The 72,089-nt window shown below is 37.1% G+C and overlaps 1 long non-coding RNA gene across 1 annotated transcript; it reads left to right on the top strand.

Annotated features, from left to right (window-relative positions):
* The first annotated feature begins 39,448 nt into the window (after window positions 1-39,448).
* On the top strand, window positions 39,449-71,521 carry LOC111090572. Its single transcript, XR_005353000.1, has 6 exons — window positions 39,449-39,550; window positions 63,433-63,545; window positions 64,922-65,014; window positions 67,777-67,903; window positions 70,708-70,873; window positions 71,397-71,521. It is a non-coding gene; the product is annotated as an uncharacterized LOC111090572 (long non-coding RNA).
* Window positions 71,522-72,089: the final 568 nt, after the last annotated feature.

Here is a 72,089-nt window from a genome sequence, read left to right as displayed (position 1 = left end):
GAGAGCCTCCATATGTGGAATGTGTAGCCTGTTCTTGATATGAATGATGCTGGGCTTGTAGAAATCTCAGAATCAGCCCCATGTAATAGTAGAGCTGACAACCCAATGAAAGATTGATCTAGAACTGCTATTTTGGAATCGAACTTAACTTTGGGTCATGGCATTCCCTGCCCCTTACCCTTGATAAGCTACCCAGAGCCACCCTTTATGCCATCCTTCATGGTTTCCTCTGATGTAACATGTGAATAGCAATTGTGAGTATTTTGTAGAGCTTTTGAGGAAAAGTGGAGATAGTTTATTAAGGTTTTTAGTACAGTACATGACAAGGTAAATACTTGCTGAATTAGCCCCTATGGTCATGATTCCTTAATTGGAATATGTTCCTTGGGGTTTTATTCTACATCACAGCTTCCCATAGGACTGTCTGTGATTCTGAAAATGTTCTCTATCTACACAGTCCCATAGAGTGGCCACTGCATCCATGGGAATATTGAACGCTTAAAACACCACCAGTGTAACTGATGAACTGAAGTTTTTATTTTATTACTTTTAAATTGAAATAGCCACATGTGGCTCCTGGCTACTGTATCAGACTACACAGGTGTGGAGTCTTTCCTCATTCAACACTCTATCTGGGTGATCCCACCTACATCTGGAGTCCCAGCCATGGTCATGCAATGCCTGCACCCAGGCATTCCCCAATCTCCATCTCACCCCAACGCAGTAGCTGATATTTACAGGACACTTTTTAGGTGCCAGGCATTTCTAAGAGCTCAGCATGCAGTGTCTCATTCTGGCCACGCAGCATCCTTGTGCCATAAATACGATTATTCCGGTTATGTTGCAGATGAGAAAAACAGGAACAAGCTGATTCATGTCTAAATAAGAAGTTAGACAAAATAACCTTCGTAGTTAATGCAATGATCTGGGGATATGAACCTACATTATATACTTAGCCTAAGGACAGGGCCATTTCTGACAAAGCCAGGACTAAAGTGCAGGCAGGTTTTGTGCTTTCCATCCGGTTTTGATTTGACCGTGCTGCACTGTGGAATGGAGGTCTGCCTTGTCAGCAAAAACACGGAAACCTCTACTGAGAAACTAGAAATCTGGGCAAATCTAACCGAGGAAATAGGTGAATGGGGGTGGAAACAACGCTGAAGAATGAATCTAAGTTGTTGTGGAAAGTGCTAGTAACGGAAATTCTACGTGGCTAGTTTATAAAGGGTAAAACTTTCTCCTTTTTATGGACACACACAGAGGTACTTCTTAAAGTCATAATAAAATGGGATTTTTCAGTGTGAACGTTAAAGGAATCAGGTTAGCAATGAGACTTTTCTAGATTGTCTAAATGTCCACTGAAACTATGAAGGCTCCTTTAGCTCTGGTTGCATGGGATGTCAAGCTTTAATTTGACTATAAATTGAATAGTCTGCAGAACATGTCTGAGAAGAAATCAAAGAAACTCAAAGTGAGATGAGAGAGAACAATAGGATGTTTATGCTTCCTTTTGTTCAATTTTAGAGAATCAAGTATCTCTGAAAGCTACTAGAAAGAACATGTGAATGGTGCCTGGGTGGTTCAGTCGGTTAAGCATCTGCCTTGGGCTCAGGTCATGATCTCAGGGTCCCTGTGTCAGTTCCCTGCTCAGAGGGGAGTCTGCTTCTTGCTCTCCCTCTGCCCCTCCCCCCACTTTATGTTCTCTCTTGCTCTCTCTCTCTCAAATAAATGAATAAAATCTTAAAATAAAAGAACATGTGAAAGGTCATTTCTCAGCTCCTATAACAAGCCTATATTTAATCTTAAAAACATCAAAGAATATCATTTCCTTCTAAGAGCTTATGCTTCTTATTCTATCCCCAGAGTACTAGCGTGCTCAAGGGTAAGAGATTCAATGTAGGAAAAATAATAAGACATTTCACAAGTGATTTCATCGTCATCTGAAATGCACAAGGAAGGAACTTAATTGGACAGATTTACCAACAGAAGGACACTGGCTTTCTTTTCTAGCAACTATTAATTTATTCTAGTATTTTTTCAAATGTTGGCAAATCTCTTAACTCATATTGAACTTAAAAATAATGCAGCGTTGATATTTTATTTTTATTTTTTTAAATTTTTTTAGCGTTGATATTTTAAACCTCAAAGTAGAAATTTAATAATTCTGTCTAAAAATGTTTCTTCAGAAAGAGAGAAAATACTCATATTCTGGCAAGGAAGATATGCCTTTTAACTACAGAAAAAGTAAGTTTCTGTTACTTACACAAATTTACAAACTCGTTGATAGTACCTGCACACCTTTAAAATATCACATCATATTTTATATTTTCACAAACATATTAGCCAAACTGAGTAGTAATCTCTACTGCTTTCAAACAAGGTGTGGCTCTGTTTTACAAACTGCAAATGCTAATCAGCACCACTTTGCAGCCTGGGCCCATTCCTGAGACAGACACAGCTGGAGATGGGGGATGCAGCTAACAGGGTCTGTGACTCAGGTTTTCTGATTTGTGGACCAGAGCTCACTATTTGGGAGCACTCCTAATAAATTCAGAGGATGTGCTGTTACTGTGTCATGTTCAGAATTTGAAAGACATGCAGAATTAGATCGTCCTGGTGCCTCTCTGCCTTCCAGTGGCTACTTTTCTACTTCCCCTTGTCTGAAGTAAGCAAACTAATGTAACCTGTAACAATTCTTTTCAAGAAGCCTTTCTGATCACATCCATCAATTTGGGGAAGCTGACCCTCTCCAGCTGCTCTCCTAACAATTTTTTTTTTTTAACTAAAACAGTTGACAATTTTTTTTAAATAAGGTTTTATTTATCTATTCATGAGAGACACACAGAGAGAGGCAAAGACACAGTCAGAGTGAGAAGCAGGCTCCTTGTAGGGAGCCTGATGCAGGACTCGATCCCAGGACCCCAGGATCACACCCTGAGCCAAAGGCAGACGCTCAGCCTCTGAGCTACCCAGGCGTCCCTCCTTAGTTTCTTGAGCATTTTTGCTTGTTTCATGAAAGGGTGTTCCGTTCCCAGAAGCAGTTGGCCATGTCTCTATTACTGCCTTTACCTCAGAATTATATCTCTCCATATGCCCACATTTTTCACCAAGCTTAGAGATTTTCAATGGCAGAGGCTGAATGTTACTCATTTTCCAATCCCTGATACCTAAATATGCTACTTTGACACTTAGTAACTGCTTAATGAAATTTTGGTGGGAAAAACAACAACTAGATGAAAGAATGAATGCATGAATGAATTTAAATTTGACTGGCAAAAAGACTAATGTAACATGTAACTTGGACTTTGTGTAAAAAAAAAATTAGAAACCAAAATTCTTCATCATCTGTCGTCCACCAAGAGTTTTAGATCATTCTAGCTGTCAAAGATCATTTGAGTGCATTTATGTTTTCAATTTTGCTTTTACGATCTATAGTATTCCATTACAATAGATTTTTATTCTTCCAGGGAGTCTTCACTACCCCATCAATGGGGACAACGATCAGGTCTTCTCAAACCATAATCCACCAAATCATTACTGTTATTTAGAAGAATGTGTGTTGGAGACACAACCAAGCGCTGCCTGAGAACAAGGAACCAAATGTGGTATTGGGGCTGAGGATCGAGTGTGTGATGGGGAAAGGTGGTCATGATGGGGCTAATGGAAGATGCACACCAAAGGGGAATAAAAGATCAGAGAAGACAAACTACTTCCCACTTGAAGAGCAGAGAAAACGCAGAAGAAAGTCCTTTGTTCTTTTCATTTTTCCTTCTATATTTTTTTCATGATGCATGAGATGCAGATGGAGGGCGCCCCAGAACTCCCCACCTTGCGTGGCGTGCTTCCGAGCTAGTGATGGCCCTCACCTCAAGGAACTCATACTAACACATTTCTGCTAAATTAAAAAGCTACAAATTAAAGGATAATGTTTACAGGAAAGAAAGTGAAGAAGACATTTTCTATAGAGGGAATGACTTTCTAAGCATCAGTCAATGCAAGGAATCTTCAATGATAAATAGACTTGACCTTTTTTTAAAAGATTTTATTTATTTATTCATGAGAGACACAGAAAGAGAGGCAGAGATACAGGCAGAGGGAGAAGCAGGCTCCTTGCAAGGAGCCTGATGTGAGACTCGATCCCAGGACCTGGGGTCACGCCCTGAGCCGAAGGTAGATGCTTAACCACTGAGCCACACAGGCATCCCTAGGCTTGACCATTTTTAAAACTCTTTAATATGAAAAATGATCCAGAAATTGTGAATGGAAACAGAAGTTGGAGACATACAGTTTGAACAAGTATAATCACCAAATTCTTGCAGACAGAGGTTATGAAACCAATAACAAAATCCATTTAGTCTCTCCACCATAAAATCCAGACCTCACATGTGGTGTTGCCCCCCTTTTGGCCCCTCCAGGGCCCATGAACAACTGGGTTCTTTCTGCCTCCCTCCTGACTGCACTGTGATAGGAGTGCTATGGGGACCAGCCACATGCCCTCCTGCCCAGGACAGGCAGCCTGCCTCTGATGACTGACGGACTTCTTTTCTTTCTTTGGTAATTTATTAGTTCATTTATGCTTCTTCCCAATACATTACCTTGAATGTCATCTTACAATTCCTCAGATTACAATTTATATTCAATTCCAGGCGCTTTCATTCCTTAATTGATGTGGAGAGTGCTGGGGTGTCCATGCAGATTCCTTTTCAAAACTGAGGTGTCCATTCTTTACTTGCCAGAAGTTTTGGCTGCTGAAAATTCCTGTCTGAGTTCTTCTGTGGAGTTTGCCCTTGGCCAATGGGAGCTGTCTTACTTAAGGTTACATCCTTCCCTGAGGGAAGCCCACATCCAATGGCTCATCCAAATGTGTGCAGGGGGGCCTGTCCTCTGCGCCTCAACAAAGATGTCCCTCAAGAGCCATGTCAGCCATGCCTGACTTCTTCCCACTGTTCACACAGGAGTCCCAGCACTTGGAAACACTGTGGGACAGTGTTACATTTCGTCTGGATACTGGTTGGGGCTCGTTCATTATTCAGAGAGGACTTACACACTGTTTATGGTTCATACTTCCCTCAACAACCCCCCCCAAAGGAATGTGTGTTGTTTCCTTTATGGTCACAACCCCTCCAGAAGCACCCCTGGTAAAGTTATTATTCGCTACTTGCCAACTTTCTTCCACTAGCTCTCCCTTTGGTAGGGATTATGTCTCCCTGCTTCCTGCCCCATCCACTGTCCCTCTGTGGTGGCATAGAAATGACTACTTGGCCCTCACTCCCAGAAAGGACTTCACCTTGCCCTGTGATGAGTGCAGAGAGCTGACACCTCTCTGGAGCCAACCCTGGGTCCTCCTTCTCTGGAAGCTCTCAGCCAGTGACCGAGCATGGTGAGGACTCCAGGACCAGGCCACTTTTCTGTCCCGTGTGTGACATGGCCAACAACTAACCTGTGCCCTGGGGCTCCTTGCTGGGGTGGCTAAGGCACCATCAGCTCTGGTTCATGGTGGGGTCCTTCCTTGGCCAATCCAGTTCCTTCCTCCGTTTCCTCTCACAGACATGGATGGATGCCAGATGGGCATCACGACCTGAAGGTTTTGCTGACCATTTCTGCCTCCTCCCGCATTTATTTTTCTCAGACATCCTTCCTGATCCCCAGCAATCCTGCAAGCCACTTGCCCTCCTCTCTCGTCTCCGCATCTGCTACCTGGAGAACATAACAGGTGCAACCCGGCACAACACTGGGCAAATAATAAGGCCTTGATGGCCTTTGTGGGCCGCATAAGTCCGAACCACTGAAGCCACAGTTAAGAAAAATGCAAAGGAGGGAAAAGAAAATTCACAGAAGAAATATGGTTGACCTTAGTAGGAATCAAAATAATGTGACTCTGAGACAACCAATTTAGTGAAACTGCAGTGAAACCCCACTGCTGCCTTCCTGGTGTGGAGGAGGGAGCTAAGCTCTCACACATGTAGCTGTTCTTCACAGAAATGCAGTTGTGCTTTTAACACCACACAGTCTGATTCAGCCACGCAGCGTGGGAACCACAGGCTCAGAAATGCAGCAGATAAGCATCTCACAGGACAGTGAATGGGACTCCGCTCCCTCTGGGTCTCTGTCTCCATCCCTCTGGATCCTTGTGTCCGGCTGTCTCTCTGCCTCTCTCTCTCTCTCTCTCACTGTATCTCCACCACTCTCTCAATTTTTTTCCCAGGCATTCTGCCTTTAAGCCTGCAATTTAAAACCAAAACAAACAAACAAACAAACAAACAAAAACAAACAAAAAAACAAAGAAACAAAAGATTTTGATGACTGGACTAAAAGGCAAAAACAATTTAACTTCACATTTCCTTCAAGTTCATTTAAACAGGGTCCTTAATTTGAAAGTTCTCAGAAGAGTCTATGTAGCCAAATTTTCTATGTAGAGAACTCTGAAGGCAATGTGTCCAGAGAGTGTTCCAGGGTGAGGAGCATCCAAGGCAGCAACCTGAAGCAGGTAATGAGTCTTTCTGAGAATTCTTACAGATTTGGTAGGAAAAAAAAATCTGACTTTAAAATAAGAAGGCTTTAATTTAGAAAACTCAGATCTATTATTTAAATAATCATATGACTCGTTGAGTATCAGGTTTCCCCACTTAAGTCAAGGAAAAGAATATCTACCTCACAGAAAGGTTATGAGCTCAAGTGAGACCATCTGATAGAATGTAAAGTGTGATAAATGTCAGTAGAAGATGATAGATATGAGAGTTTCCACTCAATTGAAAAGTTGCCACTTCAAAGCAATATTGTCAGATCAGTTTTGAGGTTTCTTCCTTTCCTTTATTTTTTTTTTTAATTTTTTTTTTTTTTTCATTTATGATAGTCACAGAGAGAGAGGCGCAGAGACACAGGCAGAGGGAGAAGCAGGCTCCATGCACCGGGAGCCCGACGTGGGATTCGATCCCGGGTCTCCAGGATCGCGCCCTGGGCCAAAGGCAGGCGCTAAACCGCTGCACCACCCAGGCATCCCCTTTTCCTTTATTTTTAATTAAGTAATTCAGTGATTGTATAATAAAATATGAAGGTGGATGCCCTGCAGAGTTTAATAAAGCAACTTGGTTTTTCGTGTCCTTAATTTTTTTCAAATATGATGGAGCTGGTCCTGCAGTTTAAAAACAAAATAAGATGAAGAAACATAAACTTTTTAAAAATATATTATTTATTTATTTAAGAGAGAGAGAGCACAGAGGGAGAAGCAGACTCCTTGTAGAGCAGGGAGCCTGACATGGGGCTCGATCCCAGGACCCTGAGATCATGACCAGAGTTGAAGGGAGATGCTTAACTGACAGAGCCACCCAGGTGCCCTCAACAGTAAACTTTTGTATACTGAAAAGAGAAAATATTTAACATTAAATTTCTAAAATGTTTTCAGTATGAGAAGCTATTGCTATCCTTTAAAGTAAAAAAAAACAAAGCAATATACAATCTTTACTGGATGTTTTTTAAACACTCAAAATAATCTTGAGGGGCAAACCTATGTCACTGACTCCTGTGGTTTATATATAATAGATCACGTTTACCATGTGATCCATATAAGCCACTGACTCCTGTGGTTTATATATGATATATCAGATTTATTATAAATGTGTATGCTGCTATGCAAATTAGTACACATCCTAGGCCATTTTAAAACATTAAGGTGATTTACATCATAACAGTCCAATATTTCTGTATGGACTCTTAAAAATTGAGATTTTTAATTTTAAATGATTATAAAATTAAATATGGATTTGGAATTAGCCTTTGTAAAATATTGCTGCTACTGGTTATAATTTAATTGAGATCAATTGTTTATCAGACATGGAAAACAGGATAATAGCCTGTAAAATCTATCTAATTTAAATTTATATTAGGTTTGAGCTACTTTCCACTCATGCACTGTGGAGTGTGTGTGTGTGTGTGTGTGTGTTTTGGCAAATGTAGGAGTGTTCTGTGAGAATATTTTTGTCTTCTTCAGCTTAGGCTGCTATAACGAAATACTAAAGACTCTGTGGCATTTATTGCTCACAGTTCTGAAGGGTAGGAAATCCAAGATCGAGGTGCTAGCAGATCAAATTCTTGTCCCGGTCTGTAGGTAGCCACCTTGCCACATCCTCACAAGGCAGAGAATTCTGGCTCAGGTGTTTCCTTATGCAAATACTCTACCCTCATGACCTAAGTATCTCCCCTAAGGCTCCATCTCCATACACCGTCATGTCACGGGGGCAAAATTTCAATATGTGGATTTAGGGGGGACACAATTCAGTCCACAACAATATATTCATTTACTATTTGAAAAAAAACAAAAAAACCCAGGTAAGTGAATGATCATCACTGATTCTGTCTAAATGTATTATTTACAATTCCACATAAGGGTCAGGTGATATGAAATATTACCGTAAAATATATTTGAATTAGGAATTTTTTTAACTGAAAAGCTGTTAGGGTCATATTAATAATGTTTATAACAGATTGAACATTGGGACTATGAATGTGTCTGTTACTTGAATATAAAAATGTGTTTTTGTACTCAGTATTTTTCAAAAGAGAAATAGGTGCTTACTTTTTCAGAAAGCAATAGGTCTCTTGTATATTTTCTTTTTATTAAATTATATATTTAATTTTAGCCAAAATCTGTGCTATGCTAGCATTTTCCAGAAAGGTAATACTTTTCTGTTGAAATTTTTTAGGTCTATAGTAATATATTATACTTTCCCTGCAAAGTCCTGAATGCTTTGAGTATTTTTACTTTCCTAATTTTCAAAATGAAAAATGATTTCAAAATTGATTCCCCATGAAAAAAAAATATTTTCCTTTCTCAGTATGACTTATTTCATTTAGCATAATATCCTCTAGGTCTGTCTTTACATTCTCAAATGGGAAGATGTCTTTTTATGGCTGTGTAATATTCCACTGTGCCTGTTTCTCTCTCCTTCCCCCCTCCCTCTCTACCTATGTTTGCGTGTGTGTGTTTTGTGTGTGTGCATGCCTGTGGCCACATCTTCTTTATCCATTCATCTCTTGACGGACACTTCAGCTGTTGTAAATAACGCTGCTATAAATATAAGGGTGCATATTTCTTTTTGAAGAATTGTTTTAGTTTTCTTTGGATAAATACCAATAGCAGAATTATTGGATCATATGGTAATTCTATTTTTAGTTTTTTAAGGACTCTACATACTTTTTTCCACAATGGCTATACCAATTGATATTCCCACCAACAGTGCATGAGGGTTCCTTTTTTTCTACATTCTTGTCAAAGCCTGTTTGCTCTTATGTTTTTGATTTTAGTCATTCTTACAAAAGTAAAATGATATCTCATTGTGATTTTGGTTTGCATTTCCTGATGGCTTGTGACATATAGTCATCTGTTGGCCATCTTATGTTTTTCCTATGTTTATTTTACAAAAATGTCCTCTTCCCATTTATTTATTTATTTATTTATTATTTATTTATGATAGTCACAGAGAGAGAGAGAGGCAGAGACACAGGCAGAGGGAGAAGCAGGCTCCATGCACCGGGAGCCCGATGTGGGATTCGATCCCGGGTCTCCAGGATCGCGCCCTGGGCCAAAGGCAGGCACCAAACCGCTGCGCCACCCAGGGATCCCTCCTCTGCCCATTTTTAATTAGATTACTTTTCGGCGTTGAGTTGTAGAAGTTTCGTATACATGTCAGGTATTAACCCTTTAGTGGATACATCATTTGCAAAGATTTTTCTTCCATTCAGTAAGTTGCTTTCTTAATGAGTCAGAGTGAGAAAGAGAAATACCATATGATTTCACTTGTATGTTGAATCTAAAAAACAAAATAAATGGATAAACAAACAGCAGAATCATATTTATAAGTACAGAGAACAAACTGATGGTTGCCAGAGAGGAGGTGATTAGAGGATGGGCAAAATGAGTGAAAGAGGAGTAGGAGATACAGATTTTCACTATAGAATGAGTAAGTCACAGGGAAAAGAGGCACTGCAGAAAAAATACAGTCAGTGATAGCCATGTAGTAACAATTTAACAAGGCAGTGTAACAGGGCTACACTTGTGAACATAGCATCCTGTATAAACTTGGCAAATCACTAAGTTTTACCCTTGAAACTAATGTAACATTGTGTGTCAACTATAATAAAAATTAGTTAAAAACTTTTTTAAAACTGAAGAAATTCAAAATCATTTTCCAAGGCCTTTCATACATTTAGTGAAATTCTCATACATACTCCACTTTTCTCTTTCATTTTCACTATTTATTTACTTTCTTTTAAAGATGTTATTTGTTTTTGTGACACAGAGAGAGAGCACAAGCAGGAAGAGCTGCAGAGCCAGAGGGACAGGCTGACTCCCCGCTGAGCAGGGAGCTTTTCAGGGCTGGATCCCAGGACCCCAGGATCATGTCCTGAGCTGAAGGCAGACACTTAACCGACTGACCCACCTGGACGCCTCTCATTCTTATAATTTAGGTTTAAATTTGTATCAAAGTAATATATGTATATAATACTAAAAGTCAAATAGTACTGTAAGTCTCACACAGAAAAAAAAGATAGTAGTCTCACCTATGCCCTTCTTCCTCTATTACTGACTCAAAAAAGCATTTATAGAAAAAGTCTAATCATAAGAAACACTATCATAAAATATTATTTGACACTCTCTAGAATTTTATATTTTTTCTTTTTTTGTCAAAGTATTTGTTTGACATTCTCATTAATATTCACATTAAGTCAGTCTTATTTTTCCTATCAATGCTAGAATCATAAATAAAACTTAGAATCTGCACTTTTTTATTTAAGCATAATTGACACACAATGTTACATTTATTTCACATGCGCGACTTAGTGATTTGCCAAGTTTATACATGATGTATGGTCACCACAAGTGTAGCTATCATCCGCCCTGCAATACATCACTATTACAATATCATTGACTGTATTCTTTATGCAGTGCCTCTTATTCATGTGACTTATTCATTCCATAACTGGAAACCTCCATCTCCCAGTCCCCTTTCACTCACTTTGCCTAGCCCTGACCACTGCAGGCAACCATCAGTTTGTTCTCTGTATTTATAAGTCTGATTCTGTTTTTTAATTTTAAGTTCCTAATTAAAATCACATATTCTAAGATCACTTTCTTAAAATAAGAGCTACTTTGTGATAAGGAACTCCTTTTGTTACTTAAACTAAAAAAACTCAAGTAATGCTATCTATGTCTTTTATCAATGTTGTTAATCCATAAAATGTATGTCTATCTTATCATTTTATTTCTTTGTTTACCTGGGAAATTACAAAGCAAAGTATAAATGGTCAAATCAGCAACTTAACTATTTTGAAATCATTATTACATAAGACATTTGAAGGATGCATTCTAAATAAAAATTCCACCCCTGAAGTTGAAGAAAAGCCTAAACGTAACACCTAAATAGTTTATGAACAAGTTCTGCCAAATGTTCAAAGAACAGATAATTCCCATCTTATACAAAGTATTCAAGAGCAAACAATGGAAAAATACCCAAATCATTTCCTGAGACCTAAATAACCATGGTATTGTGCCAGAAAATGAGAGCAAAAGAAAAAAAAAAAAAAAAACCCTACAATTCAATATTAGCAATAAGCATAGATGTACACTCATATTTTACCAAAATTTATAAAAAATATACTAAAAAGAAAACACTCCATGATCAAGTAGGATTTAGCTCTGTAATCCAAGATAGTTCAAATCAGACAAACATAGTATTGTAATTTTCTACATTAATAACAGAAAAAAAATGATCATTTTAGGTACAACAAACAAATAACACATTCAAAAATAATATATTTCACATCTAAGGATTATTTAGGCAGCATGGCAAAATAAGAAATTTTAAAATTGAATGAAAGAATAAAAGTTTGTGAATATTTGAATAGGACAAGAGATGAAGTTAAGTTTTTCCAAACACTAAAAAATATGTATACTTGAATCTATATGAATTAAATACTAATTGAATTGTTGTGGTGTTGACATAGAAATAAACAACAATAGAAAGGTATATAGGCTAAAAACTGAATTATGAGAATATGTTGGAATCATTAAAATTGCATTTGGTTGCATTTGACAGAAAACTCAGCTAACGCAAGATTAAATGGATTATGGTTAATATTTCAGCACTGAAAGCAGTGATTTAGTGATGCCATCAGAGACTTGCCTCTTTTAATTCTTCTGTTCCACCATTCTTCCTTGTACATCTTTGTCACGCATCGCTTCGAGATGTTTCACCTTTAAATTTACATTCCTATTCTAAGCAGGAAGATCATGGCAGGGCAAAAGCCAAAGGGGGCCTGGCTAGTTTGATCCAGAGTTAAACCTTTTGTGGAAACCCCCTTTCAGTAACTTCTGCAAACATCTTCCTGGCAAGAACTGAATCATGTGACCGTCTAGCAGCAGAGGAATCCAGGGAAGTAAATGGATAAGCCTTCCAACATCTACAGAAAATGAAGCAAAGTGCAAAAGAGATTATAGTCAGCTTTTGTGTGGCCAACCATCTGGCAAAGTTGGTAAAGTTTGGCCTTCAAATTAATGGGAGAATACTAAAAATGTGGCATTTATATAATCATCTATTCATATGTAAACATAAGGTTACAGTCACTCATCACTCCATTTAAAAATATTCCAGATGGATTTAAAGGTTCACAAAATGAAAGTATGAAAATTTAGGAGGAAAATATTGGTGTGTTTATAAGTTTAGGCTAAACAGATCTTCTAAAACAAAACATAAAATCCGTAAAAGATAAAAAATAATAGTTTATTGCTTCAAATTTTAAAGTTGCTCTATAAAAATATATTATAAATAAATTTTAAAGTAAAATGACAGATTAGGAGAAATTATTTACACATATATATCAAAGAATTTGTATGCAAAATACTTTCCAAACCCTGTCTATCTTTATGCAAAAACAATGTACTAAAGAAATAGGCTAAAGAATTGAATAATTGATTCACTAACGCATTGCTAAGAAACCCAGAAAAAGATACTCAATCTCAGCAATAATCAATAAAATGCAAAATAAATAATAGGACATATTTTTTTCTCAGCTTCCAGATTGGGTATACTAAGAAGCTTGAAGATCAGAATTTGTTATGAAGATGTGGTAAATGCTGATAAAATTCTTAAATGTTACATATTACATATATTTTAATGGGAAATTTATCCTAGCCTAGTAAAGGTTTCCTAAACAAAACATTCACATATCACACAAAGATCCAAAAATTGCAAAATACTGTATTCATTTAGGAAAAAAATGCTTGCACAGACACAAAAGATGTTTACAATGATGTACATTGCATGATTGTTTAAGGCAGCAAAAGTTGTGAATTACCTGAATTTCTACCAAGAGGGGGGTAGACATATCTAAAATATATGAAATTCTATGTGTGGAAATAGGAAAGATCTCTACCAAATGATATTTGTTGAGTGAAAATAAGCAAGAAGCAATACAATACCACTTCTATTTAAAAATTAAAATATGTCAAATCACATAGGTAGATAGGTGATTGATAGATACAGAAATATCTGTCATTGTGTCTGCATGTGTTTGCAAAGATTTGGAAAGTTATAATTCAACATGTTAAGAGTGGCTCTTTCCAGGGCAAACACTGAGATTGGGGTAGGTGATCATGTCTCATCTCAATCACTGAATTTTTGTTCAATGAAAATATCTCTACTTGCATAAAGGAGCAGATTAGAAGACACATAAAAGAAGCTGGTATGATCACAACGTAATTTTTAAGTCAGTACTTCTTCTGGCACTTTAATTTTGATAGAGAGAAAGGTGAATACCATTTCCAATGTACATTTCCACATTTGGAGACTCACCACTGCAGAGCTAGGAGATCAAAGTCCCAGCACATGAGCAGAAAGGCAAACGTGCTGCAGATATTAAACAAAATGACTTTGTTCTTAATACAAGGCTACCTCAAAACCAGAGAAGCAAGGAGATTTCTACTTGTATAACAAAAAATAAGAACTCTTCATCTTCGCATCACAAATGTTCATATGCAATGAGAATGAAAAACATAAGGGCCCATGACTTGGATCGTGGACCTACAGAATCAAGGCTATTCTAAAAATGAGGTCACTGTACAAAGCTGTTGTAACATATGTTTTACTGAACTGACATGGACACATGGAAATTGTAATATTACCCAAGGGCAACTTCAGTTGGTGTATCTCAGTGCATCTAGGAACAAGGAAAGAAAATCATGTGCGAAGGTTTCCTAGAATTGTTAAAAGGGTGGAAACAATTTTTAAAATCCTGTTAAATTCCACCTGACATTGTGAATGTGGGAATAGCAAGGAAAATGCATAACTGCCAGCACTGAATAAAATTTAAATGTCGTTACCGTACATTTGAGTGCTGTTAGTGTATAATTCTGAAAGCAGAATTTTGTAGCACTTCCTTAATTGCTCTAAGTTGATGTTAGGAAGGTTAATTTTTTTTCAAACTTATCCACAACACAAGCAAAACTAGAGAATAGTTAAAACTGCTTGAAGCTTCAGAACAGTTCATAAAATTATGAAAAATTTGAAGAGATGTCTACAAATGTTTAAAAGATCTGTTCCTAGGGTCAAAGTTGGACAAGTCCACAACACCTTCTGGAGGTGTAGTATTTGTGTGGTATTTGATAGCATTTTGTTGATTGATTGACTGGAGTATAAAGATTGGCTTTATTTCTGCCATCTTGTAGCCATAATTGACCCAAATAAGTAGTTATTTAGAAAGAAGAAAAGCCACAAAGGTTGTAAACATAGGAAAAGATGTATCACAGTATATTGGTGCACAAGAATTTCCCAGTAGCTCTTGCAGTTCTATAGAGGTGGACTAGGATTTCATGTCTGGCTGAGCAGTCATTCTCAAAAGTTAGCTTCCTCATCTTGCATTCTCCGGCTGCCTCCAGCCAAATCATTTTACACAATTTGCTGTGTCGTTCTGTAGAGAATGTTTTTTGTTCAGCCATCTTGGGATTGCTCGAAGGAATCGGCCGGGGAGCCTTTGAACACCTTCCAAATGTAACGAGACATCATAGTTCTTCACAGTGAATTCACATAAGGGAATTAACTACTTTTTGAAATTTTTAAAATCTGTGTGCAGCTTAATCACCTGTAGACATTCGAATAATCATCAAGAAATGTGTCCGTGATGTAGTCTCAAGTGTAACTAAAACATTTTCTATAGAGTGGAGAATTTGTTCTCTGAGGCAGTAGTTGGTATCATAGGCTGCATGTACAGTGTAATTAGGACCTATTTCCAATCTTGGCAGTGATGTCTCTCTCAATGGCATTTGGCCCCATTTCCTCATGAGATTATTCACTGGTTCTACCAGAAGGCTAGAAGGCCAAAGCTCCCATCTCAATATTTATTCATACTAAGTTCATATTGGTTTTGTTTTTCCTTCATCCTCTCTTCTAGAACTTTGTACTGCCAAGGTTAAGGTAATGAGTATGCTGGAAAATATGTCACTCTTGAAATTACAATGTATGAAGTCTATACTGGTTGGAGAATAAACCTATCCTTCCTTCCTTCCTTCCTTCCTTCCTTCCTTCCTTCCTTCCTTCCTTCCTTCCTTCCTTCCTTTCTTCCCTCCTTCCCTCCCTCCTTCCCTCCTTCCTTCCTTCCTTTCTTCCTTCCTCACTTCCTCTCTTTCTTCCTCCCTCCCTTATTTCCTGTTCATCTCAAGCACGAATGTTGTTCCTAATGGGCCTCCTGAAAGACGTGGTGGTTGTCATTGTCAATGCACATGATAATGACCATCTTTAATATTTTCTTTGTATGGTTCATTTCAAACTGCTTAGACAAAGATGTATCCTAAAAAAAAGGTGGGGGCTTAAGTAGCTTATATAAACTAGAATGTTTATTACTGTGCTTTTTAATAATATGACAGATATAAGAACAAATCCATAAGTGAGGAAGAACAAAGACTGCTTAGCCAAAAGAAAAAAAAATCAGTGAATATACAACTAGATATAGCATTGACTTTGTCTTGGGGTACTATTAGCAATGAAGGCAATAATTAAAGTGCGATTTGTTTATATAAAAAAAAAACTACTACTTTTCTTACATGGAATTTGGTAGGAATTTAATCAAAGCTGTACAAATATATATCCTACCTGAAAGAAAAAATCGTCTGATATTAGTCACACTTATGATGATGAGAATAATGAGAACCAAACAGGGTACACACATGGAATAGGTGCATTGTCAACACAGTCTGCTTCTTAACTAATTAGCAAATCAGCCCAAAGTGGCACATCAGCTTCAAATGAGTCTCATAGCTATTTCTCTTGGCCTTCCTGCATAATTAATCAAATTCATGATACTAGGAAAATATTAGAACATTAATCTATATAGAAAAATAATTTGGTGCTGGCTTTTCCTATTTTTATGTTGTGCCATAGTGTTGAAAGCAAAGATTCTGTAACTTGAAAAAACACGCTTGGCATGTGGGAAGACTGAGAGTCACATTTGATGTTTATATTCCTGTCGTACATAAGACTGAGGCTCACACTGAAGAAGTGAGTGGACTGGACATGCAGAGCTTGCTCTGTCACAGGCACTGAGCAGGCCATTTTGGCAAATATACTCATGAGCATGTAGGCTTCCAACACATTTCATGTGTCAAAGTGAGGCTACTGAATACACTTGGGAAGCTACAAAAATTGTTTCTGTTCAAATTTCATCAAGCATTCAAATTATATCTCTTTTTAAGTCACTGAAATATCAAAAATAGGAAATGAAAATGGTGTTAGTTATCTACTGACCTTTAAATACAGAGCAAAGAAAAACTGTCAGATAAATAATATCTCTTCTCTCACAAAAAGTAATAATAACATTCCATCTTTATTCTGGTTTAACTCTATGTGCCTATGTTTGCATTAACAAAACATATGGCAGGGGTTCCTTAATCTATAGAGAAAAGAAGAAAAAGAAAGTACAAAGGTTCCTTCTACATTTCCTTTTCTCTCATTTTCTCGGACTTACTCCGAAGTCCTTTCTACTTTCATTTAATCATGGCATAGTCATTCATTGAATCCCTGCCAGTGAGAAATGTCTTGAATAGACCCTGAGTAGACAAAGCTTTAGGAGGCACGGCATATCTTTATTCAGATCAAATCAAGCTGTCTGAGTCAACCCTGCAAATCTCTAAGCACTTCTTAGAACTGAATACATAGCAATTGTCCATTGCCTATCTAAGTTGTTTTTGGAGCCTATAATTTCAAATGGCATTCAGAAAATATCACCAGGTAAGCTGGCAAAGCAGTTTTATTGGATATGGAAATCAATACCTTCTTGTTTCACTCTTTCTGACCCAGAACAGTACCTGTTACTTGTGCAGCAGCACATCTTGGGGCAGGCCAGATTACAGTAAAACAGCAAATGATCCACATATGTGTTTTGGAAATCATTCATTTGCATGCAGCAGAAAAGCCAAAGAAAACTCATTTAAAACCTAAAGATCATTTATTCTATCTCATAACTGGAAAGATGACCACGTTCTTAACCACAATTCGGTCCAGGATTTAGACATTCTCAGAACCCATGTCATGAATTAGTTTTCTCATGCATGATTTACCCTGGACATTTAAATGGCCTTCACTGCCCTAGACTTTTCCTGAAGGGTGCATACTCTTTGAAGATTCACAATGTACTTAATGACAAGACCACTGCAGAACTAATTGCAGTCCAATGACAACAAGATACTCACATTCTTTTGAGTCAGAATAATCCCAAATGACATGAACAGATGTGGGAGGTTGGTCCCCAAAGGAAATTAGGAGTTGTGTCACCAAGAAAGATGAGAAGTGGATTTTGAGTAGCCATCAATACATGTCTCTATCAAAAAGGGATACGTGTTAGTTCTTTTACTTGAACGCACTGCACACTGTCATCTATTTATCTGGTTGTATATCCTTCCTGGTAGTTACAGGATATCCTAGAATGCAATCTGTTTGAGGGCAGAGATCATGTTTCAACTGTATCTCTCTCTTCTTTGACCATGGTGCTTGATCATGAGTGAGAGGGAAATGGTTATTTATTAAATGAACAGGTGGATGGGTGAAAAAATGAATGAATGAACAAGAATACATAAACAGAGCTTAGACAGGGATTCTGTAATAAATAGGGAACCATGGGAGGATTAAACCTGCATTTATGAAAATAGTACAACCCATCCAGTAGGGCTTTGCTTAGGCCAACTATGTTCCTCCAAACACATCCTCCAAAGGCAGCAAAAACTCTTAAGGATCTCAGACCAATTGCTCTCTAGCAATGGCCCTAGTGTTTTAGGGAAATATAAGGGAAAATTGAAATTGTTTAGTCATAGAATATTTGTAGAGTTTATTGACCTTATGACACATCCTGTGGCACTGGAGTCAGTTAAATACTGGACTAAATCTCTCTGAGAGATATTAGCTGTCACAAAAAGTAATAAAATCTCAAATTCTTATAATTTCCCCAATAATTCCCCATTGTAACACCTTCCATTATCTCTGCATAAAGACATACCTCCGATGGTGTGTTAGAGGTGGAAGGGATGGGAGCTAATGAGAAAAACATAGAAGACTACCTTCTTCTCAATTTTCACCTTTTTCCCTGAGGTAATTCTATTCTTATTTCTCTGATGATTGCCTTCTCGTTTTTTATATCCCAGTTTAGCCATTTCCAGACTCCTTGGCAGCTGATGACAAACCCCTGAAATCCTACCTAATCCTACCTAACTTAGGTATGTACCATATTGAGAGAAATATATACTCTTCCTTTCTCACATCTATAACCTTGTTAAAACCTTGTTGACAGGGATTCTGTAACCTGGCTGTAATAAAAAATTTTTAAAAAGAAAGAAACATGGCTATTCTAAACAATTAGCTGGCAATTAAAAAAAGAAAAACTATTTTAGAACTGTCAAAAACGTCTCTCTTTTTATCAGAAAATTGAGTTTGAGTAATTTTTCTGGAGTTCTTAGAATTGTTTGTAATTATTTTCAGCCCTATGTGCAATTATTTATAACAGAACTCAATGTACAAACTTAGCAATGCTCCTTAACACCCAGGGACTCAGTAACTATTTTGAATTTTTAGATATGTAGCAAGAGCTTTGTCATAGATCACCTCCTTCTTTGATGAATATAAATATGATCATATGTTCCTATCTCTATTGGGAAGTATACAGCATTTTCCTTTATATTGTATCCCAACCCTAGCTCTTTGCCCTATGTCCAGGCACCCAAATGGATCATGAGAAAGGACTCTAAGATGTTTTTTAAAATACTTATTTATTTATTTATTTATTTATTTGAGAGAGAGAGAGAGAGAGAGAGAGCACAAGGGGGGAGGGGCAGAGGAAGAGGGACAAGCAGACTCCCCAGTGAGCAGGAAGCCTGATGTGAAACTCCATACCAGGACCCCAGGATCATGTTCTGATTGAAGGCAGACCCTCAACCACTGAGCCACCCAGGTGGCCCTCTGAGATGTCTTTTTTTTTTTTTTTAATTAATTTATTTATTTATGATAGACAGAGAGAGAGAGGCAGAGACAAAGGAGGAGGGAGAAGCAGGCTCCATGCCAGGAGCCCGACGTGGGACTCGATCCCGGGATTCCAGGATCGCGCCCTGGGCCAAAGGCAGGCGCCAAACCGCTGAGCCACCCAGGGATCCCCTGAGATGTCTTTTATTTTTTTATTTTTTTATTTATGATAGTCACAGAGAGAGAGAGAGAGAGAGAGGCAGAGACATAGGCAGAGAGAGAAGCAGGCTCCATGCACCGGGAGCCCAACGTGGGATTCGATCCCCGGTCTCCAGGATCGCGCCCCGGGCCAAAGACAGGCGCCAAACTGCTGCACCACCCAGGGATCCCCCCCGAGATGTCTTTTAAATCACAGTTGCTGGCCAAGAACTTGCTGTAGCCTACTTAGGAAGTCCAAGATCTTTGTAGCTTATAAATTGCTAATATTTTACCTGTATTTTTTATATTAACATATCTAAGATTGCCATATTTCTGAAATTTTGTTTCAGAATTGCAATTTTAGAAAATAGCAGTGATTGTAGAAAAATCTGTATAGCCAGTTAACAATTGATTTGACAAAACAACTTTGTTTACATTTCAAGGATCAACTCTCAATTTCATGCTTAAAATCAGGCAATTTCTAATCATACTGTGATATCTAGATAAATCATTTATTCAAGTTTATGATAGCCTCTGTAATCATTTTTCCTTCAGAACATTCACATCAAATTGCTTTGCTGACACAGCATTTTCCAAAGTCAACACTAGTGCTAAATGTTCTTATTTGCCCATATTTGAAAGTCAATGTGTGTGCATTATTTTTAACAATCTCTATAGCCCATTTTTGAATCAAAATTGATCTGACAGTATTGTTGATAGCAAAAGAGAACAGTCAAGCAGATGAGGAGGGTTCCGCTGTTTATATTGCCAATAAGCTGTCATTCATTTTTCACTTGTACTAGGTTAGCAGAAAGAACTGAGAGGTACCATATTTCCTCTCATTTGTTACATCTAGCATAATGCCAAGTAAATTGTGATATTCAATAGATGTCCATAGGATACACGAAAAAGGTCTGAATGAAAGAAACATGTAGTTTATAAACCTTCATGATGTTCCTACTCTACAGATACGAGAAGTTCTCACAACATTATTCTCAATCCTTAGTTTGCATCTCGAAATTCTGAAGCTGAAGTTTGTGAGGAATCCTGTAGTTTTCATTTGAAGGACTTCAGTTCCTGTAGTTTGCATTTGAATGGTGTCAGTTTATGTCCACTTTTCAATTAGACCTAAGGAAGCACTACTAGGTTTTGAGTGTGCCTAAGTGTTTGAGAAGCCTGAAGTCATTAAGATAAAACCTAACATCAAAAAATCAGAAGCCAAGTAACTTGTGCAGAAGGAGTACACAGAAAACTTGGGGTGGTTTGGTTAGAGTATAATTAGGGGAGGGTGTGCATAAGGTAGATTTTTCTGGTTTTCAGAAATTGTAATTTTTTTGATGTGCTATTTCAATTTTTAGTAGCAAATGTGTATGTAGAGGATCTTATTAAAATTGAGACTTATTTGAAAAAAAAAATGATCAGTGTTTTCCACAAAAACTCCAGGAGATGCACTTTGAGAAACAATGACCTATAAACAAAATTATATGGTTAGAAATATTTAGTGGTCTAGAAATCTTCACATGCCACGTGAGTTACAATCAGACTGGATTGCTTTAGATCAAGATCCTAGCTCATTAATTCTGGGAACAAATGTTGACATCCATTGTAGATTAGCGGCCCCCCATGACTGGTTACTACAGTTAATGACCCCTTTTATAGAAATAAACCTAGTAATATAGAATGACCACCATAGAGGACAACCATATGCAGCTTTTTAGAGGTTGAATCAAAATTATACATGGAATAATCCAAAAAGAGGACTTAGTGTTACTTTGACTCAATACCCATCCCCCCTCTTAACTCAGAAATTGATGAGACTATTTGCCAGACAAAAACAAATGAGAAGTCTCTGAGCTGAGCTGTTTGAAGACAGCCTCTTCTTTATAACATTACGATCCCTTTTCAGTGCCTGATGCTATTTGTGTCATGCACCATCTGTATTGAATTGATCTTTTTCACATATCAGGACTGTTGGCATGAATTGCACAAAATTCTGAGTTTCTTCATTATTATTCAAATTTCATACTTTTAAGTTCAAAGTCTCGCTGACTTGTGTTTTTAATGTTCTACTTTCCCATTTGCACAGATATGGTCAATTTTCTTCTTTAGTGCCTTCTTGGTTTTGTTATAACATGCACTGGCAAAGTGCCAACGCTTCTAATTCAGTCATTCCACTCTGACTGCAGCATCTCCAAGTGTTCTGTCTCCCCAGGGTTGACAACAACAGAAATGGTTGTGGGTACCCTGGCTCTGGTGGGAAGGAATAACTAACAGCTTGAGTATGATTTAGACAAAGGTCCTTCTCACGTAGAAATACAGAAATCTGGGGCATCTCCTAAGTCAAATATCATCATTCATACTTACTGAATTTAGCAGTTTTACCATTATATTATGTTTTGCTCCAGCTTGACAAAAATACTTTTCCAACTTAAAAAGGCTCTAATGAGAAAACAGAATCCACGGTTGAATTCATTTTCACCACAAAGCCAAAGTCTGGAGTGATGTATAAGCTTATTATAAATAAATTTTATTTATCTAGAAAATTAAAAGAAACAACCATCCGAGGTGACTTCTTTTGACAAGATTGGAGGTGTGTCTGTGCGTGTATGTGTGCATCTGTGTAATTGGATTTATGCTAGGAGGCTGAAGAAAGATTGAGGCTTTAAAGAAATTATTAAAAATGAGAAAAGAAAAATGTGGTTTTTTTCTTCCTAAACATATTGGTTATCTTGAGCATTATGATCACTACAGTGTATACACTATTTTAATTAAATGTTTGCATTTATCAGTTGGATGATAAATAATCCTTTGAATGGAGTTTTAGTGATGAAGGAAATGTTGAGAGTGAACTAAGTCTGAAAAAGCAAGGAGCCCGAGGATTAAGTTATCTCTTAAATATCACATCTGGGACATCTGGCATGAGAACCCACCTTTTTTAACTTCAAGAATGGTGTCTTTCCTATCTATTTGATTTCTACAATCACAGAGAGACATACATACATGGTTTCATTTTTTCCTTTGAGTAAAAATAAACGTGTAGTAAAATAACATAGTTTTCACAGATGTTACAATACATCTGTGTAAAAAAAAAATTCTCTATGATGAGAGTTATCCAGGTATTAATTAATTCTACCTGGGAAGTTATCCAGGTATTAATTAATTCTACCTGGGAAGTTCAAAGCTACAGTTTTGCATATCAGTATATTGAAACAATCATTAGACCTCACTGAAGAAAGACAAGACAACATTGCAATAGCATGTAGGATGGTTAACTGCATTCCAACAAGCATGGAAGATTAATTCACTCCTGTTCAGTAGCTGAACTCTGAAAAGCCCCTTCAAAGAGTCTCCTTTGGGATCCCTGGGTGGCGCAGCGGTTTGGCGCCTGCCTTTGGCCCAGGGCGCGATCCTGGAGACCCGGGATCGAATCCCACGTCGGGCTCCCGGAGCGTGGAGCCTGCTTCTCCCTCTCCCTATGTCTCTGCCTCTCTCTCTCTCTCTCTCTGTGACTATCATAAAAAAAGAAAACAAAGAGTCTCCCTTTTCACACACTGTGCAGCCCCCCCTCCGCCCATAGAATCTGAGCTTGCATGTTATCTGGGCTAATAAATCAGATTGGAAGAAGTGACATTGTGTCAGTTCTAAACTAACCTTTACCTGGCCTGACCATTTACGCTCCATCCCTCCTGGAACACTGGAGTTTTGGGAGCCATGAACCACCGGGCAAGAAGCCCAGCTGCTCTGCTAGCCAAGCCATGGGGGTGACTAGAGAGAGGAACACTGTAATTTTCCCCTGTAAAACAATCACACAAAACCTCTTTGCTCTAAATAATCTCAGTGAAAAGCAGGGCAACATTTTCCACAAATGGAAGACACACAAGTGAGGAAAATCAGGAATAGAGCAATTTGATAGGTTTTAAAGGAAGTATGCTTAACATCCTCCACGAGAAACAGAAAAAATAGTGCCTGTAAAACAAGACAACTTATGGTGAGAGTATTTACACCAGACAAATTGACGAGCTACATATAGGAGTTCTGGGGGTTAGGCAGACCTGTTGTTAAACATTTCAACACAGTACTGCTTAAAGGCCATAAATTCTTTTTTTATTTTATTGGAAAATATAGATATATTTGAAGAAATTGAATATTGTATATCATTGTATAGAACTAATTAATTAATACATATTAATAAAATGCTGGTAATTCATTTTTCTTTTTAAATTAAATGTAGAGCTCTTTTTTACTTTTTAGTAAATGTAGAGCTTCTAATAATTTAAATTTAAATTTAAATAATTAATTCCAATGCTAGTGAAGAGAAAGAATGGAGAGCAATTGTATTTCAGAACCTCTCCACAAAGCCCCCCCCCCTTTTTTTAACAGATAGAGAATCATTTAAAGGCACCATTCTATGAAGGACTGATGCATTCATTTACACATAAGTCATCTCAGTGGGACTGTACATCTCAAAATCACTGGCCAAGATTTCATCTTTCCTGGTAAGTTGTTTTTCCTCCTGAGTGATGCCATCCTTTTCACAGTGCCCATTTTGGTTTTCTTAGGCTTTTGGGTCAAACTATAGACAAATGTTTCTTCTTTTTGTTAATACTTCCTTTCTTGGGATGACTTTAGATCTCTAGATATTTCCATAACCTAGTAACTGTTCTTTCTTTTAAAGTCATTCTGTATATGTCTGCTTTGATCTCGTTTTGATGAATGAACACTCAGGGGGAAATATAGTTTCCTTCATTTCCAACTGTGCAGAAGAATCTCAACATTTTCCCCTTATGGAATTCATAAAGCTGCAATCATAATCCAGTAATTCACATTAGTCTGTGTCTCCAAAATAAATTTTGGGTTTTGAAAAATGCATGATTTCATGTGTCCAAAAACACAGTACTACACAGAATTTTACTGTCCCAAAACCCCCCAATTCTCTGTTCTTCCCCCACCCATGTCTCCTGCTCCACCACATTCTCTTCAAGCCTCTGGACACTGCTGGCATTTTTAGAGATTTTGCCATTTCCACAAAGTCAGATAATTGGAATCAGACAGTAGGAAGCTCTTTCAAACTGGCTTTTTTTTTTTTTTTTTTTTTTTTTTTTTTTGGGAAAGCAGTATGCACTAACCTCTCTCCAGGTGTTTTCTGCCTGTTCGATCTATCAATTACTGAAGAAGAGATGGATGAAATTTCCGACAATATGCGTGGATTTTTTCAATTTATCCTTTCACCTCTCTCTGTTTTTGCCTCACTTACTTTGGCATTCTATTATTAGGTACATTCATATAAAGCAATAGTTTCTTTTCTTGATGTTTTCACCCCTTGCTCATTGTGCAGTGCCTTTCTTTTTCCTTGTTCTTAAATCTGCTTCGTCAGAAATTAATATAGCTTGCCTTCTTCTAATTAATTGCGGCATTGTGATCCATCCCTTTATTTGAATCTGTGTCTTTATGTGTGAAGCAAGTTTCTTGTAGACAACATGGAGTCAAGTATATTTTTAACCATTTGACTGTCTTTGTCATTTAATTGGTGTGTTTAAGCCATTCGTATTTAAAGTGATTATTGATATAGTTGGATTAATATCTACTACTCCTGTAAATGTTCTCTATTTGTTGCAGTTGTTCTTTATTTCTTATTTTCCCCTCTCTTTCTGCCTTTTCTGGTCTTAGTTAACCATTTCACATAATAGTATTTTTCTTTCTTCTCATAGTGTACCAATTATGCTACTTCTTAAAAAAATATTTAGTGATTACACTGGAGTACTCCAAGTAATCTAATCCAGTCTAAATCAACTTTCAAATGATACTTTAGAGGTAGCACAGCTATCTTAGAGTACTTCCAATTCTTCCTCCCATCTCTTACAGCACAGCTGTCATTCATTTCACTTATCCACATAGTGTAAGCACCCAATATATTGTTATTATTATTACTCTGGAAAAGTATTTATTAGATTCATTAAGAACAAGAAAAATAAAATATTTTATTTTACCTTCGTTTATCCCTACTCCAACACTATTCCTTTATGTAGACACAAGTTTCTAACCTATATGACTTTCCTTCAGTGAGAACTTTTAATGTTTCCCAGAGAGCATTTCTGCTGATCATGAATTCCTTCAGCTTACTTTGAGAAAGTCTTTATTTTTTCTTCATTTTGAAGGATAAATTCACTGGATGTAGAATTCTAGGCTGATACTTTTGTTTTCTTTTAACACTTTACATATTTCACTACACTCTCCTTTGGCTTGCATGGTTACTGACAAGAAATATACTGTAATTTTAATCTTGTTCCTCTAAATCCTAAGCTTTCATGGAGCCCACATGACCATTTAAGTTTCTACTATTTTGTTGTTGTTTCCAGTTTTCTTTCGGTGGACTCCTTCTATGGCAAGGAAAATATTCTCCTCATCCTCTGACCCAGAAAAATCTCTTCAGGTGAGAAAATAGTGGTATCAGCTCACTAAAGAAGGACTGCTTACACTTTGGAATTTAAATACATCTTACCTTTGATCAGAGCTTCCCAGTATCTTTAAAAGCTATAAGTTTGATAATTTTCTTTATTTTGTAGGTGCACCAGTAATGACTTGCTGCTACCTGCTACCTACTATATCACATTTAGAATTGGCAGAAGATGCACACACACGTATCTGAAGTTAAATAAAATTATATATCTATATCTGAAGGTGATTTTCCCAGTTACACATTTAATAAATGGAATAGTAAATAATTCAAAAGGCTTTGTGGAGATGACCTTTAGAAATAATACTGCTAACTCTATGCATTCAACTTGGCTTGGGAAGTCCAGCCAACATAATCTATTTAGAATATACAGTCTGCAATCAAATGGACCAGAAGGGCTAAAACTTTTAGTTACTTTGCAAAAAAAGGTATTTGTAGCATGGGGAAGAGGAGGCAGTTGCTCTGCCTCCCTTTACTGCAGTGCATGGTAATGCAACTTCCTGATCTGAGAACATTATTTTTGCCATTTAATGCAAAGGAAAGTTAATTACAAAGAATGACAAACAGCTGGATTCAGTGATGGTCTTTCTACCTTTAAACACACTTAACTTTTAATTAAACTATTTTTAAATTTTTCTTAGTAATGATATTAATACATAATAGCATCCAGGCCTGATTAGTGAAAATATTCCCATCATTTAGGGAGGAGTTGTAATTATGTTCTGGCCTCATGGCTGTCATTTAGAAAATTGCAAACACAGTTCATTAAAGGGCACTTTCATCAAGTGACTTACTTTCCATCCAAGTAGTTATTCACAGCAAAGACAGGTTTCTGATATAAGTTTACAAAGGAAACCAAAATACCCTATTATTGCATGGTCAAGCTACTTTCATATCACATTCTGAGAAGTGGTTCAGAGAATACTAAATTTCTACAATGTGAGATTGCTTCCTGCTTAAATATTAGTCAAGTGTATTTTCAGGTACACATAATTTTAATTATTATCATATTTGTGATTTTTAGAAGGCAACATTACTTCAAATAACTTATCATTTGTTACTAATATTTTCAAGCATTTTGCAAATTATGAGATGTGTATGTATATGTGTATCTCCACATACACATATATACATGCGTACATCTATATAATTGTCATTCAAAAAGGCTCACAAGAGAAAACATAGTGACTTGATAAATTAGGCAAGTATACTAGAGAGGTGAAAAGAGGAAATGACAAATAAATAGTAAGTACACATAAGACAGGAGGGATAGAATATATCAGGACCTTGTAAATAAGAATGGACTAAATGCTATTAAAATGAATTTATAAGAACTGTGCTGAAATATATTTTACAAAGTAGAATATAAGGGAAAGGGCAGGGGCACCTGCGTGGCCCAGTTGGTTATATGTCCAACTCTCAAGGTCATGAATACAAGCCCTGGTTCAAGCTCCATGCTCATCAGAGTCTGCTTGAGATTCTCTCCATCTCCCTCTGCCTCTTCCCTCTCTCTCTCTCTCTTTCTCTAAATACATAATTTTTTTTTTAAAAAAGGAATAGGTAATTACTTGCTAAAAGAAAAAAGGGGTGATGACTGGCAGAAATGCAAAATGAATATTAGTTCAGGATTAAAAACACTTGAAGACAATGACATTTTAAAAGCAAATTACTAAAAATTCAAAGAAAACTTGAAAAATAAAATTATACTGGGATATTTCAATATATATCAATCCATTCTTTTAGACACAAAAAAGTAAAAAATAAATGAAATTAGCAATCATCCTAATGTGTACATAGGGAATGTTCATTGAAGATAGGGAATATGGTATAACATCCATGGAACAATTAGAACAATTAGAAAAACATTTATATATTTACACACCTTCCCCAAATAACCCCACACTAAAACATAAGAATAGTACTGGCTATCTACTGTATCTTATAACCCTATACATAATAAAAATTAACAATAAAATGTGACAAATATATAAAGATATGTTTAAAAGAATGTTCGTGGCAACATTTTTATAGTGCACTAAACTGAAAACAAATGAATTTTTATCAATGAAGAAATGTTTGAATAAACTAAGCAATAGCCATACCATGAAAAATAAAAAAAAAAATAATCAGCTATAGGAAATAGTACATGAGATGGATTCTAATTGAAAGGATTGCCTTAATTTATTGTTGAGCTAAAAATTAAAGTATGGTATATCCCTAAGTTTTATCTGTGTTGTAGCTTGTGACAGGAATTCCTTACTTTTTAAGGCTTAATAATGTTTCATGTATGTATATACGTTATGTTTATCCATTCATCTGTTGATAAACGCTTGGGTTGCTTCCACCACTTGGCTATTGTGAACGATGCTGCTATGAACGTGGGTGTGCAAATATCTCCTCAAGATTATGCTTTCAATTATTTTTGACATATACCCAGAGGTGGAGTTACTCAATCGTATGGTAATTCTATTTTTGAATTTCTGAGGAAATGCCATATTGTTTTTCATTTCAGTTATACCATTTTACATTCCCACCAACATGGCACAAATGTTCCAATTTATCCAGATCCTCACCGTGGTCTTTTTTTCTAGATAATAGCCATTCTAAAGGGTGTGAGGTGATATTTCAGTGTGATTTTGATGTGCATTTCCTTAATAATTAGTGATGATGGACAACTTTTCATATTATTATTGGCCATCTGTATATCATCTTTGGAGAAATGTCTGTTCAAGTTCTTTGCCCATTTTGTATAAAGTTATTTGCATTTTTTGTTGAGTTGTAATTTTTCATATATTTGAGATATTGACTTCTAATCAGATACATGATTTTCAAATACTTCCATTCTATAGGTTGCCTTTTCATTCTGTTGAGTGTGTCCTTTTGTACACACACAGGAATTTCTTTTTTTAAAGATTTTATTATTATTTATTTATTCATGAGAAACAGAGAGACACAGGCAGAGGGAGAAGCAGGCTCCATGCAGGGAGCCAACGTGGGACTTGATCTTGGGTCTCCAGGATCATGCCCTGGGGCAAAGGTGGCGCTAAATGGTTGAGCTACCCAGGCTGCCCTATATGCAGGAATTTCTAAGTGATGTCCCATTGATCTATTTTTGCTTTTGTTTACTGTGCTTTTGATGTCGTATCCAAGAAATCATTCCCAAACCAATGTCATGAGGCTTTTTCCTGTTTTATTCTAAGAACTTCATGGATTTAGGTCTCATGAGTTAAAATTTTATATGGTATAAGGCTTGGGTACCACTTTATTTGTTTTGCATGAGGGTATCCCGTTTTCTCAAGACCATTTGTTGAAGAGACTGTTCTTTCCCCATTGAATGGCCTTGGCACCCTCATTAAAGATGGTTCAACACTACATGTAAGGATTTAGCTCTTGGCCTTCTATATGATTCCACTACATGAACTCTCTAATGTATTCAAATTTATAGAATCAGAAAGTGAAATGGTGGATGCCAGGGGCTGGACAAAGGAGGAAATGAGGACTTACTATTTAATGAGCAAGCATAGAGTTTTAGTATTGCAAGATGAAAAATCTCTGTTATGTTGCATAACAATGTAATTATACTTAACACTACTGAACTGTACACTTAAAATGGTTAGAATGGTAAATTTTATTATGTGTCTTTGTCACAATTAGAAATAAAAAGAAAACAATAACAAAAATAAAATGCAGAGAAGTACATACAATATGATTTTTTATTTTATAAATGTTAGTAACCTAACATTTACTGTGTGTGCATGCATATATGTGTATTACATGTGGGTAAACTGGAAGTAATAAGAAATAGTTGAGACAGAACTAGAGAAAGAGAGATTAATAAGAGAGAGAGAGAGAATATGAGTTTGAACTTGAATATAAGTATGGAATGCTCTATACCTGATTATTTTTTTAAAGATTTTATTTATTTATTCATGAGAGACACACAGAGAGAGGCAGAGACATAGGAAGAAGGAGAAGCAGGCTCCATGCTGGGAGCCCAATGTGAGCCTCAATCCCGGGACTCCAGGATCTCACCCTGAGCTGAAGGCAGACGCTTAATCGCTGAACCACCCAGGAGTCCCTCTACACCTGATTATTAACACAAGGAAACATACACAAGGATATTCACTACACCATTGTAAGTGGAAAGAGTTCTGGAATCACTTAAACTTTCATTAATAGAGAACAATTATATAAAAATGTGTGCACATTGTAAAAATGAATTCGATCTATAATATGACAACATGATATATCTCAAAAATGTATTGATGAGTGAAAAAGCAAGTTATCAAATAAGAACAATGAATATAGCATAATACCATGTGATCATCTGAATGACTACTCTCTTTTCAAATTTTATCAGATATTTTTACTGTCTTGGTTCCAGTCTTGTTTACGAATTCTTTGGATCATCTTGTAAGATGAGAACGGTACCATGATTGACTTAAGCCAACTGAAAGTCAAGTAATGTCAGGGCATGGTGTGCTGATGCCTATTTCTCTGAGTTCGTGGAGAGATAAGTGGTGGAATTCAGTCATCAACAGGGAACATGGCTGTGTGCCCAGATTCATTTTTTGAAGAGAAAATTTATTACAGCGTCTCTTATATTAAATACATTTTATTAATTTGATTTTTTGGTCTTACTGTTTTTATAAAGGTATCCTGTTTTATAACGGTGTAAGTGTGAGGAGTTTAGTCTCTTTTTATATTAACACATATTTATTTAATACGATAATCAAAAATATTGCTACACTGGATGTCAATGAGGCCATTTCCCTTAACATAGGCACATAGATTATTTGATGACACTAATAAGAAGTTATAAATTTATTACACATTTAACTCAAAGGCAGCCAGTGAATTAAATGCTTGTCAATCACTGACCTCCACCTCTGAAACCAATAATACATTATATGTTCATTAATTGAATTTAAATAAAAGTCAAAAATAAATAAATAAGTGCTTTATTGTCTCATTTAAACTAACCATACCTCTCCGTTTTTCCAGTGGAAGAGCTAAAGCTTGCAGAGGTTGCGTTGGATGGGAGAGAATTGGTCAGAAGACATATTTGCACAAGGTTTGGGACCTGAGATTGCTCCTAAAGTTTACTGTTTATTTTTTTTTAAGTTTACTATTTTTAATATAGTATATTATCTAACTGATGAAAATAGGGATTTTCTACACACAAGGAGGCAGAGGAGATGGAGGAGAGGAAGGGAATGTGTGTGGTTGGTAATTGTGGTTGGTGGTGGTCCTTGAGTTAGCTAAATGAACCTGGGGAAGAGAGAACTCCTATCAGGCCTCTCTTTGTGATATTGACAGTGAGGGCGAACATTATATTATATCCTATATCGGAAAACACATGAAAATGGGAGAGCCCCATTATTTTGCTTTTAATGTTGTGAAGAATTGCCCACTTATTAGTAATCCAGTGTCAGATGCGATCATTGCTGTAATTGAAGAGGAAGTCACAGGGAACTGTAGATAAGAAACACTCAAGGCCCTTTGAGGAAATTGGAGAAAGCTTTTCACAAGGAATTGTGATTGAGACTGTTCTTAAGGATGGGGCTTGCCAGGAGCTGGGGAGTGGGGGAAATGAGATCTCTCTTTGCTTCTGACTCTGTACATAGATATTCTGATATTTATTTCTTGTTATTCAGGTAATGCCCCTGCCTAATTATAGCATCACTCTTTATTCTCCACGTAAATAAATTTTGTTACCAATTTAAGCTGAAAAGTATCAGGGATTCAATAAATAGTTGCAAAATATTAGAATATATATATATTCCTTTCATTGGGAGATCATCTGACACTTGAAAAGATAGTAGGACTACTTGCATTTGATGAAAGTGGAATGTAGTCACTTTATTATTTTACAAACCTCCTTAGATGTTGGAGTATCTAGTACCAAGCAAAGTATTTCTTATTTCTCCTTCTGAAAAACACCCTGACTTGTTTGTTCTCCTTTGTCACCTTCCTTCTGATGCCTTTATCTACTTCCTAGCAAAACTATACCTCTCAACTCTAACAAGGCAATGGGATCCCATATTTTAAGAGAGGATTATGGTTTTATGGCTCTAGAATCTTTCTTGCTGTAGTGTGCTACTTACTTTCAGTTTAAATCCCTAACAGAGCCAACTTTGATCAGTGACATTTGTAGGACTGGTGAAGCGTTTAGTTAAAAGAAATTGTTTGCTTTATCAAGTGTTTAAGGACTTCTAATGTCAACATTTTCAGGAATACTAAAAATAACAGAAAGTCATTATTTGGGTTTATCATTCTAATACAAGTCACGGCTATAAAATTATATGACTGCAATTTTAGGAAACAACTTGCATGTACAAATGAGTCTTATTTACCTCTAAGAGGTCACATCAAGAGGATACGTACTTATTCAAACACTCCACAAAACCTTTTCTTAAAACCTTTTGCTTTGGAATTAGTCAACTGAGCCGTCACTGATACTTACCAATCTCTTTAATTATCTTGAGTTGACTCTCTCTCTTATTCTCTCTAGCAGCTGTTCTAAACTCTTTCCATTTTCTCCTGCCTCTCTAAGGCACTTCGCTGGTTCACTTTCAAATGACTTTTCTTCTTATTTAAAAAAAAAAAAAAAAACACTTCACGTGCAATTTCTTTTACCCTCTCTCTGCTTCACTAAAATACCTCTAGTAATTCTTAACCTGTTGAGTCATGAGCCACACTGAGACTCTAAGAAAAATCTTTTTAGAAAAATTTTGTGTATAATGTCAATCCATAATGTTAAAGCCAGCTGCTCTAGGATCCCCTCTGTCATGCCCTCCTTCTGTGCTTTCTGAAAGAATTAAATGCTATTGGAATTTTAAAGCCAAATCTTTCTATGCCATTGGACTCAGTCCTTCACCCTTGAAAATCGAGATATCCATACTAAACCCATGATCTTCATACACAAACACACCCCCTTCTGATCCTGCCTTTGTCTTCATTACTGAGATTTTGATGTCCCTGAAATGCTATGCCTCCCTCATTTCCTGAGTTCCTGCACTGCCTTCTACATTTCATTGTTCAATGACAGTACAGCATCTACCAGCTGACCCAAAGTTACAACTTAGGAGACATCCAAACTCCTCCTTTTCCTCCATCTTAAACATCTAGTGAATAACTAAGTCCATTTAACATCATCCAGACATCTTGCCCTTCGCAAACCACATGGCTGTCCCTTCACTGAGGTTCTCACCATTTCTCTTCTGGACTTTGCTGAGAGCTCAATAAGTGGGCTCCATATTTCCATGGAGTTACCTCCTTGAAATGTATAATTTACTGAAGCACAACTCAGCCTCAAATACTCCAGTGTATCTCCATCACCACAAGGACAAAATCTGAACAACCTAGTTGATTCATCCACATATTAAACCACTCAAGATCTGACCCTTGCCAAGTTTTCAGACCACTTTAATATAAACTTTTCTCACTTTTTAGAGATGATATAATTGACATATAATAGAATGCACATTTTTAGAAACATTTTTATGAGTCTTGGCAAATGATGCATTCGTATAACCATCCTAATGAAGAGACAGAATGTTTCCATCATTCCAGAAAGTTCCCTTGTGTCTCTTTCTAATTAATTCCTATCTCACCAGCCAATATCACCCTCACCCCAGGACAACTGTTGTTCTGATTTCTATTACTGCAGATTAGACTTGTTATTTTCTAGAACTTTGTATATTTGTGTCTGGCTTTTTTCCCTGACAAAGTACCAGGAAAGGAGAGACCAGCAGGAACCTAGTGGAGTGATCAACATCTGATCCCTACCTGGGCACAAATAAGCCCCACCAGCCACAGCAGCAGTGGATAGGGACCACCCTACCTAGGTGAGTGGTGGCTTTATCTACAAAGAGTGTCAACCTGGACAGGGATCTATAATCACAGTTCCACATTCAGTGGCATGGGTGGCTTATCTGCTAGCACTCATAGCACCAGCTAGCTTGATATCCCCAGGCCCTACACCCAATAATAAAAAACAATGCAAGACCAGAATCTCCTTGACCTGTCTAGCAACAGAAAGCAAACCAGAATCCCCCCACCCAATGTACCTGGAGAGATTGACATGGGAGCCTCAGAGGCACCAGAGGAATGATGCATAACAGAATAATATTGCAAGGCCTTTGAAAATGAAATCATTACTGGATTCAAACCCTAAAGAGTATGTCAAGACCTATAAGCTAACCCTGAATAGAGGGACTCTTGCTAAAATGACAGATTTAAATAGATCAACAGTCCCCAAGCATCACATTCAGAATGTCCAGAAAACAAGAGAAAAGCAAACGTCATACCCAGAACCAGGAAAAGCACAATGCCAACAAAAAAAGACAACTGATGCCTAAGTCAGAAAGACATCAGATGTTAGAGTCACTGACTGGGTTTTAAAGTAGTCATCATGAAAAGGCTTCAACCAACTATTATGAATTATTTTAAAACAAATGAAGAAGTGGAAAAACCTTCACAGTTAAATAAAGTTACAAAAAAGGCCAAAATTTCTGACCCAATAGCCTCTGAATGTAAAGGTGTCCTCTCATTTATCTGGGGGTGAGAGCTCTGTGACTGAGGGGCTAAGGTTCTGGGCCTTGGGAATCATATCCTCCTTGTGATGCAAGGAGTGTTGGGTAGCAGTGTTGGGTGAGCCACCGGGGTTGTCTCATCAGTGAGTGAGGACTTGTGTCCAGGGGCCAGCTGTCTTTCCAGGTAAGAAGTTGGTACCTTTCAGTCCTTATTGTGTGAACAGTGACCTGATCATTGGGGGAAAAGGCTTGGCCTCCAGTCCTATGCCATCCCCTTTTAACAATGGAAATTTCTTGGACTTTTCCCACATCATGACTCATTGGAGATGAGCACATCAGATCTGAGGGTCTTACCCTGTGGTGAGACAAAGTGTTTGCAGCTGGGCCGAATGACATACAAAAATTGCACTCAAAATGGAAAAGCCTTCAGGAGTGGAGGAAGTCCTGAAGTCCAAATGGCTAAAGGCCAGTGAGATACCAGACAAGTGTCATTGCCAAAGGCTCTAATCAGATTTCAAATTGGTCATAGCCACTTACAGCTCCGCATGAAATCTTAGGAAGATAGAGCTTATTGTGAAGTCATAGGTAGCTTCATTCGGATGTCCAAGCTTTGTGACCTTGTTTTTCTAAGTCTTTAAATGCTCTTTTGTCAAAGTCCTGATATGTTAATAATTTTAGAATGAGCCCTAATATATGTAAATTTATTTTCTTAGAGATCTGCCGACATAACTTCAAGGTATTGGTTAAATTATCGATTGTCACTAATGCTAGTTAATTAATGCATCTAATTTTAAACTAATCTTCCTGAAATCCTGGAATTGTTTTCTTCACCAGGTTCCTAATTTTTAAAGGTGGGATTATTTCAGTTATAATATGAGACAGTGGTAACTACATTTGTTCAGAAAGTACTCTTCTCTGTTTCCATCATTTCTCAGTCCTAATCAAGACAAAAATTAGGGGAAAAAATAGCCTTTGTGTTTTTATTGTATCTCACTTAGTTATAAGTATGACCGAAGTCAGAAATATGAGTCTAACAAAACTTATCGGAATTCCAAATGTCTAACAATAAGTTTCATTATTTTTTTTTACCATCTTACCTCCCTATGTAAAAATCTGCTTGGAAAAACTATTTATAAAATATTTTGTGATTTTTTTCTTCTTAAATTATGAAAACAAATTTTATCTTTATCATTTTCATGAGATTAGACAAGTTTGAGTTTCCTAACTTTAAATAAGTTACATGTCAAAAAGTTTTTTTTCAACTGGGCATTCTAAAATTTAATTAGAGTCCATTTTTCCTTTGAATTATCTTAACTAGATGTCATGTTTAAAAATTCTAATTAAACACCTAAGAAGTTATTTCAGTTACTTAAAACTGCCAGCCCCAAAGTATGACCTTATCTGATATCTAAGAGACCATATTAGGGTTTAAAATAAAATGTATACTGTCCTTGTTGTGCAAATAAAGGTCAGCATTATGAGCATTTATGTTATCTCACCTGTATGAAAGTAAAAAGTACAATCAGGGTAAGTGGTTTCAAAAGCTCAGAAAGCAAAATGATGCTGTTTGTTGCCCAAGTTTACTGGGATTGCATATTCTGTGATGCAATTAAGAGCTATTGCAGAGATTTTGAAAGAAAATGATAGAGGTAACATTTTTAAAACCTCAGTAACATATTAAGCTCTTTGTCGTTTACATCTCTCTGCAATGAATCAAAATATCTCAGAATTAGAATGGAACTTAATGATTTTGTAATCTAGTGGTTCTCAAGATTCACTGTGTGCATATAAATCTCTTCAGTGGTAAAAAAAAAAAAAAAAAACACACACACACACATATTGTTGAATCTCACACCTGGGGTTTCTTTATCAGTAGGGCTGGGTTGGGGCCCAAGTTCTGCATTTAACAAGTTTCAGGTGATATTGCTACTGGGTGGCCCAGGAAATACCCTAAGAAGAGTTATTCTTGAGAATTAAGTGTGAAGATATCCATTAGTTCTCAGATAAACACCAGGCTCCTAGAGCCCTCAATAAATTCTATCGAGCTAGTAGAAGTAGTCAAAGTAAAAGTGTAAGAGAAGAAACAGAAGCAGCAGCACGAGAAGGAAGAGCATGAATCCCTTGCCTTGATACTGAAGAAAAAGTAGAACCTCTCTTTTGTACAACTTTTCTCTGAACAAATTGGTTTTGTCATTGGTATTTTCTACAATAAGAGGAATGACTTCTCACTTTCCATGCTATGGCTTCCGAATCTCTCTTAACCATCCACAAAAAAAGGGTTATGGACTAGGAGAAAAGGAAAAATTTGAGTTTCTCATATCTTAATGAATTTTTTTTTAATGTACTAAAAGTAAAGTGGGATAATGAGGAAAATGGGAGGGTGAAGTTGGAGAGCCATATTTTTTAGACCAATATTATGTAACTGGCAGAGGATTGGGTGATGACAAGATCCAGGAAATGAACAGAGCATGAATTCCAGGAAGGCATGAGCTATGTTTTCTTAACTTATTGCTACTTAACAGCATTAGTTCATAGAATGACTGAATTCAGGTAACCAAATTGGATTGGAATTGCTAAACATCGAATTCTGTGGGGTTAAATGGGAGAATATTTGTGTGCTGACTGAGCCAGGTGATTGCCACATGAAGAGAAGTGACCAGAAATATGGTGATTAGACCCTAAAAGACAGGCTAAATGGAAGTGCAACCTGATGATGACATCATGAAATGGGAAGACTAGATGAGCCATGGTCTAAGAGAGAAATCATACAAGTAAATCAATAAGTACAACTGTGAAGTCTCACATTAGATGTAAGAAGACAGTGTTGTGAGATGAAGTGCCACCACCACCACCACATCCAGTGCTTAGAACACTTACACCACCACCAACTCCCCCTTCCCCCGTCCATATTCCTATTTTAGAATTTGTGTTTGACCAGTGACATAACGGAGGATAAGAACTTTTTGGCTGAGACAGGAAAATATTTTCAAACTCAGTTACTTTCTCTCTAGTCACACAGGAAAAGCAACATGAGGAGCAGGATAATGATAATAAATGAGATAAATAGGGGTGCCTGGGTGGCTCAGTGGTTGAGTGTCTGCCTTTGACTCAGGTCCTGATCCCAGAGTCCTGGGATCGAGTGCTGCATTGGACTCTCCCCATGGAGCCTGCCTCTCCCTCTATCTCTGTGTCTTTCAATAAATAAATAAAATCTTAAAAAATAAAATAAAATAAAATAAATGAGATTAGTATTATCTACCAAATGATATATAAATTAAAATGAAAAGAAGACAATTAAATATCCTGCATTGCTGTAGACTGGATATTTGTATCCCCCCAAAATCCATATACCCAAGCCGAATGCCCAGTGTGATGGTATTAGGAGGTAAGGACTTTGAGAAATGATTAGGTCATGACAGAATTAGTGTCCTTTTAAAAGAAACCCCAGAGAGCTCCCTTGCTATGTAAGGTAAGGACACAGAGAAGAGGGTGTCTGTGAACCAGGAATTGGACTTTCACCAGACACCAGATCTGTTGGCTCCTTGGTCTTGGACTGCCAGCCTCCAGAACTGTGAGAAATAAATTTCTGTTGTTTATAAGCCAACTGGCCTATGAACTAAAACAAGCATACTCTTCGAAGTAAAATTCTTTAACATCCTTTAATTCTTTAGCATTTTAAATTTGTTTACCTAAAACATAAAGAGCTGACAGGGCAGTGTTGTAAATCAACCTACATCAATATTTATTGAGTAAATGCTTCACAGAAGGCTCTTTTCTCATTGAGCTGATCAAGAATTAAAATGTATCACATCATAAAAATGAAATAAATTGCTCTAATCTAAAATGTAGCTCTTAAATTTTCCTACCAGCCATTTGAAAAGCTAAACTATCTACTTTGGGAGAGTATGAAGCCAGAATTTTAAGTGTCATCTCATGAACTCAAGTTGGATTTGTAAAGAAATTTTTAAAATCTTTAAAAAAATTTTATTTCATTGATTGTTACTTAAAGAACAATAAAATATCACTGCTTTTCATTGCTAATGTATTTCATTGTGATGCAGGGAGGTCCTCTGCTAGGAAAATCTCAATCTCTTCTTGAGATGGTTGATCAAAGACGTAATTAGCCCTAGATTCAGATGTGCTTTGAGTGAGAAGTAATCAAAAATGACGTGAGAAATTAGGCTAAAATTAACTCAGAAGAAACATAAAATACAAATTGCTGCAAGTCCTCTTTTAAATTTTAATATTTCTTCAAAATGGTTCAAATCTTATAAATTCAAGCAAGACCAGTAGGAAAGCCTGACATATGTAGAACTATACTTGAATTTAAATCAGAAAAGGAATCACTAAACTCTAAATGTTGAACAAAACAATGACAAGATGATAGACACTATTGTAGGAGGAGGTGGAAAAGGACAATTCATACTTCTGAGCCCTTGAAATTGCTTTCACAAACAGTATGTCATTTAATATTCACAAAGTATCCTGAGTAGAGAGATAAGGGACAGATAAGGTAAGGGACATATAACAGTTTCTCATTTTATAGATCAAATACATGACTGACTGATTCAGTGATTGGTTGCAGTATTGACAATGCTATTTATTGCCAGAGAAATGACTACATACTCTTCTCATTGTATAATGCTCCTAGGATTTATTTATCTTTGTGACAATAAGGTAACACTGAGCACTTATAATGGGCTAAAACTCTGCTTTAGACACAACACACAGCCAAGTATGAGTGTGATTCCATACTGAGTATTTGTCCACCAGGTTTTACACAAGACCCCAAGGAAGCCAACATAACAAGGAAAATTAGAGATTCTCTTTCATTGGGATTCCAGTCTACTAAGGTGACAGGCATCGAACAAGTAAGTATTCCAATATACTACTTAATATATGTGTGTATTTTTAAATAATGCATATATAACTCTAGACCTGTCTTTCACTAGTAGTGTGCCTGGGCCAAATCTCCAAACCTCTTGTTTTAATGTGCTCACCTGCACAATGGGATTAATAATAATGTCCACAACTGTTGCAAAGATTAAATGGAAAAATCTATTATATTGTTATATATTATCCTGAATACCTAGCAATTTTTCAACAAATATTGTTACCATTTGATGATAACGATTATTACTCTAGTTATAAAAATAAAATACTGTTCTTGCTTAAATAAGATGAATTTAAAGTTGTACATGCACAGTTGTTACAGATGAAAATACACATTTATTCAAGTGCAAATTAGAGTTTTATATAAATTTCTCTTTGGACTGTGTTTCTTGAATACTGGCGTGTCTCTAAGAATCACCAGCAAACCATTAAATTATATTTAGATGAACTTAAGATATGAAGTAAGTTTATTTGACATATGCAGTTGATTTTCATTAGTCATGAACACTGAATTAGTGAATCTTGAACCATCACTCCCAAGGGAAATGTAAGGTTTCGTTCCTGAGAGCTTCTGCTCATTTTCTCTATAAATCAATATATAAACTTGTTTTATATATGTTCTTGTTTAAAGAAACCTTTATAATAGATATTGTTGGTTCATGAAGGTTGAGCTCCTGATAAAAAACACTATAACTCATGCCTGAAGCAAGCTTCTCTGATATGTGCATTTTCTTTACGAGTGACAAGCCAGGCTTCTTAGCTTGGGGACACTAGACGGCACTTCAGCAGAACATTTGGGTGCCATTTTAAGTGCATATCACCAACCAGAAGCACAAAAATGAGAAAAAGTAAAGCTAAATAAACCAAGAAAAGGACATGTGTTTACAGTGTAAGAGCTGAAGCAAGAGGCAGGGTGTAGCTGTGTGCACTCCCTGCTATGAAGGTATGTGTTGGGTGACTCAAATTTTTTACCACTCTACACCTGCCCAAAAATGATCATAAAAGCACCACCAGTACTGATTTGGGGGCTACGAATAAATTTTCTCAAGGAAGCAATTTCACAAATACAGAATCTGTGAAATGAGGATCAGCTGTACTTTGTTGGTACCATTTTTTCTCTGAGTGAAGCTTGGAAAAATTTAGAACAGGTTTGAATAACACCCAGTGACACTAAGTGACTGAAGGATTCTTGCTCCCAGAGGGACTGTATAAAAAGTCAATGCTAACAGAAAAATACTATGTACATAAAGAACAGTTTTTATTGTATTTGAACTATGACTCCTTAAACTGGGGTTGATGGCCATAATCACCTGGTTAGCTTCTTAAAAATGATTGTTACAAGTCTCATACCCATTCTGCTGGAGTATATCTTTAAGGACAGTGGGAAAAGAGAAATTTTATTTTTAAAAACACAGGCAGTTGTAGGGATTTGGGGGGGGTCATAATTACAAAAGCATCTCAATAGCTCTAGCTCATAAAACATTATGGTCCTCAATAAATATATTAATTATAATTATATGTGGCCAAACAATGTCTCCCTGGTCTTTTTAGAGTACTGAATTAATTGTTCAGTACTTAATAACAGATCTGAGCCTATTATTGCAGTCCACCATGATAACCCATATTATGTTGTTTTACAGGATTATTTAGAGTTAAAATAATCCTATAGCAGTTCATTCATCTTTAACAAAAAGGAAAACATTTTAACAGAGAGAGCAAAACAAAAGTACTGTTTCTTGAGACTTGATGCTTCCATTTGATCAATTGATGCATCATTGGATATGTATGCATTTCAGAATATCTCTCTGCGGCATATACATATGTTAGCTTAAAAACAAGCCTTATTTAAAACATTGTACTATTCAAACCTGAGTTTTACCTCTTATTTTCTCATTTTACTGTGTAAGCAATTGTTTTTTCTTTTTCTCTCTTCATTCTTTCTTTTCTTTCTTCATTTCTTTTTCTATCTAGGAGATAAATTCTTTGGTGGCAGAATGAATCATTCTGGCATAATGCAGAAAATTAAAATGTGCATGTATGCACGTGTGAGCTTACATATGAGCCTCTGTTTATAATACAAGCAAATATATAACACCACCTTAAAATTTAGTATTGATATGTTTATTAAACTTGATATTAAAGCTTTTTTTTTTTTTTTTTTTGCCTGACGGGACTAATGTGAAATCTTAGAATTGTAGGTCAGATTGGCTTTGTAGGAGTGATTTATAGTCAAGCAAAAATATCTCTGTGGTTACATTCTTTCTGTGTATCAACATTGAATAAGAACGTTCTCACTAAAACTTGCCTCCAAATGCAGTGTGACTAATTTGGCCTCTGTGTGTAGCTTAAAGTAGAATCTACTGTGTTCACTGGCATCTTGTCCCTGGAGGAGATGATAGATAGCATTCTGCCAAAACATTATATTATGACCCCCATGCTTTTGTAAATGTTCCACAGCTGATAGAAAACAGAATCAAGCATCAATGAAGCATTTGCAATGCAATGATTCTCTAAGGTGGTGGTTTTAGCATTCATTTTTGTCCGTGAAATCTGTCCTTTGTTGATATGAAAGGATGTCTATCTTTGAAACTCAGCTTGCATTCAAATAAGAATATAAAAACAATTAAGCACTGGGCTCTATCATCCTGCCACCCGCTTCTCCTGCATGGCTAAAATATTGAACATCTTGAACTGCACGGTGCCTGGAGATGGGCCATGTGGCTTGGATACACTCAGCAAATCTGGGGCCTGCCAATTATTATAACTACTGCATTCTGTCCCAGCAATTCCGATTCCTCCTAGGGAAGGTTATTCTTGCTTAGGACACAATAAGCCATAAACCATAACTGAAAGAATTGAGACTTGCCCCAGAACTCAAAATAAGGTTCACCAACACTCCTGAATGACGCATGGTATCTGTCTCCACAGAGCAAGACACACAAACAGAAATGTGTAAATAACAAAAATATGTGTCATAACTATAATAGTAGCAGGAAGCAGCATTCACCATTCCTAGAATTTGATGATCACTGGCCATATGCCAGGATCATGGGGCAGAGTTTTACTTTTTTTCCCCATTTAATCATCACAGAGCCCCTTTGTGGTAGATACCATTATCTTTGTTTCTATCAAAAGACAGAAGCAATATTTGATGTATGTACAAAGAACTATGAGCACTAAAGAAAGATTGGCTAACAAGAAAGAGGAATTTATCACTCAGAACATTCTCATAAAAATTTCCACTATTTATACAGTGCCTGTACACACACTATCTTAGATTTATTCTCCTGTAGATTATTACTTTTACAGATTAAAAAAAAATGAGGTGCAATGAGGTTAGGTGTTACCCCAAACACATATAATCTACAAGACAGAGTTCAAACCCTGATGTTCTGATGTAGAACCCTCTGCTCTTTCCTTAGTCCCTGGTCTCTCCCAAGTCCCTTCTTTGTAAATCCTCAACCTGTAAAATTTCTTTCAAGGCTGTTTTGCAAAATGAGAGACTATTACTGACTCAGAGAAGTTGACTTGCTTAGTCAGAGCTTTCTAGAAGCATTACCTTGAAGACAAATTGAAGGATCCTTCTATGGCATGATCTTTGAAAATCACCTGCTAACCCCAAAGGTTACTCAATCCCCAACTTTCCTTTTCTCTACCTGTGCAGAAGTATAATTTCCATGAATAGAATAATGGGGTTTACTCCTTGATTATAGGAACATTTGGATCAAACTATAACAATGAATCAGGTGACCATAAAGCTTATAATGGTTAGGCTTGACACATAATGAAAGAAGAAGAAAAAGAGTGGGAGGGGGAAAAGGGAATAGGAGAGTCTTGGCCTGAATTGATTTAACTGAAAGTAGGAACTACTACCAGTATTTCTTAGAAAGGAAAAAACTCTAGGTCTTAAGGAAGAAATTTCTTCCAGGAGGAAAATATTTCAAACTCTTTAGAAGTTTCCTAGAGGAAAATATCACTTTCAACGTCTAAATGTCACTTTCAACTTCCAAAGTATGCTACAAGGGGGAAAAAATGGCTTTTGCTTGAATTATCTTTCTATCTTATTCATGTTCGTGTATTCACACTATTATTAGAAGCAACAATTTCTGAAAAATATATTTGTATCCAGTAACCTTTTATTTATACCTTCTCCATTCATTAGTTCCTTGCTTTCTATAATTGAAAATCCAAACCATCTGTCAACACAATTCAACACCTTAACTTTTTGTTGCCACACCCTTACTGACTTCTACGCAGAGTTTGTACATGGGCCAGATGCTATCAGAGTTTCAAATGAGAAACATCAGAGGAAGTGGTATAAGGGCATCATGATCAGTAGCCATTACTTAAATATAAAAAGTGGTGAAAGTATGTTCGCAAAGAGCTCCATCCTACAAGATCATTCTTTGGATGATTAGTGATCGGAGTGAGCAATCAAACACAATCATTAAAACTGTGTTAAAAGAGAAATAGTGAAAACTATTTCTGAGTCTGAGATAAGAAGATAACGTTATACTATGTGATGTTTGTAAGCGTGTTTGTGTGTGTGTGTGTGTGCGCGCGCATAGGTACATATTCCATGCTAGGAGAATGGCCATGAGATCCTCAGCAGCATGGTGTCTATGTGTACTTGAGATAAAAGTCATAGCTACTCAAGAATGTACTCGGTCTTTTAAGAGGAACAAGGTCATAATACATGCAACTTCTCCAAGACAACAAGTGTTTTGATATTAGAAAATTCATCTCTGATATCATTACTACAAAAGCTTAAAAAGTGGTACTACTCCTTTCTCTTCCCTATCATTTGACATGTGGCCTTGTTATAAAGGTCAGCCAATATTTTGCTGCCATTCCGGACTCCATATAGCATGAAAATTTATAAATATTACACGTGTTAGAAAAACATACACAGTCTGCAGGGTGGTAGTTTTCCATATATGTTCATTCAGATGATCAAATTCACTAATTTTATTGTTTCAAATGTCTGTGTTCTCACTGAAAGCTTCTCTCCACTGGTTTTCTCAGTTTGGATGTGTGGTAATATCTCCAACCACAGTTTAAGAGTGGTTTATTTTTCCCTTGTTGTCCTATAAATTTTTACTTTTTATATTTTGAGACTATATGATTAGAAGAATAAGGTATTAAAACTGCTTTATATTTCTGGTGAAGATGTATCTTTTTTCATTACATAGTGACATATTTTTATGTCTCGTAATCTTTTTGCCTTAAAGCCAATTTTATCAGCTAGTGATATATCTACACTAGCTTTCTTGCTTAGCATTTTCTTGGCATGTCTTGTTTTACCACTTTACTTTTAGCCTCTGTGTATCCTTGTGTTTTAGAGAGATCACTTATAAATAATTTATAGCAAGTTTTCTAAAGCCAGTATATGCCACTTGTTTTGTGTATCTTGTCTCTCTCCTTCCTTACCTTCTTTCACATCTTTTAAAAAATTACTATATTTGTACTTATTCACTCTCTTGTTTGAAAGTTATACATGCTTGTTTCTATTACATAAGCTATAGACTGCTATTCGACTTATCAAAATTTAATGTTAACCGATATCTGTACCTTTCCCAAGATAATACAAGAAACTGAAAACACTAATCGATTTATCTCCTTCTAACTTACCTACTACTAGTGCGATGTATTTTATTTTATTTACTTTTTAAAAATCTCATTTATTTATTTATTTACTTAGAGCCCAAACAGGTTGAGGGGCAGAAGGAGAGGGTGAGAGAATCCTAAGCTGAGGGCAGAGCCTGACACACGGCTCCATCCCAGGACCCTGAGATCATGATCTGAGCCAAAATTAAGAGTTGGATGCTCAACAGATTGAGCCACCCAGGCACCCCTGGGGTGTGTATTTTAATTCAATATTTGTTAAATACCACAAAGTGTTATTTCATGCGGTTAAATTACTTTAGACTTATCCATCTGTCACTTTCTTTTTAATTTTTTTGTTTTTTCAGCCAGAGTTATTACCAAATCAAATTTCATCCATCTGAAGTAGACTTTTTAGTATTGGCTTCAGAGCAAAGTTCCCATCTATTCTTATTCACCCTTGGACTTTCATGAAAATAATACTGGATATTCTTTCATCTCTATGTCCCTCATCCCAGCTTCCTTAATTTTTCATTATTTTGTCTTTTCCTTTGTTCCCTGGGAAATTCCTTTTGATCTAGCTTATGTCTCACTAATTCTTTTTTCAGCCATGTTTAATAAGTTTTTAAACTCCTTTATGGAGTTTTCATCAGAAATTTGCATTCCTTCTTCAGTTTTATTTGAAATTTATTTAATCTGCATTGTCTCCTTTTATAATTTTCTACTTATATATATTCAAAATCACATTTAATTTCTCTTAACACACTCTTTGTAAATCTATTTCTTTATTTTTGCTGATCCTCACTCAATGATTCTTATGTGTCTAGTTAGTTTTTCCTGTGTCAGACAAAATTACAAAAGAAATATTTGTGGAAATAATGTGAGGCTCTACTTTGTATTTTGAATTTGCTATTATTGATTCCTTAGGGATATTATTTCAGGACAACTCTAAGCCCTGTTCAAGATTTGAGGTTTTCCAAAGACTTTCCAAGGTGCACAAAACAATGCTCAAAACCCTGTAAAACATTCAACTCCAGTTTGCCCTTACCCAAAGCATGTACCTTGGGGTGTCATATGGAAAGGCGGGAGTGCTGCTTATTAGCTTTTCCACTTGGATGGGACCCAAGATTTCACTCACCATCTTCCCAACTAAACCACCAAACACCTCTACTCACAGGCCAGTGCCCTCAGCAAAGTTGCTTTGAGTTCTCATTTTACCTGTGTGGCTCTCCTCTTCTTGACATCTTTTGGTGCTTCTTCCTCCCTTTCTTATTAGCTTATAGAAACTTTTAGAAGTTTACTGTGTTTCATATAGAGTTGCACCTGTTTTTAGTTTTCCCAGCTCACCATTGGTTGAAGCAGACATTCATTATATTTCTGACACATGACTTTTTTAGGTAAATCTTTTTTTTTTTCTTAAATTTAACAAATACTTTTTAAGAGAAGTATGATCTGCAAACAAACATGACAAGGTTCACCTTTAGGTATTCTGTTTCAAAAGGTTTAGAGTCAAGACTGGACGTTTGCAATTTTAAAAGAAATTCCCAGGTGATTCTGACATGAGCTCCCCGACCCCCAAACCCACCACCAAACTGGTAATTTGAGAACCCCTAATTCAAATTATACATTCTTCACAAAGACTTCAATGTTTTCAAATATAATAATACTTGATATATTATTCACACCCCTCATCCACAGCAATGGCTCACAGCTACAAGTACAAATAATAGGAACTTCGGGTAAGTGGATTCATAGTTTGAAAAGGCCCTGAGAAGATTACAATGTCTTCCCCACTCAATCTTTCTTCAAATATAAGCATCATTCATACCTGTCTATTGCTGCAGACTGCTCTTTGTAGGTTGACTATATTTTTAGGAAACAACAAGACAATAATAATGCTATTTCTTGTCTGCAAAGACAACTGGCTGACTTGGCTCTTCAGTATTCTTAGAGTATCATATTTATAACTCTGTCCTTTTTTATTTCAAATGGTGATATGTTCATACAGAAGACAGAGAGGAGATCTTTAAAAGACCTTGTTTCCCCCCAGCCAATTTCATGTTCCACTTGAACACAACTTCACAGAATAAATGGGAAAAGTGGGCAGTTTCTGTGATTTTCTCCTTTTGATGGTTTTAAGCTGGGGTTAGAGGCACACACATCAGACAGTCATTTCACAAAGGAGACACTGAATACCCCCAGATCACATTTAACTAAAGCACGGACATTTATAACAGATCTGCAATCATCTGTCAATAGCAGAACATTATAGCAAAGTGAGCCAAAGACAATGACAGGAAATGATCTTGGGAACATCTCGCTCCTGCACTTTTTCCTTACTCACATAACCATTTCAGGAGAAGAGGTTTTGTTTGGCTGAGCCACATCCTGAAAGACCCTAAGTCTCCTGTAGGAAAGCAAGCTGAAGAGGGAGAAACAGAGATTATATCCCAAAGTAGCAGTGGACAGATGATGAGCTGAAAATTACATTTCTGTCCTCTCCTAGCACTTCTCAGTACCTCATATTATGATGTGTGCACCATCTTTGACAAAGTGTCCCCACTCTGAGGGAAGAACTCACTAATGTTCTTTTCAGCAGTCAGCACCTACACAATAGGACGTTGATTTGGCTAGTCATCATATTCACCCATTCTGTTAAGAACAATATATTACTTACAATAATATTGATAATGGCTCCAAATGTACCTCACTTTTCAGAAATGTGGCAAGACCAAGAGTTTCATATCATTTTCTTCTCAAAGAAGTCAATGTGATAAGATGTACTTAATGTGACATAATTCTCAAAGTTTTGAAATGTATTTTTTCAATTCAGGGAGATGATCTTTAAGAACATCTACAGATATATTTCAAGTTTATGTATCCCTGATACAGGCAAAAACAAAAACTACAACTAAAACAGTTGTACTTGAAGAAGCAGATTAGAAAGACGGTTTTACCAAAACTTCACTAAAGAATTCATTTAAATAGCAACTTCTTTTAGTGTAATTAACATCAGATAGAATGGGGATCCCTGGGTGGCACAGCGGTTTGGTGCCTGCCTTTGGCCCAGGGTGCGATCCTGGAGACCCGGGATCGAATCCCACATCGGGCTCCCGGTGCATGGAGCCTGCTTCTCCCTCTGCCTGTGTCTCTGCGCCTCTCTCTCTCTGTGACTATCATAAATAAATAAAAATTAAAAAAAAAAAAAAAAAAACATCAGATAGAATGGTGACAAAGACATGGCTTCCTGAAAAAGACAGGATGAGGTTATTATGAGCTGATTTATGGGATTTGCAGGAAGACCATGGGAATCCGTCCATGGGGACCATCAAACTGGATGGTCAACCTGGCAATAAATGATCTTTCGGTGTATTGACTATTAGTCAGGAGAAATTGAGGAGATACTTACAGTTTAAATAGCCCCAAAGGAGTTTAAAAAACTGCTGTCCAACTGATGCGCTGGCTGTTGCTGCCTTACCTCTGGGTGGGAGGACTTTCTAGTTAATCTGGCCAGTAACCTCAGGTTCACCACACTGTAATGATTAGTACTGAATTTTTTTTTCCTGAGTGGGCAGGATATTCCAACTTCTATCAGGCAATAGTCACAGAGATATACACTTACACTGAGCCTTAAAAAGAGGGAAATGCATGGTGGCTATGGACAGACACTGGAAGAGCCATTAGAGCTTTGGCTGGTTTGACTAGAGAATGACATGTTGGGGTACTTAACACCTTTCAAGAAAGAATGGCAATACCCAAGCCATTCTGTAGTTTATCTCAAATCCTAGTGCTCAGTGTGATGGCATTAGGAAATGGGGCCTTTGAGAAGTAATTACCTCATGAAGAAAGTGCCTTCATGAATGGGATTCATGCTGTCTTGCCCCTTCTGCCATATGAGTTTATGTGGAGAAAATGGTTGAACCAGAAAAGACAAAATCAAGAGATTGAAAAATCAAGCCACAGACTGGGAAAAAGTATTTGCGAAAGACACATGTTATTAAGAACTGCTACCCAAAATATACAAAGAATTCTTAAAACTCAACAATAAGAAGATAAATAACCTGACTAAAAAGTGAGCCAAACATAACAGACCCCTCATCAAGGAAGACAGACAGATGGCAAATAGCATATGAAAATATGCTCCACATCATATGTCATCAGGGAAATGCAAATTAAAAGAACAATGAGATAGCACTACACACCTATTAGACGTTCAAAACCCAGAACATTGACAACACCAAATGCTGTTGAGGATGTGGAGCAACAGAAATTCTCATTCGTTGCTGGTGGGGATGCAAAATGGTATAACCATTCTGGAAGAGTTTGATGCTTTCTTACAAAACTGAATATACTCTTATCATATGATCCAACAATAATGCTTCCTGGTATTTACCTAAGGAGCTGAAAATTTGTATCCACATAAAAACCTGCATGTAGATGTTTATAGCAGCTTTATTCGTGATTGCCAAAATGTAGAAGCAACAACGATATCCTTCAGTAGATGAATGGATAAATAAATTATCATACATACTGACAATGGAATATTATTCAGTGCTAAACAAATGAGCTAGTAAGCCGTAAGACACATGGAAGTATCTTTAAATGGATATTCCTACATGAAAGGAGCCACTTGAAGAGGCTACATGACATGCCATGACATATGGTACATGTGTATGACATTCTGGAAAAGACAAAAGTATGGAGACAGTGAAAAGATCAGTGCTAGCCAAAGGTTGGATATCAAAGAGGGATGAATAGGCAGAGAACAAAGGATTTTTAGGGTGGAAAAAGCACTCTGTATATTATCAGGATATTTATTTACATGTCATTATACATTTTGCCCAAATCCATAGAATATGCAACAGTGAAAGTGAGCCCTAAGGTAAGCTACGGATTCAGGGTGATCATGATTTGGCATTGTAGATTCAGTTGCAGCAAATGTCTTACCTAGTGAATGATGTTGATCACAGGGGAGACTGTGCATGTGTGGAGCAGGAGATACAAGGAAGTCACTGTACTTTCCTCTCAATTTTGCTATGAATTCTGAAACTGCTTTAAAAAAAGAAAGCCTTGTGAAATGAAATCTTTCCATAATTTTGCCCTATTAATCTTTAACATTTTGCAACAAATTTCATATAACCCTACATGAGGGTAAATGTAAGGTAAGAAACACTGTGTCATGTTAATTCTAATGTACTAACAGAGTAAAAGTCAATATGTGCTTTTCATGTCAGAACTGTCCTTGTGCTGACAAGTTTAACACTGCTTTTTTCATCTTATTTGCTCAGCTACGGTTGCTTTTTCCAAGTGAATACCAACACAGAATTTGAGCAAAGCCAGGAGGCATGAACTTCTCAATTTAAGAAATAAAATTAACTCTTCTGTATACTAAGCACTACTTACTTAATTCACTAGGATAGTTTTATGAATTAAACAAAACATAGGTAAAAATGCATCCAAATGTGCAGCATGATGTCAGTTTCTTGGTTATACTTACAATTTCAAGGCTGGTAAATAAAAACTATTCACACCAGAAGAAAAGTTGAGGACATATTCTTGAGTTTCAATCTATCCAGATTTTAACATGAATCAGGCCCTTAGGGATATCAGCTTGTTGTTGAAAATTACTAATCATGTATCCATTTGCCCTCATGTTCAATAAGGAGAAAAGCATTATAAACCTGATGAAAAATATGTATGATCAAATGTCCTTTTTATTAAATATTCTATCAAGTGTGGTAAAACTGTCAGTAGTAATGGATGGTAAATATACCAACTCACCACAGGCTATATATAGGAGGAGGCCCTGAATTTGGCACCATGGCAGGATGGTTCTTCTCGTGGACAAAGGGAAAGATAGAATCTCTGCTTCAATTTCAGAAAAAACTATAGTAGAAAGATATAATTTCTAGCGTACCTATGGCAGTTGCCCCAAGCAATCCAACATTTTGCAACTAATGTCACGTACCCAACACAAGGGTAAATGTGGAGTAAGAAGCAGTGGGGTTACAGTAGAGGATACCAGAATATGGTGTGCCTCAGTGAAGGTAGCCAGATTTGGCAAATAGAAGCATGTGACATAGAATTTCAGATTAATTTTTGGTATATGTATGTCCAAATATTTCAAGGATAGCCCACCCAGTGTTTGGGTCATAGTTCCACCATATGTAATTCTGAAATTTAAAGTTAACCAGATTTCCTTTATTTTATCTGACCACCCTAAACTCAATGAACTCAGAGTATTAATGTAGCAGAGCCGAGAAGAAAGATAATTCTTTGACGAAAGTTTGGAACATTGGATCAAATGATCACAGGACAACTGAAGCAAAACCATGTATAAAATTAATTATACATTGACACCTATGAGCACAGAATATAATCAAGTTTTAGGAGAGCACATTGCAGTTAAACTTCTGAAGTTTATATTCTATGTTCCACCACTGGATTATTTTTCAATTTCTACAATGTTCTTATGTGACTATCGAGCTTTGTGTATAGACAGCAAAATGACTTGTTAGCATAATTTTATTCTATAAAAGATCTAAGATAACCCATTTGAAGCCAGAAATATACCAAGAGGTCCACTTCTGTCTGGCCCAGGCGAGGGTCTTGAGTTCTGAAGCTACATTAGAGGAGTGATCTTGTGCCATTACATCAATTCTGAAGCAGTCTAAGATTTCATTCAGTTTTATCAGAACTTTACATGATCCTGGGGCTGGGTGTCTAGCAGAGTTTTCAGGATTTGTTATAGATGAGCCTGCTAAGCAGTTCTCATAAACAAGAGAATTGAGGAAAAGATGAAATACTACAAAATAAAGATATGGGTTATAAAATGGATCACCCTTAGTGTTCTTTCTGAAGTGTAAATACAATATTGTGATTCCTTTTTCTTTAAACTTTCAAGTTTCTAAAGTGTGTGTGTGTGTGTGTGTGTATTAATGGAATTTTTGAAGGTAGATGTTCCAAGTAGGAATAAGAGTTACATCTGAAACTTACATTCCTGCAACATCAAAGGATCCCACTCAGACAGCCAAAGCAGCCAGAACTAAGAAAGAAAAGAAAAGCATGTTAATTTTGATTTCCTAAAGCCTGAAGAACCTAACAGAAGAACTTAAAACATGGTGTTTTATAGCTAAGACAATGAGCATAGCTTTTACTTCTTAATCTTTAAGATGTATGAGTTTTTAAAATGTTTTCTAACCAGTGTTCATCTACATATAAATTTGGAGAAAACATACCAATATATGTTTTTTCTATATACAGGTTTTCTTCAGTGTTTTAATAAGGGTAGCATTATTGTTAAAGAATGTGGAAATTAATTGCCATAGATAGAACTGAGGTTGGAAAAAAGTTTAAACAGATATAATTATTTTGTCACAAAGGCATTTCTTAGTTTTTCACCATTGATTGTTAGTGCAACATCTTCTGAGAGGCCCTAACCTATTTTTTAAGGGTTTTTTTTTTTAAGATTTTATTTATTTATTTAAGAGAAAGCAAGAGAGAGAGAGAGAGCACAAGTGGGGGTTGGGGGCACAGAGGGAGAGGCAGGCTCCCCAGTGAGCAGGGAGCCCAATGCAGGACTCCATCCCAGGATCCTGGGACCACAACTTGAGCCCAAGGCAGATGCTTAACCAACAGATCCACCCAGGCACCCTAGCCTGAACTATTAAGAGCACTTTTTGAATTGGAAACAAATGTAGTAAGACTTTGATTAAAGAAAAATGAATAGATATTTCACCAAAGAATATATACAAATGGCCAACAGGTATATGAAAAAGTTCTCAACTTCACTAATCATCTGGAAAATACAAATCAAACCAAAGTGAGATATCATCCACACCTGTTAAAATGGCTATTATCAGAAAGACAAAAGATAACATATGTCGGGGTGCCTAGGTGGCTCAGTTAGTTAGGCCTCCAACTCTTGATTTTGGCTCAGGTCATATCTCAGGGTCATGAGATCAAGCCCCAATTTGGGCTCTGTGCTCAGAACAGTTAGCTTGTCCCTCTCCCCTAGCCCCCACTTGCACTCTTTCTCTATCTCAAATAAATAAAATCTTAAAAAAAAAAGATAACAAGTGTCGGTGAGAATATGGAGAAGGAATTCTTGTGCACTGTTGGTGGAAATGTAAATTGGTGCAGCTACTATGGAAAACAGTGTTGCAGTTTCTCAAAAAATTACACATAGAACTACTATATCTTCCTGCAATCCCACTTCTGAGTATATATCCAAAGGGAATGAAACAAAGGAAATGAAATCAAGATCTTTTTTTAAAATTTAAATTCAAGTTGTTATCATATAGCATAGTACTTGTTTCAGGACTAGAATTTAGTGATTCATCACTTACATACAATACTGGGTGCTCATCCCAACAAGTACCCTCTTTAATACCCGTCACCCATTTAGCCCATTCCCCCCATCCACCTCTCCTCCAGCAACCCTCAGTTTATTCTAACTATAAAGTCTCTTATAATTTATCTGCAATCAAGATCTTGACAAGCTGTGTTCTATTCATTGCAGTATTATTCACTATAGCCAAAATATGGAAACAACCTAAAAGCCCATCAATAGATGTCTGGATAAGGAATATATATTTATAAATTTAATAAATTTTCATTATATATAGTGGAATATTATTCAACCTTAGAAAAAAAAGAAGGAAATCCTACCATTGGTAATAACATGGATGAAACTGGAAGACAGGATGCCAATTGACAAGCCAGGCACAGAAAGATAAATGATGCATAATCACCCTTGTATGTAGATCTAAAGCATTGAATTGAATTCATAAAAGCAGAGAGTTGAATGGTAGTGGCCTGGAGCAGGGGGTGGGGGAAATGAGGAGATGTTGGTTAAAGGGTACAACATTTTTAGTTATGCAAAATAAATGAATTCTGGAGATGGAAACTCTACCATGGCAACAAGTTAACAATACTGTATCATATACTTGAAACTTGGTTAGATCTGAAGTGTTCTCACCATGGAAGGAAGAAATGGAGGGAAGGAGGGAGGGAGGAAGGAAGGAAGGGAGAAAGGAAGGGAGGAAAGGAGGGTGAAAATAGTAGTGTGAAATGATGGATATGTTAATTAGGTTGGCTAGTGGTGAAAACTTTAGAATGTATACATAGTTCATTCAAAACATTATATTATACAAGTTAAATAGATACAATTTTTATTTGTCAATTACACCTCACTAAAGCAGGGGAAAAGTAAATGTACTGAGTTTTGAAGTGCAATTTGAATTTAAATAAATTCAATAACACTAAATGTTGGGATGACAGCACTTCCTCAGAAATACATTACTAAGCGTGAAACTATATTTTCTTAACTTGATATATATATATATATATATATATATATATATATATATATATATCTGATATATATATAAAATCTGTTGTCATCTTATCTATTCTAGTTAGACTGTGGAACCAAAGAAGACAGGACATTTCTTGCACCCCTATGTTCACAGTGAGATGTTTATGCGTTATTTTTAATCTTTGGATAATTATTCATTTGACTTTTGAAGTAACAGCTTAGGTAAATTTTTAGTTAACATACAACTTTCATTTTACTGGCAAACAATTATGAATTCTAATCAGGAGTCTCCCTTTAAAATAAATTGTGTCTACAAGATAACTTGAATGCATATTGTATGAGGTAGAAAATACTTAGCAGCATATTTATGGAAAAATACATGTGGCATACATCCAATTAGTTATTCTTTTATTGAAAAGATGTTCTTTATGTCTTAAAAGCAACTAGCTTATGAAAGATGAATATTCTTTGCTAAGAAGTATGATTGTTTTAATCTTAAGTAAATAAAGGTGTCACTTCCTATCTGGTGGGGGAATCAGAATATAGAAATTAAAAGATTTTTGTCCCCTTGCATAAGAAATAGGACAGCTATAAGTTTTCTCTGAAATCACACCTTTCATTCAGAGCATCAATTTCAGAGATATTTGAGCTTTCTGCAAATGAAAATTTGCAGCCGGGCTGGAAAGTGGGTGCTTTTTGATTAACAACAACTCCTGCTGAATTTCCGTCTGTTTCATTTTTTAAGTAGAGTGGTATTGTCTTTTTCCCCCTTTTTCATCCCATTCTGACCCATTTATTACTAGAGTATTTCTGAGAAATTCAATCCCCCCCCCACCATCTTTTTTATCATCTTATAATAATGTTGGTTAGTGGGATTAAATAAAAACTGCCTCTTTTTTTATTTTTTCTTATTCCCCCAGTAAAAGTTTCTACTTTAGTAGATTACATGGCAAATGACAACTCATGCCATTGGGAAGGATTTAACTACATCAGGGTAGTATTTTGCAATAAACTTTATAGGAAAAATTGCATTCAGAAGCATAATACAGTAACCTCCTGACTGCTTTTTTTAACCCGTTTTTTCAAGAATTTTTTTTTTTTTAATTTGAGAAAGTTATTTAGGTGCTGTATGCTACATTTCAGTGAAATCAGCTATCAGTTTTCTGTTTAGCTAGGTATTTGCATACCCAGTCTCACTCCCTGGAGGATATGGCACCTAAAACTAGGGCATACGAGAGTAGAATTAACTTTTACTCATGATGGTAATGTTGGCTCAGATGCCTGGCCTGAGGCTATACCTAGAAATGCAGTTTTATACAAATATCCATCAAACTCAGAATTAATCGGGGCTTTTCAGCCCCTACACATTGTCACACAATAGAGAGTATCTATGAACGATGAATGGATAATTTAACAAATATGACAAAATATTAATATCTTTATGTTTTGAATGGAAAATTCAGGGTGTCATATTATTAATGCATTCACTGGGTGAACTTCTGTTGAATTCCAACTTTGTATAAGGCACTGCTCTGGGTGCTCAGACAAATCACTGTCACTGGCAGCAAGGAGTTTATATTATCTTAAGTAACATACCTTGCTTCAAAAACTGGTTATCTGGGAACTGTGGCCCCTGACTCACTTTTCCCCCCATAATAACTTCCAATTTATCCATTTTAGTGTGGGTTAGCAAAACTACTAATAAATGAGATTAAGTGATTTTACTGTGAGTGGCCTAGAATTGCCAATTTTTCTTCTACTTTCTACTCTAGGCCTTGCTAATTGGGCATTACTAATGTAAAGATCAGAGGATGTATCTGACTCGATTAGAATGAAATTAGAAGTTTGGAGTAGGAACAGCCATTCTTCCCTACTATGGGCCCACTAGCTAATTTTATAAAGAGGGAAAAAGGAAAGAGTGAATTAGCCATTAGGTGGAGATATGAGGGTGTATGCTTTGCAGTCCCAGTAGGAGCCCATCATTAATGCCATAAAGCATCATAATTTATGTCAACTTTCTCAGATCCCCAGATTATACCTATAATGTGTACTTACCACAATTAAAATTGTCACCATTATTTTTCCAATAAAACTGAGTTAAAACCTGGAAAGAGTAGCTATTTAAAATAGAAAATGTATTAGTAATGTGATTTCAACAAAAATTGGAAACAATGGTTATGTTTATTTACATAGCTATTTAGGTTATGTTTTAATAGTTGGTAATTATGCCATAATTATACTTCCATCATTTTATTCATAATAATGTCACCTTAATTCTGAACCTCATAAATCCTTATAAATGTATACCTTAATGAAATATGAAATACATTTCTTATCTTGTAAATGGTTAAGAAAAGAAGACATGGATGTATAAAACATATAAAAATCTTTAAAGGTCAAAAACAGGAAGACATATATTTTAGTATAATAATTTACCTATATTCCTCAGCTACCTAGCTCTAAATTTATTTCCACGCTGAGACACAAATCTTAGGAATAAATATGTTAAGCTCTGGCTTGGGTGACTTTTGGCACATTGTTCGGTTATAGGTTAGATGGGTCTATGGATGGAATATGCCATGGGGAGCCACTGGATCACCAATAAATTTGGTTAAAAGTTTGGGGCATATGGATAAAGCTATTTTTTTTTCAAAAAAGTAAAAGTACACTTTAGTTTTAAGAAGGAGGATTTTGTCTAAGTCCCTCATGTATCTTAATTTTTTTTTCATTTATTCTAATCAATATAGAACACAAAATGCTCATTCTACAATTTGTCAACTTTATTCTTAAGATTCATGGATTTGGAAAAGCATGGAAAATGACAGAGTTCAACAATATTTATTGATGTTTGGCTCTATGTAGCCTTGAGAGTCTACTTCTGCCAAGGACATACAAAAATAGGGAGATGGTAAGAAATCTTCATTGTTCTTATTCTTATCAAAACATTGAGTTAGAGCAACCAAATAGCTTAGAATTCAAGGGAAGACAGATGACCACCAAGAGACATAGGATCCACAAACTGGATTATGCAAAGGTCAATGCTTGGAAGTTATGGTCAGCACACGAGTGGAATAGAATACACCTAAATTTTCGATAAATTCTGATAGACTGAGCATGGACTAGAGAGGCATCATCAGAAACATGGAAACCCCCAAGCCCCAGAGGAATCCCACCTGCTGTTAGACTCCATGGAGGCTCAGGGAAACCACTGTGGGCAGGGCGGCCAAATGGAAAGGGCCTCTGTATTAGTGCAGGAATCGGCCACTGTGGTAAAGGCACGTGACTACTTTCCCTGCCTATTCTTTTCCCTCTTAAGTAAAGGCCTTAAGATGCTAAGAAAGGAAGAGCAAATCCCAGGGCTCCAAGATTAGCAGCAGGAGGGAATAAAGCCCCACTAACTTTCTTCTATTAAGAAAAAAGAGAAAGCCTCTTGACCAGAGATCACAAGTAAAATGGTCTGGCTGGAGGAAGAACACTTTTCACATGAGGAAAGCAGGGAAGGATCATGAAATCACACCTCCTAACTGCAGGAGGGTCAGAAAGATTCTAGTACCCAGAATTCTAGAGCAATTCAGTAGGGGGAGAGCTGCCCTGAACAAGATCCCTCAGAGGTAGCAGGAGGAGAGGAGAGGCCAGGGTGCTGAGGAAGCCTGGAGTTGAAATGCTGTAGCTTCCTGACCTGAAGCTGGATCCTACAAAAGAGACTCCCCCAGAAGTCCTCACATGGAAGATGGGTAGGAACACAGAGGAGAGAAACCCTTTCGTAGTGCAGACATGTGGAAAATGCTACCAGTTGTGGGGAGACCAGCAACACTAGACAAACTGTCAGGGCCACAGCCTACTGGCCTAAGCACAGCCCAGTGGCAGCCCCCCGTTTGGGGAACCTGAAGATGACAATGCGCTAAGCACAACCACAAAACCACTACCAATGCTAACAGCCTTGAAGATGAAGAAGCATGCTCATTTCTGGGCATTTCCGTTTCCCTCAGTCACTGATGTTCTTTATGTGACATTCAATATTCAGTCAACATTTATGAGACAAAATCCTGCAAAAAGCAAGGGAAAAAAACTAATTGTTAAAACAAAACCATGAACTGACCCAGCTATAGAAGTGACCTAGATGTTAAAATTTTCAGACTGGGCAGTAGGAGTATTGTAAGTATGTAAAATAATCTAATGGAACAGATGGACAATATACAGAACAGATGAAGAATTTCAGTAGAGAAGTAGAAATTACATGAAAATGTGGAACAAAATACCAGGGATAAAGAATTTCCTTGACAGTTTCATCAGCGGACTTGACCCAGCTGAGTAAGTTACCCTGATCAGTAAACTTACAATGAAATCAAGAAAAATACCCAAAACCAGACCCAAAGAGGGGAAAAAAAAAAAAAAAAAAACTAAACTAAAAAAAAAAAAAAACAAAACAAGGACCAGAAAAACCAAGAGTGTTGCCACAATATCGAAAAGTCTGATGTATGTGCACATGTAAGTCCCAGAAGGAGAAGAGCAAGAAAATGTGCAGGAAACATATTGAAAAGATAGTGGCACTGAAATGTCAAATATAGAGAAAAATGTCAAGCCATAAATCCAAAGTAGCTCAGAGACCTGCTCAAGCAGGATAACCCCATACAAATAAATAAATAAAAACTAAGAACCAAAATTTAAAAAATGATAAAAAAAAAAATCTTTTGGTTCTGTTTCTCAGGAGAATCCCAATGATACAACATTTCAATTAGACACAATTCAAGTCTCAAAGCATATTTGCTGGAATGATCACAAAGTATCAAATACACACTATGGGCCTGGGGCATGTATGCATTTGATTTGTGAATCCATATATAAGAAATGGTTTTAATCTCAGTTTGTGAGATGCAGAACATCGTGGTGGATAGCACGGGCTCTATAGACGGATTTATGCATTTAAATCACAGCTCCAACATGTCACTTGTGTGACCCTGAGCAAGTTCCCTGATTTATCTGTACCTCCTTCTCTTCTGTAAAATGGGATAACATGAGAACTCATTGCCTACGGTTGTTAAATTAAATTAGTTAAAATATTAAGTCCTTTGAATGATGCCTGTCACATGGAAAATGCTAAAACTTGTTAACTAGATATTATGATAATTTATTATGATATTTGTTTAGTAAGGACCGTTGAATTACCTTTTTCTCCATTTGAATACATTTACATAACACGGCATACATCTGGGAGTGATTATATAACATTTGATCAACTCTGTCCAATAAGTGAAAAATAAAGAGTGATGCTCCAGTTTATAGTAGCTTCTAATCCGGGAAAAGAATACACATCCAGAAGATAAACCCTCTGTAAGAGTATTTGTACCTTCCTGCAGATGGTTTACTCGTCCATGATACCAATCAGGCACAAAGTAATCAACGTGGCTCTAATGCTCCCTTCTGACTTTTAAGTTTTGTTTTGTTGGTTTTTTGCTCACTTCGGAAGTAATTACTTTCAATAATTACTCTGATTTTATTTCATCTCAACAGTCTTTCAGGGCTGTTTTAAAATTGGGTCCAGTTCCAGTTTTACAGTGCCCTATAATGCACTAAGAAATATACTTCTTCCTAAGAAATTACTGTGTTCTTTAAAGGTGCACATTTATAATTATAAATATATGATGTGAAAAGATTCTTCTGAGAATAATTCTACAGTGACTATAAAGTAAGGAGTGATGGATTAGAAAAAGTCCTTGGAACTTTCAAAACCTGACCTTTACACCTGGCCCTCATATACACCGACCTGTCCTTAGAGGAGTACATTCGTTTTATTCTCACATCCTGATATATATGACACCCACACTAATATTTGTAAGTTAATATTTTCAAAAATCTTGTAATGAGCTAAAGCCCATAAGGGCATTCAATAACTTATAAACCACGATTTAAAGGTAATATCTTCTTTTGAATCACACTCTATAACAAACACTTATTTTTAATGTGGTTTAGGCTTATGTGACAACAGAAAGTGCCAGATTGCAAAGCCCTGTTTAAGCAAAGTACTGAGTGTTAGTTTTACAGCTTCACAGAATTTCAAGTTTGGACATTATTTCATTAAAGCAGAAGGGCCAGTTCTGAAGTCCTTACTTTGTCTTCATAAAGAAAACTGATGGGTTTAGCCCCAATTGTAATATGAAAAGTCCTAAATTCATTTATTTTTACCAGTAAGTGGTACTTTCATTTAGGGAAGTTTCAGAAGTAGTTTACATTCATTTGTCAGTCTTGTTGCTGGATACATTCTCTGATTTAGATGCCCCTGCCACCATTTGTTCTCTGGTGGATAATAGATAGGGAGAGAGATTGATTACAAAGTTGTAATTCAATCCATACATCGTGATGATGTTTATGATATTATCAGTACCTTGAGATTAAATTACAGCTTGCCATCCATCTTCCCTCTCTTTGCCCATTCGCCTTCCTAATATATAAGAAAAAAAACTCAAAGTTTTGTAAGCACATACCAAAATGAAAAGAAAGAAATATATTCAAAAGTTTCTGAAATGATGTAGTGTTGTTATGGGTAATTAAACCACTTTTTCTTTAAGGAAACAAACTGATAAATTAGTGGAAACATACACATAAAAACACTAGAGCAGTCATTAGAGTGATTTACTCTCATTAAATTTTTAAGCTCTATTGGAACAGTACTAAGACATATACCAGTAATAACTTTTAACAACTCAGTGTAGCATTCTCTGCACAGGAGAAAAATGGGTGGCAATGAATACTTTGGAGCTTCTGCAACCGTGTCCCTCCATGTTGAGCATCTAGAACCATGGAGGCACCATAAATCTCTCCTTGGTCCCTCAGGGCTCTTTTGCAGATGATGAAGCCCAGGCCAAGAACAGTCCAAGAACTTGGAAATTGGACAAGATTATCTTAAATCTTCTAGTCATTCTGTTACGGTGTACAGAGACCAACCTGGCTGATGTCCGTAGTCTTTGGTAGAAGAGCATTCCTCAAAATGTAATGTGCATAAGAATTATCAGAGGTCCTTGTTCAACATCGACCCCCAGCTCCAGAGATGGTCTTGGGACTCTGTATATTTAACAAGTATATTAGCAAGTAATTCCATCATGCCGGGGTCTGAGAAACCTGCCTCTGGAAGTGGAGTGCTTAATCTAAGTATCACACTCAAGGACTCAAGGGTTGAATCAGTTTTGAAACCTCTCCCCATTAGTAACTGAAAAAGTATGACAGAGGGTAATGAAAATGTACCTGTCTTCTGAATCTAAGTATTGTTTTTGAAGTGCTCAAAAGTGTTTCTAAAGATGAAAAATGGTTTCTCTTTTGCTGAATCAAATACATCTAAATAGCTGACTTATTTTCCCACACTCTTTGGAATGTGTCTCTGTGTTCACTTTTGACATTACAACTACTTGAAATAGCTGTCTTCATTTGCATTTCTTTTTATTGTTTTAAATTTAAAAAATGGAATCATCTTTTTATCTCTGCATTTACATTATATCCTTATTATTTACTGCTAATACAATCTGGTTGCATTTAAAAATCCAAAATCCTTGTCATTGGAAGTTCTCTATCAGGGTAGTTTATCAGACTGATTTCTAAGTTAAATCTCTCAAAAGTCTATATATTTAATGCTGACTATGTTCACATCTCTGTTTATGTTCTATAGGTGAGCCCAAAATGATATATAAAAATATGTACTTGGCCTTGTCTCAGTTATCCAGAAATGAGAGAAAAACAGAGTAAGCTCTCGAAAGTTCTCAAGAGCAAGTTCAAGAACAAGAGACAGAACAGTGTAACTTAATAGTGAGCCATGGTGGCAGATGAGACAGGATTGACAAGTGGAAATCCCAATCTTTGTGCTGGGGGAAACTAGGAAGATGGGGGTGGGGGGTTGACTCAAAAAAGCAGCAAATGTAGAGGAATTGTCTTAGTGTGGAATGCTGAATGTGTGGAGAAGGGAAGTTAAGCTCTGTTACACTTCCAGTGTGAGTAGTAACATTGAAGTTATGGTCCTCAAAATACAGGTTAAGATGTGTCCATCAGAATATTGTTAGTAGTTGAAACGATGAAAATGAGCACCATTTCCCTTATTTAGAAGTAAAAGAGGGCGAGACAACAGAACCAAGGGTATGTTCCCACACAGAAGGAAAAGTTATTCAAATATCCATGCCCCAAAAGAAATAAATTTCAAAAACAGGAGAATCTATGACCAAGTAATAGACTTAAAACATAACAAAAGAGATCCATACCTAATTCATCAGCGCACCCATCCCTCAAACAAAATGTCTTACTCCTCTAAGAGAGGAGTCACAAAATTTTTTCATTAAGCAAAATATGAACTGCAAACTAGAATAACATTAAAGAAATGCATGGGAGTTCTCTTTCCTAATAGGTTTACGAAATAGTCGTTACCCATACAGCTAAATAACATCTTTTTTAAAAAAATGATTTACTTATTTAATTTCTACTGGAAAATCTTGGCCTCAGGAAATGAGTGCAAACAATGTTTGATATGGTCAGGTTTCCTAGGAAGAGGAGTACAGTGGCAGCCATGGTGTGGAGGCATTGGCCTCAAGACTTCTCTAGTTATTGCTGAGAACATTCATTCCATGTTTTAGACTCTTATATTTCTGAATTATTATTATTATTTTTTATTTATTTTTTATTTTTTTATTTTTTTTTATATTTCTGAATTATTAAAGCAACATTTGTTTTACAAATGGTGAGCTCCAGAAAAACCTATATTGTACAGATAAACAAGACGCATGCTTGTACATGACCAAGTTGTCCAAGGACCTTCCTGTTCAGAACATGAGGTGGAATTCCCTGAATTGATTGACAACTTATTGGGCATCTAAGCCCGGATTTTGTGTCTCATCAACAATACCTTACTAAGTGATGTAAGATGTAACCAACACACTGTTATTTTTACATTTTGCTCTTTAGTTGACTGTGGCTTCCATCTGAGTGGATATGTAATCTGTCTAAAGAGACTAGAAAGAAGATTAACCAACCTCTTCACCACATACTAAGGTCCTTCTCCCTCCCATCTTTGGATGGTAAGATTTTTTTTTTTTTTTTTAATCACGACCTACCTCATCTTGAATGAATCAGAGCCACATTTGTTAAGGAGCTAATCTTTCAACATAAAGCAAGATAGCTCTGCATTTTAAGGACAGATGGTAATGCCAGAAGACATGTGGGCACTCCAGCTCACCTTTTATTCTTGGCCAGATAACTTTATCTGTGCCTCAGTCACATCCTTGGTAAACTCTGGATAATGACAGTATCTGCTTGTACTATTGCCATGAAGATTAATTTAGTTAATACACATAAAGTGTTTACTCCATAGTAATTGCTATTAGGTTTTAGCTACTATTATTTTTAGCCTCTACCCCTCAAATGTGATTCTGTATAGTGGTGCCCTAAAGAACAAGCTCACCTCTTTCATGTGACCTCCCTTCATATTTGGAGACTGCTCTCATGTACCCCCCTTGGACTTTTGTTCTGCAAGCATGGTGCCCACAGTCTTCTAACTAATTCTCAAATGCCATGGTCCTGAGACCTGTAATCCCAGTTAGTCTCTTACTGCTCATGTCTATACTCTGTAAATTAACTTTGTGATGTGAAAATCACAGAGCTGCATAAGATCATTAGCTTACTACTTCTTCTTAAAATATTCCTGCAGAACTATGTATTTCACAAATTGAGGTTGAAATAATCTAGAGAGTTAGAGGAAATGGAAACAGGTGGGGAGGGCAGAGAGAACTGGGTCCAGACTCAGCCTCTAAATTCAGGGACTAGGGGATCCCTGGGTGGCGCAGCGGTTTAGCGCCTGCCTTTGGCCCAGGGCACGATCCTGGAGACCCGGGATCGAATCCCACGTGAGGCTCCCGGTGCATGGAACCTGCTTCTCCCTCTGCCTATGTCTCTGCCTCTCTCTCTCTCTCTGTGACTATCATAAATAAATAAAAATTTAAAAAAATAAATAAATAAAATCAGGGACTAGTTGACCAGGTGTATGACCTTGGGGAATTTGCTCATGGAGAAAATGAGAGGATGATAAACACCACTGTTCCTTCAAACGTGTAAATAGGGAAAATACCATCCTTCCGTCACAATTGTTGAAAAGCTTCAAGGCATATTTGTCTTGTTTAAAATAAATTCCTCATTCCCAGTCAGTCTCTACAGAACATTTGCTTTTCTCAATAATATTGATCATGATATGATTTTATTGAATTCACTTATTCACTGCTTTAGATTACTCCTCCACCCCAATCAAGATCGTTTTTCCCCAGAAGGACAGGGACTCCATTTATCTTTGTCACCATTAGCTTTTCAATACCTGATACATACTAGGTGCCCAATAAATAAGTGTTGACCAAATGAATGTTTGGCACATGATAGTCATACAATTAATGGTTCTTCGTTTCAGGATGAACTTATGGAAGCATGAAAAGTATCTATTAAACAATGTCTCAGAGGAATTAATCAAAAGTTTTACAGAAAGTTGTGCAGCCTCTGAAAGGTTGGTGTAAGACAGATATGCTGAAGTACTTGATAGTTAAGGTCTTGCAGAAGGTGATTTAGAATGCTAATTATCCCACAAACCCTGTTCTTTATTTCTCTCTCTGAGCGAGTGAGTCCTGATATTGAGCTGAACACAGGACTTCAAAATAAACCCTTTATCTTCCAGTTCTCTTTGCAACTATACATATAGGGCCACATAAAGCAGTTCTGGATATAATAAGAAAAATGACGTGTTGGGGTGCCTGGGTGGCTCAGTCATTTGAGTGTCCGACTGATGATCTCAGGGGCCTGGGATGGAGCCCAATGATGGGCTCCATGCCTAGCAGGGAGCCTACTTTAATATTTTTTTCCCTCCCTGTATCCCTCCCCTCGCTTGCCCCATCTCACTCTCTATCTGTGTCTAAAATCAATCAATCAATCAATCAATCTTTAGAAAAGTGATATGTAGGAATTCTTGGAAGTGTGACCTTGTCAGTACCCTTTGTTCTCCATGAAAACCAGAATGGAGGTATGTGATGAGCCATCCTGAGTCACGTGGATAAGGGCAACATGCTAGGAGGAAACCGCCTGGAGAGAAAGAGCCTATATTGTTGACTCCTGACAACTTTGTAGATCTGAGCCGCCACATCAGCTTGAGAAATAGCCATCTTTCTTTCTCTCCAAGGTAATTATTTGTGGTCTCCATCATAGTCAGACAAATTTATATCCTGAATATAAATGCACACCATCAGTGCTTTAAATATAGATCTTTGCCCTTCTACTCATCATATGAGCTCTTAAAAACAGGGTTAGTGATAAATTGTCAACCTTATATGGTTACATTCTCTTTTTATTACATATATACTGATTACCTTCTGTGAAGACAAGTATTAGAGGATTTTTTTTCTTAAGGATGGAGATATAGTGGGTTGAATAGTGTTCCCCAAAATTCTTAGTCACTCAGGACCTCAGAATGTAACATTATTTGGAAATAGGACTTTGCAAATGTAATTAGTTGAAGATCTCAAGACGAAATCATCCTAGATTTAAGGCAGGTACCAATGGCCAATGTCCTTATTAGAAAAGGAGGAGCTTACCCATACAGTCACACAAGAAAGGCCATGGGAAAACAGAGGCAAAGATTGGAAGGATGCTGCTGCCATGAGCCAAGGAGCCACCAGAAGCTGGAAGAAACAAGAGGATATTCTCCTCTAGATCCTTCAGAGGAAGTGTGGCTATGCCACCACCTTGATTGTAGACTTCTGGCTTCCAGGACTATGAAAGAATACATATATGTTGTTTTAAGCCACTAGTTTTGGGGGGGAATTTGTTAAGCTATAACCGGGAACTAATACAGATGTTAAATTAGATTTTCTCTTCAGCTCTAACTTTTGGGCTGTCAGTGGGCCCCAGCAAAAAAAAAAAAAAAAAAAAAAAAAGAATGGCACACTCAAAGGGTTTAACTGAAGGAAGTTAGGATTAGGAGAATTGAGGGCCCATGATGCACTAGCAACAGAGAAACGATGCCACCCCTAGGACTGAAGACATAGGGAGAATGTGCATTTCTGGAGAAACTGTCAGGGAGATAATGTAGCAGTCAGCCTCTGGAGGCATAGAGCAGGATAGTAAGGGGCACAGAATGGATCTGGGCATGAGCTGCAATAGACAATAATAAGCAGAGTTTCCATGAGTTGATTTGGCAGGATATACAGCCATTCCAAAGGATAAACTAGATAGCGAAGCCTCAAGGGAGAATACATTTAGTAAAACTTAGGTTTACCATGAAGCTTGGCAAAGAAGAGGCACCACGAATCTACTTACACAGATGATCTAACTCTAGTTGTAACACTATGCCAATTATAATTACATGAAGTCAGAATATATGTCATCTCAAATTTTGTAGGTACTGAACAGTAGGTTATCAGGCACACGGCATATGAATGTGACTGCCAGGTAAATAGATTTATGATACATGTGAGGAAGATTTGATAGTCCCAGTGTGTACACTAGGTAAAAGTGTTTGAATGCATGGCTGAATGAATAGAGATTTCTCAGAGTTGCGCTACAAACTCCAGGTATTAGGAAGATACCAAGCCCAGCGTGCCCCTGGCCAATCTGATCTGCTGGAACAATGCTCTGTATTTTCGTATAAGAACGGTTTTCAAAGCACAGAGAGACATTATACATGCACAATTTTCAGAGACTCAGACTTTGAATTTTTCAACAAAATGTAATGAAATGGGCAAGAGCCCTGCTAAAGGTGAAATCCCTTATCATGCAATGCCTTTCACCTGAGAAATAATTTAGCTCTATTTTCAAGCAACCTCTCCTTCCAGATGATCAGTGAAGCGATATGTGCTCTGTAGGTTTAAACGGGGAGAATATTAATAGAATGTATCATATGTCGAATTTGAGTGGGAAATAACAGTGAAGAGAAATTGAGGTGGAAAAGGATTAGAAACCTGGTAAAATATTGGAAGGAGGAAAGAGGGCAACACACTCACTCATTTCACCAGATTGATAAAAAACAAACGGAGTCATCAGATGGATTCAGACGAGCCTCTTTCGGCCCTGGCGCCATAGAGAACGGGGAAATGATGGCAACATTTAAAAGTAGCAGCTTCTCCTTCCTCTCCCCGGGGGCGTTCATATCGGAGCCCAGGACAATTAGAGCAGAACGTTTAGCAAAAACCCCTAGAGTTGAATACTTTACTGAGAAGCTCTGTGGTTTGTGAAAGAATTCTGAATTTGAGGAGGTCTCTCACCATTTCCTATGATCAGGTCATTCACCGAGTTAAATATGTTTTGGGCACCCCCTTGGACGCTAAGCACTGTGAGAAGTGGAGGGTGAAACGGAACGCACAGCTCCTTCCTTCCCTCAAGGATCTCTAGCGTGTGAATGGAAAGGGTAAGTGGAACGTTTATTAGATGTGGTTTACATGTGATAATCACATCTTCGGGGTGATATAGAAACACAGGGGCCTAGCTCAGCTTTAGGGAACCCGGACATATTTCCAAAAAGAGGTGACACTAGAGGTGGATGCATCGATTTGTGGAGGTTGAGCAAACTGAGGAGGGAAGGAGGCTGCATCCGGTGAGGAAATCAGCACGAACGAAGAAAAGAGCAGGGAAGGGGCTGGTGCTTACAGGCAGCTCCAATAGGTGTGTTGAGCAGGAGTGAGGGCGTAGCTTGTGGAGGGGCGTGGCCACGGCAGGGGGCGTGGCCATGGGAAATGGGCTGCCCATACTCCAGAGCAGTTTAGTAAGGGGCAGGGGCGTGACAAGGGGTGTGGCCGCAGGTGAGGGCGTGGCCCGGCAGGGGCGTGTCCGTGACGAGGGGCAGGGCTGTCCGTGAAGGCGTGGCTTGGCAAGGGGCCGTGGCCGTGGTAAATAGCCTGACCATAGTCCAGAGCAGTTTGGTAAGGGTGTGACTGCAGGTGAGGGCGAGGCTTGGTGAGGGGGCGTGGCTATGGTAAATAGGTCTGACCTTAATCCAGAGCATCATAAGAGGCGTGGCCGCAGGTGAGGGCGTGGCGTGGTGAGGGGCGTGGCTGTAGTGAGTGGGTGAGGCTACCAAGTGACAAAGGTGTTTCTAGAGGATGAAAGAACAGGAGGCTAACAGTAGTTGGCATATGGAATAGGTAATGGAATCTCTGAGCTAGGAAGAGTCTTAACTGAGGTGAGGCTGGAGACTTTGTAGGTGACGAATCTCTCCAGCCTCAGTGTAACACGGGAATTGAAACAAGGACCAGTGAGGAAGGAAAGAAACTGGGAAACTAGTGAATAATCAAGAAAAGGGATCCAATGGCATGGACTAGAACAGGAGCAGTAGGGAAGGGGGAGAAGAAGACAGATCATGACAGATGCAACGTCAAAGAGCAGAGTCGCTCGGCTGCCTCGGGAGCCCGCTCCCAGAGCCACCTGTGCCCTTTAGTCATCCCTCAGGAGTTCCACTTCTGGAATCTTAGCTCCATTAAATTGCATAAATTTATACATAAATTATGAATCCTCAAAATCTCTCTCATTACATCTTTTGTTTGACTTTATCGAGATTACCTACACTTTTGCCTTGTCCTCAAACCCCGCTCTTTGGAGCTCCTTTTAGTGTGCCTCCAAGGCAGGTATAGTGCATCTCTCTCCAGGGCCCTCCTGACCATCTGTCAGCACACTGCATCAGCCCAATAGACTCACCTGCCTTCTCTCTTAAAAAATGGAAGGGGATGCATAGTGTTGGAGAAAGTAATCCTTTTTCTTTTTTTAAGATTTTTATTTATTTATTCATGAGACATACAGAGAGAGAGGCAGAGACACAGGCAGAGGGAGAAGCAGGCTCCATGCAGGAAGCCCAACGTGGGACGTATTTCCCTGATGGCCAGCGATGTGGAGCATTTTCTCATGTGCTTGTTGGCCATGTCTATGTCTTCCTCTGTGAGATTTCTGTTCATGTCTTTTGCCCAATTCATGACTGGATTGTTTCTTTGCTGTAGAGCACTGGGTGTTATGCTAAATGTTGGCAAATTGAACTCCAATAATAGAAAAAAAAAAAGAAAAACCGTCTCCTGACTTCCGATGTCTGAGTAAACACCTACCTCCAATCCCCATCCCCCAGAGTTAGCTCAGGAACTCCATCAACACAAGGGGCTGCACCCATCTTGGTGATGAGTATTCACCCGAGGCAGAAGGCCAGGAACCAAGCTCAGATGGGTGTCCCTTCCTCTTGCCTCTTCTATTGGCTTGCTTAGTAAGTCCTGTTGAAGACTGTAAATCAAAGGAATTGGCGTTTTAGTTTTTCATTAGATTGCTGTGAATGTAGGTTGCAAGATCAACTTCTAGGAGAAAAGGAGCAGGCCTTAGTGTCATTGGGAAGTTCATTTAAATTCAAAAGGTCATTCTTTAGCTATAAAACAAGAGGATGGAAGTAAAATGATCTCTGAGATTCCCTTCAGTTTAGATATAATTAACCATCCTTGAGTGCAATCATTTCAAAAACATATATTTTCAGGTGTTTTTTTTTTTTTTTTTCAAAAAGACAGGTCTTCAAGGTTTAACACCACAGATGCCTCATTATCCAAATACCTCCACACTTAAAATTCAATCCCACTTTCTGTCATAAAGAAATTATGTTTTGATTAAATTTTCTGAACCAGAAATATATGTTAAAAAATACAGAGGAGGATAAGAAATATAAACCTAAAACTCCCAAGCCAGAATAAGCCCAAACAAAAAGTACTTAGCAAACATGAATAGAACAAAACAAAAATAAACTGGCTGAATTAAGACAAATGTATGGGAATTATTACATTTGTGTAAAATAAAATGCAATTATGAAAAATATTCTGAAAGTTTTTTTTTAACTTAAGTAGAATGAAACCCATACATTCTTGCGCAATGACTGAACTGTATTGAGTGGTGAGTCATATGTACAAGGACATAAAGGTTAATCAAAAAGCCTGAAGTTATATTCTACACAATGATTTCCTGGAATGCAATTATTTGCTCATTATGTAATCTCCTTTCCAGCAATGATATTCAAATGCGCATACTTTATTTTAAACAAGAGCTGCGTTTTCCAAGGCAGAACACAATTGGCATTGCAAGCTAGATGTGTGTATATATAATTAAAATCACCTCATGAATTTCAAGCTCTCCAATACAGTTATTTGTATTTTTTTTCCTAACCATCTCTCACATATATTTATTCCCAATGTTCAGGTTGGCTGTAAAACTTGAGAGCTTGGAAATGCAGTATCCTGTGGCTGCTGAATCACGGACCATTCCTCTGTGAAACCCTAACACAGATACTTACCCCTCAGAATTATTTTGAAGACTGAATGGTATAGCATGTGCAAAGTTCATACCACTGGCCTGGAATAGAAAGGTAATTATAGAAGATGTAGCTGTGAGGATGGGGAGGTGGAGGTAGGGTTGTGGCACCCTGGAACCAGATGGTGACACCCATGGCAATAAAGAAAGGAGGGCAGCAGGAGGAGTCGATGAGGAGCAGGGGGAGGATGGCCAGGAGGGGAGGACAGGAGGAAAAGGGGAAAGAAAGAGTTGTGTCTCACCTACCTCTAGGTTAGCTAGTTAGTCAGCTGTTACCTAGAACCATAAGTGTGGAATTCAGGACCAGGTGAAAATAACCAAGTTTGTAAGTGAAGGAAAAACACTGATATAAGTAGAAATGAAAAGTGTGACTTGTCAACAAAAAGGAAAAAATACTTCATCCAGCGAAATTGTCCTGAGACTAATCAATCAGTTAATCTTTGAATCACAAGATAAAACATACACAAGGTTTTATTTCAGATTCTTTATAAAGCTAAGCCATAGGTATTTGTTATTAAGACGCATGACTGGTAAAAGGAAGAAATAATATACGCCTGCCTTTTGTGTCTTAAAAATAGTTGCAGCCAGAGCAAAGCCCTGGGATGACAGGAAGAAAATGAAGTTACATTTTTCACACCTTCTGATTAACTTTCAATGCCTCCCAAGCCCCAACAACTGGAAACGAAGAATTTCGTGTTGAGCTAAATATTTAGAAATAAAAAATCTAATAATTGTTAGAGGACACAAATCAGAGCTGTATTCCTTCTGCAGCCTAATGCAGTACATTCAACAAAAGGTTAGAAAGCAATAATGAGCATGAATTCTTCTTTTTAAATCTTGCTCCCATTGCCAAGAATGTTTCCATAGTTCAGTACCTGCACTGTGTGTGTGTGTGTGTGTGTGTGTGTGTGTGAGCATGTGTGAGTGTGTAGTGTAATCTCCATGTCAGAATATTTAGCATCCGATTGTTTGGATTCAAGCCCCCTAATTTATTAGCTGGAGCCTTCTGGAAATCAACTACTTTGAACTCAGATTACTAGTAGTAAAACTGGGATGGCAGTAATGCCGACCTCACAGAAATTCTATACATGTCTGCGGTGTATTAGGCACTCCATTAATGATAGCTTTGTTATTATTTGTACATACACTTGTATAATAAAGACACTTTTGGGCAGCCCTGGTGGTTCAGCGGTTTAGCGCCACCTTCAGGCCAGGGTCTGATCCTGGAGACCAGGGATCAAGTCCCACGTCAGGCTCCCTGCAATGGAGCC

Source organism: Canis lupus, chromosome 1 (assembly GCF_011100685.1).
Source record: "Canis lupus familiaris isolate Mischka breed German Shepherd chromosome 1, alternate assembly UU_Cfam_GSD_1.0, whole genome shotgun sequence".
In the NCBI taxonomy this organism is placed as follows: domain Eukaryota; kingdom Metazoa; phylum Chordata; class Mammalia; order Carnivora; family Canidae; genus Canis; species Canis lupus.
This window is presented reverse-complemented; position numbering and strand designations above follow the sequence as displayed.